Here is a 72,089-nt window from a genome sequence, read left to right on the forward strand (position 1 = left end):
TTGATTTCCAATCATCTTCATTTCTAACCGTTAAAAGTCAGTAGAGGATCAAGTTCTCATTTTGTTTCATTATCTAAAATGCCTATTGAAAAAAAATCATATCCGTGCATTGCCTTGTTGTGAAGATGACAGTAAAGACAACAAAATTAGGATCCATAAAAGGGTGTGTCCACAAGGACAAAACCACCTGGAAGCAGCTGTCAGACCAACCACACACAGAGTATTAAAGCTGTCATTAAGCATTAGCAACACTTCCAAGACTGCCACAAAACACTCAATGTCACCCAATCAATCAGTCAATTAATCAAGGAGCATTTATCAAATGTTAACTACATGCCAGGCACTGTGAACTCAGAGTTGTAAGCCCTGAAAAGGTATACTCCTGAGGCTTCTGCAAAAGGCATTCAAAGGGGAATTCCTATAAAAGAAAGGAATGCAGTACTGATATAAGTCTGGAGAAGGATACTAGATGTGCAAAATGTCCACTATTGGGAAATCTTTCCGGTTGACAGGGGATTAGACTGAATCTTAACCTGAAACCATTGGACCTGTCATTACTACTTAGATACCCTTGTTGATGTAGCATCCTGGCTGCAAAGTCTCACAGGCCCAGGCCTTGGACCACACACATACGTACTTGGGTAAACAGGAATACATCACACACACTCCTGTCTGCCTTTTCTAAAGGGTCAGCAGCCAGGGCTGCACAAAACAAAAACAGAAGGAGACAGGAAGGAAACCCCACACCACCATAACCAAGCTGTTGTAACCTTCCCAAAGCCTGACTGGCCAAGGCGTTCTTTTCTATAGCTTTCACACACTGCCCCAGGACCTTCACAAAAGATGGTCCAGTGGCAATTTGGCAATTAAATGCCTGCATGGAATGCTGCATGGTTCTAAACTAGGATTGTAGGATTTAGTGTTGGAACTTAATACCTCCTCTTCCTCAGAAAAGTTTCACAACTGAAAGGGACCTAAGAGGTCATCTAGTACCACCTTGTCCTCATTTTACAAATGGAAGATCAGAGGCTCAGAGATTAAATTACCTGCCCAATGTCACAAGGCTAGTGGGCTGAAGAACTGGGGACTTTAGCTCAGGCCCTCTGACCCTACTGCCAGTGTTGTTTTTTTTTTTCTCCCTGTACATGAATGAGTAGAGATTTGGCAGCTCATCTCTAGTGTTAGGCCCTAGCCCCAGCTGGGAACATGAAGAACTAACTGAATGAAATGTATGAAGAAACTTGAATAGAAGACTTATGGTCCACGCCACATAATTTAGCACATTGTCATATACCGTTTGGTAATATTTTTCTAGTATTTTCTTTGTGAGTTAGTTTTGTTGCCTTGACTATAATCTCCTTGACAGAAGGCACTGGATCTGACTCTTCCTTTGTAGTCCCCATTCCCTCTCCAGCAGTGTTCTAGGTACCTAGGAAGTCCTCAATCAATAAATAACTGTTGATGAATGAAGATCAGAAGGAAAAAAATCTTTCAAGAAAAGGATAGTAAGTGGTAAGTAAGAAGTACAGGCAGAATGTAAAGGAATTAAAAGGACACAAATCTGATCAACTCTTGTCTTGAATGAAATGGGGATGTGAAGGTGCCTAAAGAAGAAAAAAATGAAGTTTTGATGAGAAATGATGTTTTGCACATAGGCATAGAGCTGAAAAAGACATTACAAGTCATTTTATTCAAATTCTTAATTTTACAAAAGTCTTTCCATCTTTCCTGCTACCTTACAATTCCTAACCCTGTTGTTTATTCTTGCCATGACCTCCAATTCTTCTATACCTCAGTTATTTCCAAGACTATCATCCCTGCACTGCCTACACTCTCCTAACTTCCCCATCTTGACCCCTTAGCAAACTTATCCTCCTTTTTTCAAGATCCTTACTTTCTTAACCTATCACCTATCATGCTCTGCCAAGCTCTAGCCTTGATTTACTCCCACCACATACTGCCTTCATTTCTATTCACATGCTGCTGAATAAAGCTGGAGAAAATAATGAAACTGCTACCTGAGAGCAGTACATATATAAGCTTAACTGAGCCTTCACTGCAGCAAAGTCATCCTTGTATCCTATTCAATTAACTGTCCCATTCAACACAATGGTTTTTCCAAACCTTTTCATTGGTCCTCAAGTCTTCCATCGTTCCCCCTTCCCTCATCATCTTAACTGAGAACCTTACCTCATATTTCAATGAAAAACATTAAGGTCATTTGCTGAAAGCTTCCTTTTCTCCCCTCCTGATTTCATATCACTCAGATACCTCCCCACCCCCCACAATCTACTCCTTCACATGAAAAGGTAGACTGACATGGCTGTAAGCGTGTCTGGAAGCATGAGTTATCCCATTCCATTCTGTCTTCTTCAGCAGATTGTTCTTTCTATCATCTCCACTCTTTCGCTAATCTTCAAACTCTCCCTATCTACCAGTCACTTCCCTATTGTCTATAAATATGCCCATGCCTCTCCTATCCTAAAAATAAACAAAAAAAAATTACTTGATCCGTCCATTCTCACCAGCTATTGTCCTCTATCTCACCTCCTTTTTATGACAAAATTCCTTAAGAAAGCTGTCTACAATTGGTGCTTCTACTTCCTTTTACTCTTCTCAAATGTCTCCACTCTGGCTTCTGACTGAAGCTGCTCTCTCCAAAGTCATCAGTGATCTCTTAATCATTATCTAATAGCCTTTTCTCAAACCTCATCCTTGACTTCTCTGCAGCCTTTGCCTCTTTAACAATCACTCTCTTCTCCTAAACACTCTAGGCTTTGGGGACACTGTTCTCTCCTGGTTCTCCTCCTACCTGTTTGATCACTCCTTCTCAGTCTCCTTTACTGAATCTTTATCTAGTAGCTGCTGTCAGTGTCCCTCAAGATTCTGTCCTGGGCTCTCTTCTCCCTCTACATTGTTTCATTTGCTCTTCTCATCAAGTCCCATGGATTCAGTTATCATGTCTATGCATAAGATTCTCAGATCTATTTATCCAGCCCTAACTTATCTACTGATCACCAGACTCCCTTAACCAGATATTTACTAGACATCTAAAATTCAATATCCTGTAGACAACATAAACTCAACATGTCCAAAACTGAACTCATTATCTTTCTCCCCAAACCCTCCCCTCTCCCTAATTTCTCTATTATTTTTGAGGGCACCATTATCTTCCCAACTACCTAGGCTCAAAAACAAGACACCCTGGGCATTTTCTCTGGTGCCCCATGCCTAAAATCCCACCTTCTTCAGGAAGCCTTCCAAAACTCCTCTTAATTCTAATGTCTTCCTTCTGTTAATTTTTACTTTATATTGCTTGCTTTGTATATATTTGTTTGCATGTTGTCTTTCCCGTTAGATCGTAAGCTCTTTGAGGAGATGGACTGACAATCTTTTCCTTTTTTTGGTATCCCCAGTACTTAACACAGGGCATGGCACATAGTAAGTACTTAATTAATGATTGTATAGTGATTGATTGCTTTACAAAGAATTATTTTGGATTGTAATGTTACTATTCATTTTATTATTGGGCAGTACCACATTTCCTCTGAGGCCAATTTTTCTGGTTGTGTCAGGTAACTGTCCAGATAAAACTCATTTGGGTAAGTGGAAAGATGAAGCCAGCTTCTTATGCTTGGGTATAACAACATGCAAGTTGCCCACAAGACAGAGAGCCTCATTAGAGTTCTTCGTGATACTCAGATCACCTTCGTTGTCATGGTATCCGAACCTTATGCCTGACATAGAACACTTCTATATACATTTTCCTTCAGTGCTGATGAGGATCTTTTGCATCCAGACACTGTCTTTACATGCTGAAGCAGTAAGGCATCCTGAGAGAGACAGGAGGCAGTGTATGCCAGGCAAGTCGAACCACCACCACCACCATCTTGACCACCACCTCCCCTCCCACCCTGATAGTGATAGTGCAGGACCTTGAACCCAAGAACACTGTGAATAGCACTGCTCCCCCCTCTCCAAAGACCACCGGACCTGCTTCTGACACAGGCCTTACAGTCATTATTGAGGGAAGTAGTCACTGCGGAGATGAGGCCCATTTTCTTTTCTACCACCAACATGAGGTCCTGAGCAGCTGTCACCACTGGACACATAAGCATGACAGTCTCAGAGTGGTAGTATGTTTAGACTACCCATACTGCTTCCATCCCTGCCCTAGCAGACCTCAGCCTGGGAAGCAACCAATGTGGAGATGCAACCTGGCAACTGCTTCTGGGGATACTATAGCTGCTGACTCCTTAGTAGTCAGCGCTACTGAATACCTGTAAAACAAAGTTCTCACCACCAGAATCCTTGACATTGTCAAATGGTTCAGCATCAGAAATGGATACACTTTCAGCCGTGGAAATAACACTAAAGAAGATGCTCTACCATCCCTATACCCTAAAGACCATGGAACCTTTCCAAAGGACTTGCTCCCGAAACTCCTCTATGTCCCATTTTGCCTATTAGCATTCTTTCTGCTTTTCTGTTGGTATACCCAGTGATTAGCACGATGCTCTGCATATAGTAAGCCCTTAAATAAAGGCTTTTCATTCATTCATTCATTCATTCATTCATTCACTCATTCCTTTATTCATTCATTTGGCTATACATGACCAACTCACAGCCAGGGAGACCCTCACAGCCATCACCATTCTCTACTCTCTAGTTTGAGAAATCTAGTCCTTCATCCATTGTCTCAAAGTGTTTGTGGCTCTGAGTCACAATGGTCTGACCACAAATGGTCTCTGAGCCATTTTGAGTAGGACTTTATCACAGAATAACCGAGTCAGCATTGAGTTCGAGGACATCTAGACCAACCTGCACCTGACAATGAGTCTTCTCTATAGCACATCTGTCAAAGATATGCTTCTAGCCTTTGCTTGAAGACTTTTAGAGAGGGGAAGAACTACTACCTCCCAAGGTAGCCCATTCTGCTTGTGAATAGGTCTGATCATGAAGAAATCTTTCCTTTCAACAAGTCCAATTGCCTCTTTGCAATGTCCACCCGTTACTCATAGTTCTGCCCACAAGAATAAATAGAGCAAATATATTTCCTCTTCTACATGACATTGCTCCATATATTTGAGGCTATCATATCCTTCCTGTCTTTTCTGCTCCAAACTAAACATTCTAAGTTCTTTCAATTATTTTTATATGGCATGGTCCTTCATCATTCTGCTTGCCTTTTCTGGGTATTTCCAGCTTACGAATATCCTTCCTAATATAAGATGTGCAAAACTGCAAAAAAAAATCCAGATGTAATTTGACTGGGGCAGGGCATTGCAGGACTGTGTAAGCTCCCCATTCCTGGACATTATACCTCTTGTTGCAGCCTAAGATTGTGTTAGATTTTCTAGCAGCCACATCACACTGTCAAATTATAATCTATTAAAACCACAGATGTTTTTTCAGACAAATTTCTTCCCAGTAGCTTTTATCCTATCTTCTATCTATAAAGTTCATTTTAATGCAAATGTGACTTTATCTTTATTAAATTTAATCTTATTATATTTGATTCGGTATTCTAATTTGTCAAGATCTTTTTGGATCCTAATTTTGACATCCATTGTATTAGTTATCCTGCTTAACCTCAATTATCAGTGAATTTGATAATCTTGCTATTTATGCCCTTATTCATGCCACTAGGGGAAAAAAAAATAAAGAGTATAGGGAAGAGCACAGATCCCTGGGGCACTCCACTAGAGATCTCCTTCCAAGCTGACTTCAGTCATTGTCAGTCATGTTTGACTCTTCCTGACCTTATTTGGGGTTTTCTTGGCAAAGATACTGGAGTGGTTTGCTATTTTCTCCTCCAGTTCATTTTATAGATGAGGAAACTGAGGCAAACAGGGTTAAATAATTTGCCCAGGGTCACACAACTATTAAGTATCTGAAGCCATATTTGAACTCAGGTCTTCCTGACTCCAGGCCCAGCATTCCATCCACTGTGCCACCTAGCTGCTCACACTGAACCATCAATGACTACTCTTTGGATCCATCCATTTAGCATGATATGAATTTGCCTAACTATATACTATTGTGTAACTTTCATATCTCTATCTTATCTATAGTCACAATGGCATTCCCCTGAAATGATAGTGAAAAACCATTATGAATTCTCAACAAATGTCTGGTGATCAATTCTTACAGTAAAGGAGATACGTTTGGTGAATTACATAAAGAAGCTTAGCATGTCCTTGATAATTTTTAAGACATCTGAATTGTCTTTGGTCACTAGATACAGTTTCAAGCTAATGCTTTCATATAAACAGTTGCCAGATCCCAATAAAAGACATTTTTATGAGTAGATAATTCATATTGATAGCATATAAAAAGTTTGAATTTTTCAGGCAGTTTCTCATCTGACCCTCCCCTTCCACATCGAGTTCTGAATCTGGGCTGAGCTGGGGTTGCAACACTGTTAACTGGTCAATTTGTTCAGTCTCAAGACGTAAGGCAGGAAGGTCTTCTAAGATTAAAACTTCCAGTGGGGGCATCATAACTTACACTGGAACACATCATGGCAAAAAACTGGAGGCATCAGTATTGAATATACTTAGGAATAAGCCTGTAGTTATGAGCATTGAGCAAAAGCTTCTAGCTGTGTATAGGTGACATAATTAAGGTCGGGGGATGTGAACAGCTCTGACAGCTTCTGGGATTCATACTGATGGATTTTGAACAGTACACTTCCTCAAGGTTTCTCTTCTTGAAGATTCTGCAGAATGTTAATATAATCTGTAGGTGGTATAGGGGCTAGTATGCCTGGTAACATCTGCAAAAGTTGGAGAGCAGGCACGCCCTATATTCTGTTGACAGAGCTGTTGACAAGAGCTTTTGCCTGAGTGTCATGGATAACATTTATATTAGAAACTGTACCTTTAATTTCTATGACAAGTAATGATGCAATCTTGCTGGCTAGGTCCTTGCCTTTGGTATTTATAAAGCAAAATTTGTGTTTGAAGCATAGCTCCTTACTGCTGCTAAGAAGAAGATGCCTTGGGGCACCAGGAGTGCCAACCTAAGGCAGTATTTCATCAGCCCTGGTAGCTGAGATCGGGCCCACCACTCAGTCACAGTCAAAAGAGCTTAAATCACCCAGGAAAACAAGTGTGTACATGAGCCAATCTGAAAGTTGTCTTGCAAACAACCCAGCAGAATTAAACTCCTCATCAACTGCCATCCTAGTTGGAAGTAGTTAGCCTGGGGCTAGGTCTATTAGCCACCTCCCTTTGAAGTTATTAGAGATATAATAAGGAACCTGCTTCCTCTCACCCCAAGCTGGCATGAAACCAAGAGAGCATTACAAGTGTAGTAGAAGATGCCCAGTGAGCTCAGTTCTTAGGAGCATGGGTGAATGCTCAGCTGATGCAATTCTTAGAACTTTGGAGCACATATAGATGTTCAGTACCTGATTCCTCTCAGCTAACTGCATGATGAATGGGATCCTCTTTGGCTACGGCTGGATAGCCTGAATTGGGGTTGTACTCAAAAAGGCAACTTGGGTAGACTTAGCCCTGTCTCTTGTTTTGACTTCTATTTTGGTGGAATTGTGGTGAGACACATGGATGGAAGAGAAGCCTCATGCTTTCCTCATCCAAGATTTGTCCCAGAGATATGGGTCTAAGTTTTCTTTTTTTTTATGATGGGCAGCCAGGCCTGGAGTCAGGAAGACTCATCATTCTGAGTTCAAATATGGCTTCAGACAGTTTACTGGCTATGTGACCTTGGGCAAGTCATTTAACTCTGCCTCAATTCCTTCATCTATAAAATGAGTTGGAGAAGGAACTGGAAAACCACTCCAGTATCTTTGCCAAGAAAATCCCAAATGGGGTCATGAAGGATCAGATGTAACTGAAATGACTGAACGAGAAGTTTTTTTTTTCCTTGGCATTTGGGCTTTCATTTAAAGTGAAGGATATAGGAGGCTGCAACCTTGTAAGTTTCAAAAGGGCAGGAGAGCAAGCCATGGGAAGGTCCTGAAGTGGAGCCTGTGCTACTTTCGGTAGCCAGCCAGTCTAACTTTGAGGAGCTAGGAGCAACCTTTGAGACTCAGTCCCACAGTAACTGAGATAAAGGCTCCTCTACCATCAATGCCATGTTTGGCGATGAACTCAGTGAGATAAATATCATGTAGAAACTGCATCATGTCTGAGTCCACTTTCCTCAGAGATTGAGGCTGTATTGAGGAGAATGTGTCCCTGAGGTATTGGGGGAAAAATGTTTGTATTTCTGTTCTTGCTAAAATTCAGAAGTAAATGTTCCTTTGTAAAAGCTAATTGAAGTTAATTGGCTAAATGAAAGCGTTAGTCACTGGTGGCTAATAGCGTGGGGAACATATCCATTGTAAGTATTCTATCTAATAACATCAGACCAAGACTTTCCCAAGCCCTAAGAAGTACCTCTGGTATCTTGAGGACAGATGTAGCAAGCCTTACTCTGAGAGAGTGAGGACAGGAAGTGCATGCTACAAAGAAAAAACTTTGTACGATCCTCAGCTACATTATGTAAACAAAACTTTACACTCCTAGCAATTCCTCCTATTCAGTACCTTAGACTTTCATCCTGGTTCAACTCTTACTGGCTACAGATAGTAATCATGAATAAGTCATTTAACCTCCCAGAACCTCAGTTTTCTTTTTTCTTTTCTTTTCTTTTCTTTTCTTTTCTTTCTTTCTTTCTTTTTTGTTTTGTAAAATGGGAATTACCTTCTTCATAGGATTATGGAGGAGAAAGAATTTTATAAACTTGAAAATGCTAATTTGTGATTATAGTCCCCTATCTTTGTGTGTGTGTGTGTGTGTGTGTGTGTGTGCATGTATGTATGTGTTTCCTTTAGATCCAAAGCTTGTGGCATAGGAGATAATGGAGAACCTTTTAGAAATAGGAGTGGAGGTCATGAGTCTGTGCCTATCCTGGAGTGACATAAAGAAATTGGAGAGATGGCCTCAGTTGGTCAAGTTATTATGGGGCTACAGCTGATGATAAGGTGTTTGCCAAAGGAAGGTAAATTTCGATGGCCGAAAGTTGTCTAGTTTACTTGGGGTTCACTGGCTAGATTTCTTTCTCAAAGAACCCAATTCACTCGGGATCTCATTGATGGGACAGCAATAGGTCCCTGCCCAAGCACCACTGAATGGTTATTTTTTGGGCCCTCCTGGCTCAGAGTAAATGTAAATAGTAACTGTTTCTCTTTTGGCCAGCAACTCTGAGGGTCTTTGCCTCCCAGTTTGATTTTTTTTTAAATTAAAGGGGCCATCCCTTGACTCACTTCTTAAAAAGTGAGAACCATTCACATAATGGGCATTACCTCACTCAAAGTGAGAATCTGAAAAGACTAGCTTAAAAGGGCCAGGATCTCCCACTACATCCTGAACCATCTTCAGTTGTCCTGATGAACATCTGACCACTGGACCCAGATGGCTCTGGAGGAGAAAGTGAGGCTGATGACCTTGCACAGCCCTCCCTCATTCCAATCAAAGTCAATTGCAAGTTATGTCATCAACTCCCTAATGTCATGGTCTTCTTCAAGAATGAAGGACAAACACAACAACAACAACAACAACAACAACATCTCTGAGGCTTCTTAAGGGCCAGTGGGAAAAGCACTGAACATGGAGTCATAGATATGAAATCAAATCCTGGCTCTTCCATTTGCTACCCACGTGACTTTGGGCAAATCATTTAACCCCTCTGGACTTCAGTTTCTTTATATGTAAAATAAAGAAATTGGAATAGATGATCTCTAAGGTCACTGCCATCTCTAGGTCCTTTCTAATAGGGCCAAGGGGAAAAAGATATTCATCTGTGGAGGAGAGATTATTATTGAAATGATTGACCCTTGGGACAAGAAGGACGATGACACCAGGACAGGACTAAACGGCTGAAAGCCATGGTAAGGGCAGAGAACAGACTTAGAAAAATTAAGGGAATAGTACAAGTAAAAGAACAGGAGATTGTTGTCGGAAGGGAAAATTTCAGAGTGCTAGGAAAATAAAATTTGCCTGGGCAGGCTTGAAGATAACATCTTTGATCAGTCCCTTAGCCCTCTAAACAGGCTTTCAAAACTTGATTTAATGGGGCAGCTAGGTGGCACAGTGGATAGAGCACCAGCCCTGAAGTCAGGAGGACCTGAGTTCAAATGTGGCCTCAGACCAAACATTTGACACTTACTAGCTGTGTGACCCTGGGCAAGTCACTTAACCCCAATTGCCTAAAAAAAAAACAAAAACAAAAAACTCAATTTAAAAAAATCTAAGCCTGTAAGCACATAGCAGGAAAGAGCTGACCAGGGCATTATTTATAGTGTTAGATGTGGGTCTTTTCATAAATGGCTGTTAGAGAAAGCTTTTTTACATTCTGAATGGCTGAATATTTCAGGCTCTTGTGGTAAGATTGAGAGATGTTATGGTGGAGTGGATAGAAAGCCTGCCTGGATTTCTGGAAGACCTGGTCTTAAGTCTCATCTCTGATACATAATGGCTGTGTGACCCTGAACAAATCACTCTCGGTGTTCTAGGCAACTCTCTAAAATTGTAATTATAAATCATTATTCATCTGTTTTGGTGAAAAGAGTTTCCTTTCTGGGATTTCCCTACATCAATTAAATCACAAGTCTAGATCAATGGATCTAACCTAAGAACCACACTTAAGCTTTGCTTTGGTATCTGAGGGATTTCTCCTCACAAACCCCTCTTTAAGCCTCAGTTTGATCATTCTAAGTGAAACTAGGTCCCTTCAACCAGGCTTATGTTGTATATTAGGTATAAATAAAAATAACACCTTTTAATTATGATGTGAATTCCAAAGAACTTAGGTTTTCCCATTCCAAATCCAGTAATGTTTCCATTAAACTATGCAGTTTCAAGCAAAAGTTCTAGATCTTGAGAAACTTGAGGCAACAGGTAAAGGTGTGTGTGTATATAAGTGAGCATTTATACCTTGGAAATCAGCAAAGGCTACATAACTCAAGGCTTGATTCCTTATTTTGTTGATTAACTTAAGAAAGTGATGGAGAAAATGTTAATAATGCAAATTAAACTTAAAAGTGTGTTATTTTTAGAGGGCTGGTTGTTAAATATTTCCAGTACATCTCTATTATGTACCCCAGGTTGAGAACTCCAGCCTTAAAGGCAACTGTCCTGTTTAATTTCATCAAACTGTAAAGATTCCTAGGATAGAGTGCTGAAGGTCTGCCTATTGCCCAAGGAACAGCCTCACTAAGTTTGGAGTGGCTCATGACCAGGCAGTGGGCTAGTGAGTGTTTTAGGTCATACCAACTCACTGAAACTGCCAAAGAAGACACAGAGGGCCTATGATCTGTGTCAGTTGAGGAAGCATCCAGAAAAAAACAAAAAACAAAAAACAATCCACCAATCTTTAAAGAAATGCAGAAAAGCATACTGCAACACTCAGCACAGTATTCTTTTTAAAAATTCGATTTTATTTTTTTAGTCAACAAAAAAACACCCTCTCTACCTCCTTTTTCCCATCCCTTTCCTGCCTCTAATTGAGAGTGAAAGAAAAACAAAACCCCTGTTATGACCATGTATAGTAAAGAAAAATGAATTTCTGCATTGGTCACATCTACATACATACATACTATACATGTGTATACACACACACACACACACACACACACACAGAAGCAGTTGTTGGCATAGTAGATAGAGTGCTGGGCCTGGAGTCAGGAAGTCCTGAGTTCAAATTTTGCTCAGACACTTATTATCTGTATGACCCTGGGCAAGTCATTTAACCTTTGTCTCAGTTTCCTCAACTGTAAAATGGGAAAATAATAGCACCTACCTCCCAGGGTTGTTGTAAGGATCAAATAAGATAATACTTGTAAAAAGAACTTGTGCCTGGCACATAGTAGGTGTTATATTCCCCTCCTCCTTGCCCTTCCCACATACATGTGTAGTTGAGATAAAAAAAAATTTCCACATTGGCTGTGTGTGTGTGTGTGTATTCATATATACATACACACATACACATGCTCACATATGTATGTGAGAGGGATAAAGCAGAGAGAGAGAGAAGTAAAGGGAAGGAGATTTTTCATTGCTTACCCATAGGATATGTCTTCTTCATCCCACAAACTCACATTTGTGACTTTTTCCTGCTCAGTAAATTGGATATTTGGTCTTAGTAAATTGGTCTTAGAATTCATTGAGAACTACAGCTTAAGAAGCCTCAGGGCTCCCTGAAGCCTATGACATCATGATAGAATGGTAGGAGAGATTATCATTTGTCCTTGAGGAAAGAAACATAAAAGGAATGTATTTCATTTTATTTTCCCTTTGATTCATAGGGAAGTCCACTTAGATCCTCTTGTGGGGACAGCGGGGAGATAAACTATGTGTATTTCTATCCTGATATGGTATTTTCTTCTCTCCACAGCTCTGTGCTGAGGACCAGTCCTCCCTCCATTTTGTGAGGAGGTCTTATGCTCTCTTCAGGCAGTATTTTCCTTACCAAGAAAGAGCAAATGAGCTGAGCCAAAGGTCCCTTGTGAAATGTTACCATTCCAAAGTAATACTTCTTTGGAACTCTTTCTGTTCTGGCGAAACATGGAACTCACCCATGTCTGATTGATAACTTTGCCACCTCTCAGCAGCTCATGAACAGAGTCGGGAAATGGCTCCTTCCTCCACTTAGGAAATAATGTTCTTGGGACAGTTCCCACATTCCCTCACAGGCGAATTAAATCCATATCCTCTGAAGGAGTTGCTGAGGGATATGACATGAGGAGAGGGAAATACCTACTTTGCCCTCATCAATGCCAACTTGGATTCAGTGTTGCTTCCTTAGGCAAATGTGAGATTCTATTTTCCTAACAATTGCCAAAATTCCCCAAAATGAAAGAATATGTATAATGGGGAGGGGGTGATAGAAGAAAGAGGATAAATAGTATAGTCACAGCAATGTCAATCTTGCCAGTAAATATGTATCATGGTGACTGTTTATCTCTGACTCAAAAGACACATATATTGCAAAATATATTACAAAGTTCTTTGGAACATGTATTTTTAATTTTAATAAAGTGCTGGAGAGAGGGAGCAGCAGCTACTCTGAAAGCTTTGAGGTAGAAACCTATTGCAGGTTTTGAGTTTCTTTCATGGAACTTTTCTGCTGACTAGAAGATGGAGCTCCAGATACAAGCTTAACCACGGAGCTGGTGGAGATAAGGAAATACAAGAAAATATAAATATAAGAGGCAGACAGACAGAGAAAGAAACAGAGAGGGAAAGACAGACAGAGACAGAGAGACAGACAGAGAGAGACCTAGACAGAGAGAGAGAGAGAGAGAGAGAGAGAGAATTCTGAAAACACTTCACAGAACTACCTGTATTTCTTTTTTCTTTATATGTGCCCAGATCTCCTAAAATGGAGGCACCTTGGTTCTGGGACAAGGCATCCTGCATTCCCCTACCACATGGTTTGCAAAAGCCCCTTTCCATTGATTACATAGCCAGAACAGGCAGCATATTTAAAACTATAAGACTGGAACAGTCATATTCTCTTTCTCCCTGTGTCCAGAAAGGGTAGAGATCTATTTTACCCATAGCACTGGCACCATGAACTGAAGTGATGAGGAGGGGAGGGCTATGTTTCCTTCCTCTATCCCTTTTACCCTGAGGCCCCAAGAAATGGGTTTGGGGTTTTGTTTTGACATGTTTCATTTGTTTGTCCTTTCCAATTCTAGGCACAGGTGGTGGGATCCCCATCTGATCTGGAATTTAGTCATAGTGACCTTGGAGGCAGGATTCTAGGCTAGACACCAAGCCCTGCCAGGGAAGGCCTGAGAAGCCAACATGCCTGGGACTTAAGCTCAGGGGGACCTTTGGACTTGGAACTTGGTGGGACTATGGTATACAGGAATTGAGCTAAACTGTGAACCTAATCCCCTTCTCCTCCCCAGAGTATGAATGGCGAAAGGGCTGGAAGTAGAGACTGGGATTATGCTCCAAGGAGTTGGTGGGATGTGCATGTTTATTCTTGCTATGCTTGTGAAGTAAATATTCCTCTGTAAAAACTAGTCTGACTATTAAGTGTTTAAATGGAACTGGAGTGGAGAGGACCTCTCAAATTGAAAGGATACCGTCTGTGGGGGCTATATCCAGTGGCAGAAACTAGACACTCCCAAATCCCTTTAAGGGTACTGGAGAACACCGGGAGAAGAGTGAAATATGACATACTTGGCCTTTAGTCAGTATGGGCCAGAGTAATCACTGTTATCATAATTAAATGCGGCAACAGTATGGATCAACTTTCAGTGAATTACAAACCAGTTTGTGAACTAATGATTCTGGTTATGAGTGCAGAGAGGATATAATCACACACACAGGCATGTAGGTGGTATAGTGAATGGAGCATTGGACCTAGAGTTTGGAAGACCTGAGTTCAAATTAGGCCTCAGACAATAACTGTGTAATCCCAGGTAAGTTACTTAGCCTCTGTCAAACTCAGTTTCTTCAACTGTAAAACGGGGATAATAATAGCATCTACCTTACAGGGTTGCTGGGAAAATCAAATGATATATTTGTAAAGCACTTTGCAAACCTTAAAACATGAGATAAAAGCCAGTTATTTTAAGATTTCATAGCAAGAAAAGATGGAAATCTTTTAAAAGTCCCCATAAATCCAACCCTGGTGTTGTATAATGTTTACAAAATGTGTTGAATTCAATGAAACATCCCTGGCCACAAGTATGTTAAATAATGATCAAATTGAAACTCTCCATCTTTGGACATAATGCGATATCTCATTTGAAGTACCAAAAGCTAGTATTTTCTCATTGTCACAACTATGATAGTAAAGGCAGTGTGGCAGAGCAGATATAATGCTGGACTTTGAGTTAGGAAGACCTGGGCTGAAATTTTATTTTTGACATTTCAGTCAGTAAAATTGAAGCAAAGGCAGGTTGAGAGTTTTCTCCAAGGCAAGATAACAATTTATTAACAGTGATAGATAAACTATTAGCAAAATGGGTCACACTGGCTGGCTCAGCCAAAAAGCCAGGGACCTGAGGAATTAATTTATTAGTTAGACAACAATAACCAATAAATTGGGTCAATGACCTCTCTCAGAGACTAAAGATCCTTGAAGAGGACTAACAGGGCCTTTTAAACTTAGGTGTGTCTTCCTTCTGATTGGCCTGATAGTACATCATTTGGATCTCCCTTGGCAAAAGTAAGACAGTCTGATTGGTAGACATTTTAATGAGGAGGTGGGTTAAGAGTTACTTCAGCTCTTCCCTATTATTTCCTCCTTAGGACACAGGAATAATCCTCAAGTGATAGGATTAGTCTGCAGCTGGAGAAAGTAGGTTGACCTTCAGGTATGGATGATCACACCAGTCTGGCAATTAAGAAATGTTAATTGCTTTATGAGACCCAGCTGCCCCCAGCAATCTTGGCTAGAAAAACAAAACCATTCCAATCAGGTTCCCTTAGGCTTGGCCTCCCCCTTGGAGACTGAATCACACCAAATTTTTGACAAGGAGACAAGGACAGGAGAGTTATCCCCTAGGGAGGGTCTAGCTCAAGCTGATCCTCAATATCTGTAAATAGAGGCAAGGGTCTCAGGTTAGCAAGCAAGTACCCTGGGGGCTAGGAGTGATCAGAGACTGCCTTGTGAGCTAGACTAAGAGATGGGATTTTGATAAAATGGTGAAAAGGATGGACTCTTGCCCAGGGTCACACAGCCAAGGGGATGCACATATGTTATCTCATTTGAGCTTCACAGTAACCCTACCCAATCCTGGGAGATAGGTGCTATTACTATCTAGTCAATATCTGAGGCCACATTCGAAATCAGATGATAACTGAAAATGAGTCTGACTCCAGGCCCAACACCCTATTCATTGTGCCACCTAGCTAGCAGCATAATATTAGTTTTCCTCAACATGTACTATCAGTTTGACCAGATAAGTCACCTAACCTCCATATGCCACCTACCTCTCCAAACAAACAAACAAACAAACAAACTCCATAAGGGCTTATCTTTTAAGTCAGATAGATTTGTTTTAGTTATGGTAGAGAGAAAGGAGGTCATCATGCTGACAAAAAATAAAAGTATAAATCCTTCAAGTATTTGAATATTGTTCTCATGACTGACAAATAGGGAATTCCCATCAACTAGGTACAAGAAAAGAAACTGAATTAAAACTCACGACTTTTTAAAAAATTGTTTTTGAAGGGGTACCTTTGACAACAAAACTTTTGCTTAAAATACAGAATCATAAAGGTGAGTCAAGATTATCTGATCTCTGCAAGACCATACCCAAACTCTTTAAAATGTGCCCCAAAGATATAGAAAGGTCCTTAAAGTTCATGGTCTCCATTTCTTAGCACCATGCTGATCACGTCAGGCATCTGTAAATATTCATTGGTCAGTTAGTTGGTGAAAATACTCAGGGCCAATATACTGAGGTTCAGTTTTTGCAGTTATGTTTGTTAATTAGGCTTTTCTGTGGTGTTCCTGAGTGTAGGCCTTTGGGGAACTTAAGCAGCTTTTAAAAAAATGTTTATTGATATGCTTAGTTTTCATATGAACGAGCATTTACTAAGTGCCTACTATGTGTTGGTCCCTGAACTAAGTACTGAAGAGAGGCAAAAACAGACCCCACCCTCAAAGAGGTCATTTTCCAGTGGAAGAGATAGCATGTAAATAATTAGGTGTGTATCAAATGCCTAGAAAGTAGATGAAGGGTAACTTCCATTTACAAATGTTTCTCTTCCCTCCCCAACACATTGAGCCATCCCTGGTAACAAAAAATGGAAGTAAAAGAAGAGAGTATTTCAGCAAAACTAATGAACAAATCAATTAAATCTGACAGTATGTGCAATGTTCCATATCACTAGTCTCTCCCTCCTCCCCAAACTCTCCTTCCCATGAAGGAGGCAAGATTCATTTTCTCATCTTTTCTTCAATGGCAAGCTTGTTGATTACACAACCTGCAATTTCCTTTTCTTTTGTTTGTTTCATTTACGTTGTGTATATTATTTTTCAAGTTCTGTTTCCTTCTTGCTGCCTCAATTCACGTAAATCTCTGCCTTTTGAGAGCTCCTAAGTGGAAATTTCTGCCTTAAATCACTATTAAAGGTGAAGGTGGTTTATTTTTTGGGGTGGGAGGATGGGGAGTGATGCTATGTTTTCATTGATTATTGGTACCTGCTGGGTCATTTTTAGTCTTAGATCATTACCTGGGGATGCTGAGGGGTTAAATAAATTAGCCAGGGACACACAGCTAATATGTATCTGAAGCAAGACTGGAAGGCAGGCGTGATTCTGAGGCCATAACTGTCTCCATTGGTTGTTGAAAAAAAAATAAATATAGGCATACCTTGGAGATCAATATGGTAAATATCTCAATAAAGTGAGTCACATGAATTTTTGGTTTTCCAGTGCATGTAAAAGTTATGTTTACTCTATACTACAGTCTGTTAAACGTGCAATAGTATTGTGTCTAAAAAAAAGTACGTACTTTAATTTTTAAAAAAAAGCTTTATTGATAAAAAATGCTAATCATCATCTGAGCCTTTAGTGAGTTGTAATCTTTTTGCTGGTGGAGGATCTTGCCTCAATGTTGATGGCTTCTGACTGATCAGGGTGGTAGTTGCTGAAGGTTGGGGTGGCTGTGGCAATTTCTTAAACTAAGTCAACAATGAAGTTTGTCCCATCCATTGACTCATCCTTTCATTTGAATATGTAGAGGTCATTGTCGGGTTGTGAACTGGCCTAATTTCAATATTGTTGTGTCTCAGGGAATAAGGAGATCCTAGAAGAGGGAGAGAGAGATGAGGGAATGACCCATCTGTGGAGCAGTCAGAACACATACAATATTTATCAATTAGGTTGATACCCCAAAACAATTACAATAATAATGTCAAAGATCACTGATCACAGATCACCATAACAGATATAATAATAATGAAAAGTTTGAAACATTGTGAGAATTACCAAAATGTGACACAGAGACACAATTTAAGCACATGCTATTGGAAAAATGGCGCCAATAGACTTGCTCAATGGGGTTGCCACAAACCTTCAACTTGTAAAAAGGATGCAATATCCGTGAAGTGCAATGAAACAAGGTATGCCTGTAAATGAAATACTTTTAAAATGGACTTGTCAAAATGTTTTAATAGGTGTAATAGAAAGATAAAGGAGATAATAGGAGCAGAAACACTTATACTGACTCATCTCTACTGTTTTATGTTGATAGTGATATTGTTAATGGATTCTTTCCTTTTTGATATAAACATCAAATAAAGGACCACTAAGGGCCCCCCAGACTGACAAAGATGAGAAAGATGCCTGAAAAAAGAAGTGGGAGAGAATAATTTTAGCTTAATGGGCCTTAGGTTTCCAATGGCACCTCCTCCTCAGGGGTTTGAATCCCACTGAGAACAGAGTAGTCTAAAGACAAGACACTTGGCCAGGTTTTAAAAAATAAATCTTTAGGCACTGTAGAAAGCAAATATTTCTTTTCAGGTCAGATGAATTAGTTGTAAATGAATCAGAAACATGTGGACTAAGTGTAATTTTTTTTTAAATGGGGAAAAGGTGCTTGGAAAAAATAAATTTAATTAATTCAAAGTTCTAAATGTTTGAAGAAGACTGAGACATCTGATGAAGACAAAGTATTTCTACTTTGTCAATGTTATAGGACTGCTAATCCTACCCAAAACATTTTTGAAGCCTTAATTAAAATTAACAAATAGGTCTTTGGAAAAGTCAAATATGGAACATGACTGCTTTTTGAAGTGACTCATAGTTCTACTAATTTATGTGATATCTTCTACTACATGTGGATATAAGAATAAAAGGTTTAGGGTTCTTAGTTTGTGTGAAGGAATAAGACAAAATGGAGTGTAGAAAGTCAACTAAGAGCCCATTCTCTCTCTTAAATTTTTTTAAAAATTGATTTTTAAAAATAAACTAATAATCTAATTAAAATGAACCATCAAAATCCAGTTGAATTTTATTTGCATAAGATTAATTTAAATAATGTTGTATTATTAGTCAGTAAGTTGATATCATTACTCCAATACCACCTTCCCCCTACCTCAATATTAACTGGAGATTAATTAACAAGGCATTTGCAAAACTGTTCTTTCTGGTTCAGGTTGGCCACATGTACTAACTCAGTGGTTGGGTCTTTTGGGGATGTTGAATAAACCCCTTCTTTGGCAACTGAGCAAGAAGAGGCCATGATTCAATGGATTTTTAGAAAGGGAGTGATTCCTTTCTGGGGCTCTTGTATGCTCTTCTACTTCTGGCTGCTGATTGTGACTATTTTGAGCCACTTTCTATGAGGTGTGGGAGAAGAGCAGCTTTGCCCCATTCCCCCACCCTGGCTGACACACCGATGTGAGAACAAAACCACTGAAGTCAATGTTCTGTTTAGGCAAACTTGATGCTGGGTTTTATGTTTCCATGTCTATGTCTGTCCTTTCCTGATCTCAGGTGAACAAGTGTCAATCCCAAGAAGTACATGTCTAGGCTTGGAGGTCATCTTGTGAATTCCAAAGATTTGCCAGTTCTAGGTCCTTTGGCCAGAGATGAGTTGTAGCAAGGGAGTTGTAGCAAGGAAGAAGATCAGTATCAGCAAAAAAAAAAAAAAAAAGGACGAGCCTCAGCCTTGGCTCAGCTTGTCAGACGATACTTGTCAGAGGTATACAGTGCAGAGCAGAAGTAAACTATAAAATGCTTACTCGCCAGTCCCACAAAATCCCATGTTTAGATGAGGTTTAAGTATTAATTTCCTAGAAGAGTATAATAGAAATTATTACTGACCATTTGTCTCTATAAAATTCATACTTGGAGATGGTCTGTCTTGAGCATTTCTTTGTGGACAGGAAGTAAACACTGGCCTCATACTAAATTCATATTGCACATTGAGTATATTTCTACTCCTCTCTGTTTTGGAGAGACCCAGCCTAGACATAAGCCAAAATCTAAGTTAAACTAGTCCCAGGGTGCTGGAGTTGGGGGTCGAGGAAAGTCTCCTTCAGAACTAAACCTAATTTGGACTTTGAGTATCCAAAATAGATGTGCCTTTTAGTGGAAAGGAAGTAAGTTCAGTGGCCTACCCCCCACCCCAGGTTCATCAGTGGTTCTTGTTGTTAGACTTGAATAAGTACCTTCTTGTCTGATGTAACCTTATTTGATTATCTCAGATTAATATAGACCACTCACAAGTTTATTAAATATCCACCAATGCATTGAACAAATATTGTATGAGTTCCTGGGGGACATCATACCCCTGACCTCATAAAGCTTGCATTGTAGCAGGAGGGATATGCCAGTATTCTAAAATTAGGTAATAAATATAAACATGCTATTTTTGCCAGTGTTTTAATGGCAAACATTTTAAAATGAAGTTTTTGTGATAAAATAATTTATTTTATATTGGATTTGAAGTAAGGAAGACAAGATAAAATGCATTACATTACAACTCATAAATTTCAAATGCACAGGGTCAAAATGCATCATTACATTATGAACTTAAACTGACTACTAATTTGTAAAACGTTGAAAGTAATTGTTGTTGGCATGAGAATATTTTGTTAACAAGGTCAAACATACCAGTGTGAACTTACTGAGTCATAGGGTCTTCTTCCCTAAACTCAGTTTGGACTTTAAAATCCAATCACATATAAAAGGATTCTGTTAGACAGCTTGCTTTTTCAGTGCTTGAGAATAATTTTTCTAGTATTAGTATTAATTGTTTTTTTTTAAAAGTTTGATAGAATTATGCTGTGAATCCATCAGGACTAGGAGGTTTCCTGACCAATTCTCACTCCACTTTTGGTTCTTTTTTTTTTTAACAGTTAGTTCTAATTTCTTTTCTGAAATTGGATTATTTAGGATTTCTAGTTGGTTTTCTATTCATTATATTTTAAAGGTATTCCTCCATTGTTTTTGTATTCTCAGTTTTGTTAGGGTATAACTGTTCATGATATATTCTGATAATTCTTTTTATATCTTCTGGTTTTGTGGTGATTTCACCTTATTCATTTACTATTTTGTTGATTTGATTTTTTTTGTTCTCTTTTTTTGGGGGAGGGGAGGAAGTGAAGTTCATAGGTATATTTCTTTTCTTTTCTTTTCTTTTCTTTTTCAATAAAAAAATATAGAATACTTTGCTAATTTGAGTGTCATCCCTGTTCAGGGGCCATGCTGACCATTGTATCATTCCAATTTAAAATATGCATTACTGAAGTGAACACTGTTCTCTTCTTTTTAATCAGATTGGCTAGAGGTTTTCCAATTTTGTTAGTCTTTTCCAAGAACTAGCTTTTAGTTTTGTTTATCATTTCTATAGTCTTTTTGACTTCTAATTTATCTATTTCTCCTCTAACTTTCAGTATCTCTTTTTACCTATTTGGCTTTGTTTGTTTATTGACTTTTTAATATTCAAAATGCATATTTGGTTTATTAATCTTCTTTTACTTTTTGTTAATGTGAGCTTTCAGTGATATGATTTCCCCCCTTAAGGCTGCTTTAGTTGAATCCTAGGCATTTTAGTATGTTTATCATTTTCTTTCACATGGTTATTAGTTGTTTCTATGACCTACTCATTGTTTAAGATTTCATAGTTATGTCTCCATTTGGGTCTGTGTTTTCCTTTGTGTTCCTGAATTGATTATTTTTTTTATTACTTTATGGATGGCAAAGGATATAGCTACTATTTCTGTCTTTTAACACTTATTTGCAAAATCTCAGTGCCCTAATACATGGTTTGTTTTTAAATAAAAGTTCCATATGGTGCTGAGAAATACATATATTGTTCATCTTCAGTTTTATTTAGAAGATACCACAAGTCTTTTAGTTCTAGTTTTTCCAGCAATTTGTTCAATTCTATATTTTCTCTTTTATTTATTTTTCTTTTAGATTTATGCAAAGCTGAGAGAGGGATAGATATTTAAGTTTCTTCCTATGATTATAAAGTTTTCTACCATTATTGTATTACTGTTTAGGTCTTCTTATAATTCAGTTATTTTTTCATTTATGAATTTAGATGCTACGGAATTTGGAGCACCGGTTTAATATTGATATACTAGCTTATTTTCTTTCAGCAAATGTAATTTCTTTGTTTATACCTATGTTGTGAAGTTTTGTTTTTTTTATTTATGTGATAGCAATTTCTGCTTTTTTGAATTCATCTGATACATAATGAATTTTGCTCTAGCCTCTGTGTATGTCTTTGCTTTTTAGGTATGTTGTTTTAGGTGTGTTGTGTTTATGATTGCTTTCTTGCAAACAACAAATCATAGGGCTTTGTTTTCTTATCCAATGGTTCACTCTTTTTCTCTTTATTAGATTATTTAATCCATTCCCATTTAAAGTTATAACAGGTTTACATTTTCCTGCATTCATCTTTAACATTGTTTTTTTGTTTGTTTGTTTTGTTTTTTTACTTAGGACTATTTTATTCCTCATCCTTTGTGAAGGCAATATGTTGTCTTTACAATTATTTTTGCACAATCTACCTTAAGGAAACTTTATTCCCAGGGGTTCTCTTCCCCTTACCCATAATCCCCTCCTTTACTGTTTGTCATCACTTTCCCTAGTTTTGGAGTTTTAATTAACTCATTAATTTTTTTCTTTCTTTCTTTCTTTTATCTAGTTATCTAATTCTCCCTTTTTATTCTCAATTAAATAGTTAATTAAACCCCCATTCTCTCCTTTCCTCCCACTTCATTTGCTAGATTTGTTTTTCATTTTCTGTGCCTTTGTCTAAAAAGGACTAATATATCTTATTGTTATTAATTCTCTTCTCTTTCTATGTTAAAATTTTAATCTTTGATTCATAGTTCATATAATTATCCTTCTCTGTATTTCTCACAGAATTAAAGCTTCTAAGGAACCTGATTTGAGCACCCTCTTATAAAGAATTTCTACATTATTGCCTTGAAGATTTTACCCCTTCCCTCCTTTTCTCACCCTTCGATGAAAAATTGAGACTGTTAGTCAAGGGCTCCTGATCTTCTCCAATTCCAATGATAACATCATCTCAGCATCATTCCCTGGCCCATCCTCCTTTGCTATAGCCTCACATCATGAGATGGGTCCTTCACCTTACCAATGCCAATCCCTCCATTATTGCCTTAGATTCCGTCTCATTCTGTCTCATCCAAGAAGTTGTCCCTTCCATTATCCCCTTCCTCTCCCTAACTTTCAAACCTCTCCTTATCTATCAGCTTCTTTCCTGATGCTTTCACATATGGCCAAATATCCCCATTCTTAATATAAAAAAACCCTTCACTTTAACAACACATCTTTATGTTATTGTCCTGTATTTCTCCTCCCCTTTAAAAATCCAGCTGCTAAAATGTCAATATTTCTTTCCTCCTATTTTATCCTTTCTAAACTGACTTCTATCACCACTACTCTACTGAAACTGCTTTCTCCACTGTCAGCAGTGATTTAATGGTCATTAAATGCAATGATCTTTTCTCTGTATTCATCCTAGTGATCACACTGACCACTCACTCCTTCTGGATAGTCTCTCCTCCTTGGAGTTTCCTGATACTGTTCTCTCTTAGTTCTTTCCCTGCTTATCAAACTGATGTCAGTCTCCTTAGCCGATTCATTATTCACGATCTGTTTGCTTTCTGTGGGTATACCTTAGGGCTTTTCTCTCTCTATTCTCTCTTAAAGATCTCATTAGCTCCCATGCATTCAACTATAATCTCTATGTATGATGACTACCAAATTTATATATAGAGCCTTCATCTTCCCCAGGCTCTATTCCTGTATTATCAACTACCTTGTAGCAGCTCTACTTAGAAGTCCTATAGGCATCTCAAACTCAACAAATCCAAAACAAAATTTATAATTTTCCTCCAAAACCAACCCTTTCTCCCAGAACAGGACCATTGTTTTTTCCTTGCAAGACTTTAATTTTAATTTTTTTTTGCTATTCTGGATTTGACAGACATTGACAGGGAGCATTCCATTTGAAGAAAAGGTCATCCATCCCCATCAATTGCTGACCACCTATGGCCTGGAAGCAAAGCACACTTAGAGACAAGAGGTGACATATGTCAGGTGAGTCAAACTATTGCCACCACCTAGACCATCACCTCAGACCTTGATGGAGACAACTAAAGACCTAACTTACCCCGAGATCCCTGAGAATAAAAATATGTTTGAAACTACCAGCCCTGCTTCTGGCTTGGCCCATATGACCATTATCTAGGAGAATAAACCTTGTGGAGGATGCACCCCACATCCTTGCCACCACCTGCTGACTGAATGTCATCCATAGTCGAATAATCCCAAGAGATCTAAGAATAGTGCCACCCTCTCCCCTACCCCTGTTCCAATACTGGCACTGGTTATTGTTTTCATGGTTGAGCAGGACCAAAATAACATTACCAATTGTGACTGACGAGACCAATATGAGCTTGGAAGGCTCTACCACAGGTAGGGCAAAAATAGTCTATGTGAACATTTGGAGTGGAGATGTCTCTAATTTTACACATTTCATGTTTCTTTTGAGCTACTGCAATTCTGTTTTGCTCACAGAATACAGCACCTTCTTCGATGCAGGCACACCATGCTGGGCAGTCCTGTGTCAATGTTGCCCATGTATCACAATAGATTCCAAAGTTCTTCAGTGAGACCTTGAGAATGTGTTTGTATTTCTTCTTCTAATCTCCAAGTGAACACTTGCTTTGTGTGAGTGCTCAGTAAAATAGTCTTTTAGACAAACATACATTTGTCATTCAAACAATGTAGCCAGCACATTGGAGTTGCACTCTCTGCAATAGAGTTTGAATGCTTGGCAGTTCAGCTCAAGAAAGGACCTCAGTGTCCACTACTTTATCTTGCCAGATGATTTTTAGAATCTTCCTAAGACAATTCAAATGGGAGTGATTTGGATTCCTGGCATGGCACTGGTATGCTGCCTAGATTTTACAGGCATACAACAATGAGATCAGCACAATGGCTCTGTAGACCTTCAGTTTGGTAGGCAGCCTAACACCTCTTCTCTCCCACATTTTCCTTTAGAGCCTCCCAAACACTGAACTAGCTCTGGCAATGCATGCATCAACCTCATCATTTATATATACATGCCTGGAAAGTATACTGCCAAGGTAAATGAACTTATCCACAGCATTAAAAATTTCTCCATTTGCTGTTACCAATGGTTCCACATGTGGATGGTGTGGTGCTGGCTGGTAGAGAATCAGTGTCTGTTTTCTTGATGTTGATTGTCAGGCCAAAATTAGCACAAGTGGCAGAGGATTGATCCATACTGTTGCATCTCAGCCTCAGAGGCTGCATTGAGTGCACAGTCATCTGTGAACAAAAAGTCACGTACCAACTCTCCCTCCACTTTAGTCCCGGTTTGTAGCCAAGTACTTTTAGCTCAGCCCATCATGGAGTGGGGAGACTTCTTAAATAAGAGGTAAGACATCTCTACCTGTTGCTGACCTATATATAAACTTGCTACCACCTGCTGACCAACAGGGCAGGCAAGCCATAATAGCTGAAGCAACCAGGCATGCTGAGGGAGAGACAAGAGTTGTCATGTGCAGGTCAGTCAAACCACTTTTAGCATCACCACCCCTCCAATGGAGACAGCCTAGGACCCTGAGTCCAAGAAGCCCAGAAGTGTGCTCCCCCTCCACTCACACCATCAGCCCTGTTCTGGACTAGTCCCATTCCCTCCCCAGCACCGTAGCCAACATCCACAGAATCAGCTCTTGTGGGGTTACTAACCCAGAAACTACTTCTGCACTTACTTTGTTCTCTGCCTCCTCAGCAGCCACAACTACTGAAGACTCAGAAAAAAGAAAAAGTTATTGATAGTGAAGTTGTTGGTCCTGTCATATGGTTCAACGTCAGAAATTAATATGGTTTTATCCATGGAAATAGTATTAAAAATTCATGGACACCTGTTTTGCCACTGAACCTTAGGAATTTTCCATCCAACTAAGACATCCTATGTGTATTGTCTTCCCTTGTTAGAATGTGAGATACTTGAGAGAGGAGACTGCTTTATTTTTCTATATGGCTCTGCAGCACTTAATACAGGACTTTAATAAATGCTTTTTCATTTGATTGACTGAATGATGGAATCATTCATCAGCAAACATGAACAATCCTATATGTAAAGAAGGATAATAAAAGAAGATTATATATGAAATCATGAATTTCTATTCTATACATCTTGGCTTTCAAAATAAAGTATATAATAAATTCAACATGTTACTTTCAAAGCTGTCCTCCTTATCTGTGTCTCCTTCTTCACTTCCTATTGTTCTCTTCTGGGCATTTTTAAGCATTTGCGACAGCTTCCGCATCTGAATGGCAATCTATTATAGGGGATGGAGTAATGGAGTCAGGATGACCTGGCCCGAATCCTGTCTCAGGATTGTGTAACTGTGTCTCTATACAAATCACTTAATAGGAGTTTCATTCTTCCCATTTGTAGAATGAGGAGGTTGTACTTACTGATTTCTGAGGTCCTTTCTAGCTCTTAATCTATGATCATAGATTATTGTGCTCTGAAAGACATTGACATCTGGAGCCCATCCAGATGAGGGTGTCCTCAGATTGAGAAAACTTGAGATCATACCATAGCAAAATTCATTTAAGAAACCAGGACTGTTTAAGTTGGAGCAGGGAAGACTTCAGGGAGACATGAGAGCTGTCTCCAAATATTTGATGGGTTGTCATGTGGAAGAAAAATTAGATTTTTTCTCTTTGTCCCCAGAGGGACAGAGTAGGATTAATGTATTGAAATTGCAGAAAGGCAAATGTTAGCTCTATATAAAGAAAAACTTCTTAATTATAACTATCCCAAAGCAGAATACATTGCCTTGGGACAGAGTGGTTTCCTTTTTGCTAGGGGTCTTCAAACAGAGGTAGGCTGAGTCACTTGTCAGCATCATGGTGGAGGTGAATTCTGTTCAGGCGCAACTGAAAGCAGACAACCTCTGAGGTCCCTTCTGAATCCAAATTTCTGTGATTCTCTGATGTGTAAGGCTTCTTTACCTACAAGGACTGAGTGGGTCATGTGGTATAGGGGTAATCAGATCATCTATGTGGCATTGAGTAGGCAGGTAACTCCTTTAGATCTGTTTCCCCATGCAAGGAGTCTGTTAGACTCCCTGATTTCAAAGGTCACTTCCAGCTTTGTATCTTAGGCCTTAACTATATGTTAATCCTTGTGCTTGTTTTCCCTCTATATAAGCATTCACGCAGGAGCTTAGGCCAGGCCAAAACAGTGCCCAAACCCCAAATTGATGTGGGCAAATCTGTCTAGGCTACCAGACAAAATCAAACTAATTAAAAACAAAAGTCATATGGAGCTAAGTGTGACTAGTTAAGCGAATCAATTGGACAATTAATTCAAAGCCCCTGACCTAAAACACAATTTAGGTACTGCTTAAACCTCTTTGAACTAATCTATTCTCAGATACTTAGCCCAGAAGGGAAGCACAGTCCCAGAGGGACTTAAGGGAGAACTGTTAAAAAGATCACTGATTCTGCTTTCCTGAAAAAAAATATTTGTAGAACTACATTAGAAAATTGTTACAAATGGGAGATAGCTCCTACTTCAATAGGACTGCAGAGAACAAAACTAAATATCTCAGGGGATAATAGGAATTAACATAAAAAGAGGAAAAGAAGGATTTGTATGGAACAAATATTAAATGTATGGTGTCATATAAATTCATAGGGAAGAAAATGAAGTCTGACAGCTTACAATGCTAGATTGATTAGGGAAATCTTGGAACATGACCAAGGTCTGTGAAAGGCATGGGAAATAATTTCAAAGGGGGAAAAATCCCTCCCTCTGTTTTGGAAGATGAGAGCAGTATAATAACACACCGAGAAGATTTTGGAGACTTGCCATGTGTTCTATGGAAGGAAGCAATAACATAGGACAAACTGTGTGCTTAAGAGAGACAGTAACCCAGCTGAAGGCTTCATGTTGATGCCAGGTTATTTCAAGTACCTGAGGTAAAATGCATTGCCTTTCCTGAAATACTTTTCAATATTGTTTTTGAAAAAGAAGTTAAAAAAAATTTTTTTTGACTAAGATCTGGTTAATAACAAGCAAAATTACTGCCCCTCTCTTCTATAAAAGTAAAGGAAAAGGAAAGGAGCAGGCTTTTATAAGGATGCCCTTGGAAGCTCAGTATGCTTTTACTCGGGGAAGGGAAAATCCTCAATTTACAAGAAGAACCTAATCGTATGTGTAGCTTTTACTTTAGTGAGAGCCTAGATCTGCCCTCTGGGAGTTTATAATCTAAGAGAATTACTTCTCCATCAGCCTTAAAAGCAGTCTGAGTGTGGTTAGGGCTGTGGTGAAATACTCAACTCATACTGCTGAAGTCATTTCTGTTTGGAAAAGCTTCTGATTCATCTGCCTTTAAATTGTGAACCAGAGCTTCATAATGAGTGTCTGTTTATTGTTTAATAAACTCTCCATTTTGTATTTTGGTTAAAGTATATTTTCTTCCCCCATGACAAGACTTCTGTAGATTAAATATGACACTCCAAGAAGACAGCCCTACAGTCCAAAGATAAAAGCTCAAGGCTCTGTTATTCCTTTGACCTCAACCTAGAAGGATACAATGCAAAGCCTCCTTCAAGGATGAAGTGTATAAATAAGGGAAACCTTGGGTCCCAGACAATAGAGCATCTTGACATACAAGTGACTAAGCATGAGGTCTTGCTTATATACATAGTAAATGAGAGGAAGAGGGAATGTATTTCCAGACATAGGGACAGTTTGTGCAAACACACAGACCGGAGAGATGAAGAACTGTATATGAGATAAGCAGAGTAAGAAGGCCAGTTTGACTAGTCTAAAGAGTGTGTGAAAGGGAATAATGTACAATAATCCTGGAAAGGTTAAGTTGGATCCAGGATAGAAAGTGCTTTAAAAGCTAAAATGGCAAATTTGTTTTTGATTCTAGAGGTAATAGAGAGTCCCTGAAATTTAGTGAGCAGTGGAGTAACATGGCACTTTCTTGGCACAGTGGATAGAGTATGGGGCTTGAAGTTAGGGGAACATGATTTCAAATCCTATTTCAGACACTTATAGGCTCGTGACCCTAGGCAAATCACTTAACTGTTTCAACCTCAATTTCCTAATCTGTGTAACGAGGGGTTTCAATTTAATGGCTTCTAAAATTGTTTCTAGCTCTTAATTTTTAGGATACTACAATTAGAGCTGTGCCTTAGGATATGTTCTAGCAGCTATATGGAGAGTGTGATGGAAAGGAAAGATATTTCAATAATCTAGACCAAAAATGAAGAAAGTATAAGGGCTGGAAATAAACTTACCTGGTTTGTGTTATAAAACTAGATATATTTCTTTCAGAGCCATGGGACTTGATCAATTCCCTTGAGAGAATTGTCTATCATCAGAATATGACTGGGATGTAATCACACACACCAAAGAATATGGCCTTGAGTGGGACAGGAGAGTCAGGAAAATGAATCCTCCCTAACCCTTAGAAATTAGATATACACTCGAAAAGTGGGCATAGTTTTTTACTGCATAGAGACATAATAATAATGCAGAGACTGACTTCTTTTTCCAGCTGCAATAGAATATCGGCCTAGTTGTATAACTGGATGTACTAAAGACATGCAGGTGGCTTTTTTTTCCTTCTATCATTCAGGAACATGCTACTCCTTCCTTCCAGAGTGCTCAGGGGACCACCAGGCACAGTATCTTGGCTTTACATGATATCTTTCGTCTCAAGATCTCAAAGAAGTGTAAAAATTGTCTTTTCCATTCTCATTCTTACTGACTCAAATTTAATAAGATCCCGAGGTACTACCTGAGGGGACTGTGACATTTCCCTGAGGTAGGAACAGGTATTATTATCTCTGTATTAAAAACTAAAGGTGTTAGATATAAAGAGTGTTTGGCAGATTGCCTTAACTTTGAGTCTAAGTTTATACATTCGATTTCTCTTTCAAGGACCACAGCTCTTGAAACACTACAGAGGCTTAATAAATGTTAACTAATGGTAGAAGATATGTGGAGATCAAATAACAAGTTGATGGTATCTCACGTTGTCACCCAAAGTATCAAATTGCTGTCTCTGTGAGGATCTCTTAACCAGTTCCATCCAAGACAATCAAGCCTTTTGTATGGTACCAGCATTTCAATGCTGGGGATACAAAGAAAAAGAGGAAAAATTTTCTGTCCTCAAGGAGCTTATATTGTAATACAGAAGACAGCAAATATAAATCAGTAACACAAGATAAATTCAGAGTAGATGGAAAGTAACCTTGGAGGTGAAGGTGCCAGAACCTACAGAGACTGAGAAAGGACTCTTGGAAGAGATGTCATTTGCTAAGCTAAGAATCTGCAATTTTTCCTAATACTATCATGGACCCTTCATTTCACTTTTCTGAGCCCTTTTTCTCCATCTGTAAAATAACAGACTTGGACTAGAAGGGCCCTAGGTTACTTCCATTCACAACATTATGTAATTTATGTTGGAATCTCAATTGTGTTCTTTTCTATAAGAAGCAGTTGGATCTAATGGAAAAATTATGGCCAGGAGATTCTAGACTTCCACCAGTGAGCTATAAAACTCCAGGTAAATTAACTGTACTTAATCCTTTAAGTAGAACATGGAGCTGATATTTTCTACTAACGGCATGGGTATCCCACTCAGCCCAGGAATCACACTGCTACTTGAGTTCAATGTAAAGGCTAGTATTGTATTATCTGAGCTGCATCCCAATTCTCTCTCTACCCATGTAATCGATCAAGTCCCATGTCTCTGAAAAAAATAGCCCAGATCCAGTTTCATAACACACAGAACAGATAGTTTATTTCTAACACTTATTACTCTTATCACTTTTGGTCTAGATTATTGAAATATCTTTTTTTTCCAATTCACTCTTCATATAACTACTAGAACGACATGTTCCTATGCACATCTCTAACTGCAGGATCACAAAAAATTAAGAGCTAGGAACAACCTTAGAAGCCATTGAATCCAAACCCCTCATTATTACAGATAAGGAAACTGAGGCTGAAATAGCTAAAGTGGCTTACATGAGAAACAAAAACAAAAGCCTCCAAACTACTGTTCTGTCATCAGCACATTTCTCCAGAACAAAGGACAATGAGGGTTTGTTGTTTTGTTTTGTTTTGTTTCTTTCTGGCTTTAAAGGTGAGCCAAAGAAATGCATTCTACACCTGACAAAAATGAGCCTGCCACTTAGAAAATAACAATAACTGCTCATCTCCTCTACACCTAGGTTCTTAACCTGAAGTCCAGGGATAAATTGGGGGTTGGGGTGGGGGAGGGAATGAACTTTGATGTTTCCCATGGAGTCCTGTGTGAACTTGAGTGGGGGAAAATATCACATCTTTTTTTTTTTAACTAACCTCTAACTAAAATGGGCATTTTCATCAATTATTTAAGAACACTATTCTGAGAAGGGGTCCAGACATTTCTCCCTATAGCCAAAGGGGCCCATGACACAAATAAGGTGAAGATCCCATGCTTTTGGCAGAGGAAGAGCTGACAGTGGAAAGGGTTTGTCATTTTTTTGGCTTGCAATGGAGAAAAGCTTGTCAGAGGTATCATTTTATAACTTTTCTCCATCACAGGCTGTGGTCACAGTGCCACTCTTTAACCATACGGTGCTCAGACACACAAAATGGCTGCTGTGGGATAGTCTTTTCATCAGATGAGAAAGAGTGGCAAGCTTTATGCCAGCCTACAGTAGCTGACAACATTCCCACTTCCTACAATCCAGGAGAGTTCAGCGAAATAGCATTCACATCTGAGTATGGTATCATGCATGGTTCCCAGTGTTTCATATTCCAAGAATCCCTTTCAACAACAATAAGAAAAATGTGTTATGAATTCCCAGGGTGATTTGACATACTATTCATAATATTCTTTATCATTATTTACTGCTTAAGAAGCCATTAAATAATTTCAATCACAAACCCTTTGAACCATCATTGGGAGGGTTCTTCAGTTATTAAATGGGAACCACTGGTATAATGGGGAAAGCACTGATTCGGGAGTCAGAGGATCGCTATTAACATTTCCTTCACCTTTTCCTGAACCTCTCTATCCCATCCCCCATCATGCTCACTATTTGTGAGATCTTGGGTAAGTCACTCAACATCCTTATTTTCACTGTCTCAGTTTCTTCACCTATAAAATGGGGGAGGGAGTTCAGGCTAGATGGCTTCTGAGGTCCGCTCAGCTCTACTCTCCTATGTAGCTAAACTGTTTCTCAACTCCAACAAGTGAGAACACTTGTTGGATTAAGTCCATTCAGCTACTTACGCTGATTTGCATTTTAGTTATCTTTCCCCTTCTCCATCTCATCTTCCTATCTACTATTTAAGCCAGATGGGAATTTGAGAGCAGGGACACTCTTTCATCTCTTTGCCTGTGCTCATGGAGTTTAGCATAGTACTGTGCACACAGGAGGCACCAGCAAATGTTTCTGGATTGATTGGAGAGGGAGTCATGGCTAAAGAGGAAGGGAGCGGGGTGTGGCATCTGTGATGTTTTGTCAAAAGCACAGGGGTATCAGAGAATCTGGCAAGTCACTCAGCTTCCAGGGGACTCAGTTTCCTTATGTGTTAATAATGAATAGGGACTAGATGACCCATTAACGTCCCTTTCAGACGTCAATCCTATGGTTTTAAATTTCTGTTCTCTAAAACCAAAGTCTGGGCAAATTAGAGTTACAGGGGAAAAAAGATTACCTATTCTCTAGGCTGGCTTCCCAGCTTTACCAATTGCTTTCTGGCTGTGCTTTGATTGAAGAACTCTTGGGGAAAAAATCAATTGTTATTCCAAACCTGGCATCTTCCCTTCCTTCTATGCTGGGCTTTGAGGGTTTTTTCTCTTCTCCCTTATGTAAAATAAATGCTTGCCCAGTACTTTCAGCCCTGGGGTAATTTGTTTCCAAGTAGCAGGCAAATTGCTTTGTTCTCAGAAACAACCCAGAGGGAAAGGGACTGGCTGGGGGTGGGGAGGATCCCAGGTTGTCTCTAAACAATACTTGGCTTCTCTTCCACAGCAAAGCTCTAGTCCACTCTGTTTACACTGCAAATTGTTCCTTTCATTTCATCCTCCTTGAGGGACTTTGCTTTTCTCGGGATACATTTGAGAAAATGTGCAAAGTTGTGGTTAGGCTCTCATTCCCGGTGGGGTTCTTGGTGTTTGCAGAAAGTGAGTGTAAGACACTTGAGCAAACAGATGATCTACCAATCAACTTCACCAGAGGTATCAGACATACTTCACTATGGAGTGGGGTCAGAATTGGAAATAATTGACAAAATAGATAAAATTACACTTAACATTTGTTGTTGTTGAGTTGTGTCTGACTCTTCACAACCCCGTTTTGGGTTTTCTCGGCAAAGATATTGAGTAGTTTGCCATTTCATTTTCCAGCTCATTTTACAGATGAGGAAACTGAGGCAAACAGGGTTAAGTGACAGCTATTTGGTTTCTGAGGACATATTTGAACTGAAGTCTCCTTGACTCAAAGTCCAGTACTCCATCCACTGTTCCACCTAGCTGCCCACACTAAAACATAGATAATGTTAATATGTGAATTTTCTAAGTCAACTTGTGTCCCACCGGGAGCCTGATGTATGGCCTCCTTTTTCATTTGAGTTTGACATCACTGAACTGCACCATTGAAGACAAATTTAATTAAACTATTACCTGCAGTGGTATCCTATGGCCAGGCCTGGAGTCACTTCCATTTGTCACTTCTGATCTACTGAATGCCCTGCAGATACAATGAGAGACATTGTATCTTGCTTAACTCAGTGGTATTTCAGACCCAGAAAACAGACTTGTGGTTTGTCCACTTCACTGCAGGATCCAAGCATGTGGCACAATCTGGCAGCTATTAAAAGTCTGAAATGAGCATGCCTGTGTAATGGTAGAGCAAAATGGTCAAATGATGTGTTTAAATGAATAACAATTATCAAAGTTTTATAAGAATTATTCAGAACTCTCTGCTTTCATTAATCCGTAAGCCTTCTTCCTGCTTTAAAGGAACAATGAAAAAAGAACTCCATTAGGAAACAAGAAACGAATAGAAGCCTCAGTCAGCCCTTGGCTTTCTTTTCTGTTTAAACAGTTTTTTAAAAAAAAAGTTTAAATAAATATTCAATTAATCATTTGTCACCACAAATTACTCTCGGGATTGTTTACTGTTAGTGAGGGCTTCCCTGGGGTGTCTTCTGTATATAGCCAGGGAGTCCATCGAACAATGGCTTGTGTCCTTTAAGAAATTATCCAAAGCCACTTGGAGCAGGGAAGGCATGTGGCTCAGTGATGTCAGGTCTGTCATAAAGGGGGCAATAAAGGGCTGGGGAGTGTTTCATTTCATTATCTGTGGCATGTGGCACTGGGAAAACATCAGGTATTTCGTTATTCAGACGAAGCTCTCAACTCCTTTTCCGTGTCTGTTTTTTTTTCTTTTTTTAAGATTTCTGTGTAGCTATGGTAATTCAGCAAACAAGCTGTTCTCTCAGAAGCACCATCTGCTTTGCCTGGAGATTATGAAACCATCTGAGAGAGAAGACTGGCTTCTCCTTGGCAGAGATATGTCTGGGATGAGACAGGCAGTGCTGTCAAATACACTCAAGTACATAACACACATTCACATAATACATGTAAACATACTTGCATTTCAATGTTATGAGGAAACACGATTTCATTGGTGGAGCTACTACCTCAGCTGGTGAAAACAGCAACCTTTCCATGCCTCTCAGGAGCGTAGGTTTGGAGTTGGAAAGAACCTTAGAGGCTGGTCAGTCCATTCTCTCTCCCCATTTTACAGGTGAGGAAACTGAGGCACAAAGAGGTTAAGTGATGTTTTGTGCTACACTACCTCACTAGAAATCCTCAGTAGAGACTCTCTTCATGATTTGCTGTAACTAGAAAGAATTTATCACCTGGTAATCTATTTATTAACCATCCTGTGGTGATGTACTATCCCGAACTTAGCTAGATTGTTCCTTGAATGGCGTGTGTACTAGACAGTTAGGTGTAGTAGAGGACAGATTGTCAGACCTAGAGCTAAAAAGACTTGAGTTTAAATCCCAGCTCAAAGGCATACTAACTGGGTGACCCTGGGCAAGTCACTTAACTTCTCTGTGTGCCTCAGTGTCCTCACCTATAAAATGAGGATAATAATAGTACCTATTTCCCAAGGTTATGGTCAAGATAAAATGGTATAGTATTTATAAAGTACTTTGTAAACCTTAAAACACTATGTAAATGCTAACTATTATGATTATTAATATCATTACTTGGAGCTTTCTCTGTGTTGCAGGACTCAGGTCATCTCCACCTCATCCATTGGCATTGGAAGAGGATCACAAATTCATAAAAATCATAGATTTAGAGATGGAAGAGAACTAAGGTTTTATCTAGTCCATCTCAGTTTACAGTTGAGGAAACTGAGGCACAGAAAGGTTGAATATTCAAGGAAATATGGGACCTTAGTGAAGAATCAGAATCAGAAAGTAGCATAATACCTTGTACAAGGTAAGTGTTTAACAGAGTTTGTTGCATTTTGTCCAATCCATGGACCTTAGATATCATATAATCCTCACTTTAAAGATGAGGTGACAGAAGATCAGACAGTGGAAGGGCCTCGTTAAGGATTATATGGTGGTTAGGTTGAGAGCTGGGAAGCCAATCCAGGTCCTTTGACTTCAAACCTAGGTCTCTTTTCTCTGTATCTCACTGTGAATCATGTATACATACTTAATGAGTGTTCGTAAATTTCACGGTATCTTGGTTAATTACTTCTTTGGTGTGAGAACTCTCTTCACCTACTGAAAATACAAACCTATATAGTAAATAATTCTTAGAAGGATGTGCCATCTAGTATCAAAGGCCTAAAGATTCAGAGCTGTGAGAACCCTTTCCCGAGAGAGCAAATGTCCAAAGTAAGATTTGAATAAAGCTTTTCCTCATTTTAAGTCCAGAACTCTATTTGTTTAACCAGTTGCTTTTGGGCTATTTAGATACTAAATTGAAAAAAAAAAGAATTTTGTTGTTGTTCAGTCATGTCCAACTCTTCTCGATCCCATTTGAAGTTTTCTTGGTAAAGATACTAGAGTCGTTCGCTATTTCATTCTTCAGCTCATTTTATGGATGAGGAAACTGAGGCAAACAGGGTTAAGTGATTTGCCCAGGGTCCCACAGCTAATAAGTGTCTGAGGCCAGATTTGAACTCAGGAAGAGAAGTCTTTCTCACTTCAGGCTCAGTACTCTTTCTACTGCATCACCTAGGTGCCCCCCATCCCTCAAAAAGAGTAAGGAACCTTAAATATTAAAGATATATTTGTTCTATATTTACCCTCTCTTTCTCAGTCAGACTCTTAGCAAAATAAAAACCTTTAGCATCATTGCTTCTACTGTCTCTCTTCTCACTCATTTCTCAACCTATTGCAATCTATAATGAGCATTTATTAAGTCATTACTATGTTCTAGACATTGTAAGCACTGGGGAATACAAATACAAGCAAAAAGAAAGTCTGTCCTCAAGGAGCTTACATTCTAATAGGAGAAGTCAATCCATAAATTGAAGTTGCTAAGTGTGTGTGGGAGAGTAGGAGCAAAGGCTCTTTGAGGCTGGGGCAAGGTAGACAAAGTTGGGGATTGGGAGGTGGAGCCTGGAGAAGAATGAGATATGGTTGACCCAGGCATCCTCTGTAAATGGAGGAGCCATTCACTCAAAGGGAGGGGTACCATGGGCAGAAGGGTATTTCCAATGTGTGGATTTCAGGACTGGGGTAAGAGCATCAATATGAAGTTTCTTGGGCATGGTAGTTCCAGGAAGTCTGGATTACAGCCTAGGGAGGAATAAAGTTGGAGAAAAGTTCCTGGGATCTAAGTTCTGTATGGATGTTTAATTTCCAATGAGCAAAAATAACCATTTCTAGCCTCCAACCTCCTCACTCAACTGAAACAGTTCTCTCCAAAGTTATTAAAGATTTCTTAATGGCCAAATCTGATGATCTTTTCTTAGAACTTCTTTATCTTTCCGAAGCATTTGACACTGCTTTTTACCCTCTCCTCCTGCATCATTTTTCCTCTCTGGAATTTGGTAACATTTCTCTCTCTGGGTCCTCAGACCTATGGGACTGCTCCTTCTAAATCTCTTGAGTGATTCACCATCCATTTCATGCCCTCTAACTCCTTGGGAGCAGGGATTGTCTTTTGCCTGTATTTGTTCCCCAGCACAGTGCCAGTTAAATAGTAGGTATTTAATAGATGTTTGTTGTCTGACTAAATGACTGACTTTAACTATGAGTGTACCCCAAGGTTCTGAATTAAGTCATACTCCCAGTGACCTCAGTAACTACTGTTGATTGAATTACTGACTTGCTGATGATTCCCAGACCTATATACCCAGCCATAAGTCTCCTGATACTCTCACCATTCCCACATCACCAAGTGCCTATTGGGCATTTTGAATTGGAAGTCTTTAAGGCATCTCAGACTCAATATATCTGAAAGGAATTCATCATCTTTCCTCAAGCCCACTGCTCTTCCAAACTTATCTATTTCTGTTCCTTGTACCACTATCCTCAGTTACCCAAGTTCACAACCTAAGTTTTAGCAATCAGTTGACATCCTGTCCACTACCACATTTCCCGAATTTGTCCCTTTCTCTCTACTTCATAGAGCCATGCTGGCCTCCCTCCCTCCCCCCCCCGCCCAGTTCAAGTGTCTACCCAATCCAATTCATCTTCCACACACAGCTGTCAAAGTGATATTCCTAAAGTTAAACTCCTCGTCATACATCTATTCAGTAAACCCCAGTGGCTCTCTATTACCTCTAGGATCAAATAGAAACTCTTGTTTGACCTTTAAAGCCTTTAACTTTAATGCAGCACCAACTTATCTTTCAGTCCCATTACTCATTGCTCCCTAACTGTACTGCCTAGTGCTGGCCACCCACTGTAGCCTGGGCCATCACCAGTTGTCTTGACCTTTGTCTTGCCACTGGACTCCAGTGACTGGAGGAGAGAGTGAGGCTGATGACTTTGTGCAGTTCTGCCTCATTCAAATCCAGCTCACACACAAGTGAAGACGTCACCCTGGTGATGTCATTGGTCCCCTTTGAGAACAAAGGATGAACAACAAACAATATCTAAACAAACCTTCTTAGTGTTCCTCACCCATGGCATGCTATCTTCTGTCTGGACCCATGTCTGGCATGCACACTTCCACCTAGGGGTGACTGGAACCTGTCATCTTTTTTTAAGGTTCAGCTTTACTTCCATTTTCTGTGTGAAGCTTTTCCTAATTGTCCACTCTACCAATTGTCAATACCTCTCTTCATCCCCTTGTTGAGTCTTTTTTTGCATAAACCTATAAGGTGATATAAGTTATCACTCCTTGCTAGAGTGTCAGCTGCCTGAGGGCAGGGATAATTTCATTTTTTTCTTTGTAATGGCAGTGCCTAGCACTTAAGAGAGGTATGTTAATTGATTGCTATTCCAGAATGAAATACAAAAGAGTTTGGTCCATGACTTCTTGTCTTTAGCAAATGATGCCAGGAAACTCTGCATATCTCTTCATATATATCTATTCACATATATATATGTGTGTGTGTGTGTATGTGTGTGTGTGTGTGTATGTGGTTGTATGTATGTAACTATGTATGTGGTATATGTATGTATGTGTATATGTATGTATATGAAAGTGGCTTATTAAATAACTTCAGAACCATGGGACTAAAATCAAATATTTGGATGACTGCACAAACCATTTAAGTTGGCCATCTTAAAGATCTCTCCAGATCACTACACAATTTGCTTGAATGATTGTACTGGATCATTCTGATTTGAGATAATTTAGGGCCCAGATCAACTCAGGCAAAAACAAGCATATGCTTGAGGCAGCTAGATGGGACTCTGGACTACAGTCAGATCTGAGTTCAAATGTGGCCTTCAGAGACTTACCAGTTCTGTGACCCTCAGCAAGTCACTGAACCTCTGTCTTCCTCAGTTTTCTTGCCTGTAAAGTGGAGATAATAATAGAATCTACCTCCCAGGATTGCTACAAGGGTTAAATGAGATAATATTTGTAAAATGTCTGTCAAACCCTTAAAATGTTATGTAAATGCTAGCTATTATCTTTCTGAAAAGATTTGGATACTTCACTCCTCTGGATAATTGCTGAAGTTTTCCATTTTTCTTTGTATGTGTAGTCATAGCCTAGGATATATAAATAATTGTTGAGTGAATAAATGCAGATATTAAAGAAAAGCTGTATATCCCAAGTAGCTAAGATAACTTTTTTTTTGGGGGGGGTGATATGGAAGAAGGGAGGGAAGGAGGGCATTAGATAAGGAAAGTCAGTCACTTAGTGCTCACTTAGTAATTACCCTTTTGATTTAAAAAAAAGAAATACTGAAGAAACTGAAGAAGAGTCCCAGAACTGCTCCTTTTCATTTCACTGAGAACAAGAACCTTGGGTTCTTTGAAACTTTTTCTATTTTCATGTCAGTGTATAGGGAACTATGGGGCTCCTCTGGGTGCTGGAATCATCTTTGCCCCAGGAGCTTCATCCCACATCATTAGGGACCAGCCTGTCCTCTTTGGCAGTCTGGCCAAGGCTTGGCCCCTCGTCCCTTCATTGGCATTCAGGCCCATTTCAGCAGAAGGAGACCATCTTTATTTCTCATTCAAGATTTCCTCAGAGCGTCATGAGGGACTATATGTGGTATAAGATCTTCTCATTTGTAGTTCATATTTAACATTTTACCAACTAACAAAAATGAGGGCAGATCACTAAAATAATATTGAAAAATCCTCTATTCCCCTAGGCATAGACATTTAGGCTGTTTCAATGTTTAAATTCACATTCAGTCCATCATAGTTTAAGAAAAGAAATCCTAAGGAACATGCAAAAGAAAAATAGCGTCAAAACATTTCATTGTCAAAAAACAAAGGTGATTTCATTTTCCCAGCAAAATAAAAAGTAAGCTCTTACCTTTTTATATAAACAATTGAGTTCACTGTGGAATGGATGGGATTTCAAATGGAACAGGGCAAAGAAACAAGGGAAAGACTGAAGCATGTGGCAGGTCACCAAAGAACCAGCTCATTTCTAACTAAGCAAACATGCTTCATGAACAGGTCACAGAACAAATTCAGACCATTCTAAATCAGCCCCCAGAGAAAAAGCACAGCACAAAGAAGGATGAAAGGAGGAGTCTTTTCAGGCACACAGAAAAGGAACATAAAATTCACCTCATGCCAACCTCACTGTCCTCTGCTTAGTCTTAAAGCACTATGTAGATGCAAGCTGTTATGATGATCAGCCATCTACAAATGAGCCTTTGTGGGAACAACTTGGCCATCATATTTAATGAAATAACCCTGAACACAACAATCTAGAAATTGACTGAACAGAGTGCTAGGTGACTATAACAAGACAAGGAGCTTACCACTGAGTTAGGAAAGTTCGAAGGGAATGGAATCTTTAATCCAGATGTTCCGATGAAGGGAAATTCCTCTAGTAGGTTCCACCCTCATGGCCACAACTTCTGACCACTAAAGACAATTTTCCTTTCTGAGAGAGTGCAGTAACTTTGCGTCAGGATTTGCATCTGCTCATAGCAAAATTCAACTGAGGGAGAACAACTTGGATTTATGTTTTTGGTAGAAAAATAAAGGAGGAAACCTGGTTATGCATATTAAAAGAATTGTCCTTTGACCATCTTCATGGATTTTAGAATCTGTAGGGAATTTATCTACTAAGGTTGCAACTCCTAGCTGTAAGTGAATCATTCAATCAACCAAACAATTTATTTATTAAGTGCCTACCAAGCACTCTGCTCTGTCCTGGGGTTATAATGACAAAAAGTAAAATAGTACCTACCTTCAAGCTGCTCACATTCTATCAGGAGAGACAAAATGTACATTATATATATGCATATATATGTATGTGTGTGTGTGTGTGTGTGTGTGTGTGTGTGTGTGTGTGTGTGTTTGGGAGGGGAGGCTCTAGCATAGGAGTAGGGAACCTGCAACCTTGAGGCCCTCCAGGTCTTCAAGTGCTATGAAGTTTGGATTTAAAAAGCCAAATTACAGATATGGAGTATAGCCAGTGTAAAGGCATATGGATAGGAGATGGAATGGCATATGTGAGGAACCTTAAGAAGGCCAGTCTGATTGGACCTCTGAGTTTGTGAAAAGGAAGAATGTATAACAAGTCTGGAAAGATAGAGTGAGGGCTGGGTTGTAAAGAGCTTTAAGTATCATATAGAAGGGTTTATATTTGATCCTAGAAACAATAGAAAGTAGTTGGAATTTTTTGAGTAAGGGGCATGGTATAGTCAAATATGAAGTTGTTGTTATTCAGTTGTTCCAGTTGTGTTCAACTCTTTGTGAGCCCATTTGGGGTTTTACAGATGAGGAAACTGAGGCAAACAGCGTTAAGTGACTTGCTCAGGGTCACACAGCTAGTAAGTGTCTGACACCAGATATGAATTCACAAAGATGAGTCTTCCTTACTCCAGACCTGGTGTTCTATCCACTGCACCTATGCATTTTAGCAAAATCATTTTGGCAGCTGAGTGGAGGATAGATTGGAGATAGAGAGATCAATTAGGAAGCTATTGCAATAATTCAGTTGGGAGGTGATGGGGACTTGAACTAGGGTAGTGGCTGTATGAGTGGAAAAGGTAGAAAGGACAAGATTGACAACCGATTAGATGGGGGACAGTGAGAGAAAGTGAGGAGCTATGGGTGAGACTTTGTAAATCAGGGTGACTAGAAGGATGGCAATTCCCTCAACAGAAATAGGATGTTGGAAAAGTGTGGGTTTTAGGGGAAAGATAATGAAATCTCTTTTGATTTTGAGATGCTTTCAGAACATCTAGTTCAAAATGTCCAATTAGCAGTTCATGATGTAAGAATGGAGCTCAGGAGAGAGACTAAGTCTAGATATCTAGATCTGGTGTCATCAGGATAGAGATGCTCCAGATGCTGCTGCTGCTGCTGCCAATTCATGGGAGACAATGAAGTCATCAAATGAGAGAGCATAGAGAAATGAGAAGAGGACCCAGGATAGATCATGAAGGACACCCAGGTGGCATGATATGTATGACCAACAAAGAGAACAGTCAGGTAGGAGAACACAGAGAACGGAGTTTCACTTAATCCCAGAGAAGAGAGACTAGAAAGGAGGAGATGGTGATAAGCTGTGTCAAATGCTGCAGAGAGGTGAAGAAGTAAAAGATTTAAGAAAAGATCAGATTTGTTCATTAAAAGGTCATTGTTAACTTTGGAGACAGTAGTTTCAATCAAATGATGAGATTGGAAGCCAGATTTCAAAGGATTGAAATTTAAAAGAGAGGAAAGAAATTGGAATCAATGATAATAGTTTTCTTCTATGCCACCCCACCTCTCCCCTGGTGGAGAAAGCAAGGGGAAATAAAGGATGGCCGAGAAAGAATATTGTAGGGTTTAATGAAGATTTTTTTAAGGATGGAAGAGAGTGGGCATGTTTTTAGGCATCAGAGAAAGAACTGGGGAGAGAATAAAAAGTAGAGTGAGAAGAAGGATGATTGTGGGGGTAATCTACATAGAAGGTAATCAAGGGCACATTTAGAAGGATTGGACTTTGCCAATTGGAGAAAGGTCATCTCTTTAACAGAGTGGAGTAAAAGAAGAGAGAATGTGTAGTTAATTCCGTGTAGATCATTTCTCTGTAAACTTCAAAACCTTGGAGAATATGAGAAGAGAAATGAGAGATGGGATATTCCTGATGGTCAGAATAACCTTGCCAAATGAGGCTCAGCTAGAGCCAGTCAGGAAGCCAAGGGAAAAAAGTGGTAGCCAGAGCTTAGGAGGCAGGAACACGATGAAGATCAGGTGACATCATCATCATCATCATAATAATCATCATAGCCGCCACCACCACTATTTATTTATTTATTTTATGAGCAAACAAGGTTAAGTGACTTGTCCAGGGTCACGTAGCTAGTAAGCATCAGGTGTCTGAGGCCAGATTTGAACTCAGGTCCTCCTGACTTCAGGTGCCTCTATCCACTGCACCACCTAGCTGCCCCATTACCACTATTTAAATAGTCAAAGTAGACGTAATGGAACAAATGCTAGATTTAGAGTCAAAGGACATGGATTCAGATCCCAGTTTTGTTACTTGCTAGCTCTTTGACTTTCAAAAAGTCCCTTTATCTCTCTTGGATTTTGATTTCTTAATTTAAAAAATGAGGGAGTTGGATTTTTAAGGTTTCTTCTAGTTCTCAATCTTTGATCATTTTAGCAAATTAAACGTGGAAGATAATTCATAAAGATGAGTAAGATGCCATTCTTATCTTCCAGGAGTTACTATCTAATGGAGGAGACAGAACATATTCATGAAGAGATAACAGTTATAGGTAGGACGTGATGTTTGGCTAATAAGATCTCCAGATAACAGCTACTATCAGAGGCAAGAAATAGAGGAAATGTCTGGATGGGGGCAAACAGAGGAGGTGCTGTAAGAAGCTAGGCCTGGAAGAAAGGATCCAACCTGGGTAAGTGGAAGGGAATAAGCATTTATTTGGATGCCTATCATGTACTAGGCACTTGGTTGAGCATTTTACAAATGTTATTTCATTTGATCTTCACAACAACTAGGTACTATTATTATCCTCATTGTATAGTTGAGTAAACTGAGGCAAATTGGTTAAATGACTTGCCCAGGTTCATATTGCTAGTGTCTGAGGACAGATTTGAACTCAACTCTTCCTGACTCCAGGCCCAGCTGTTTGTAGAGAAGGAATAGTGGAAAGGAGTAGGACAAGTCTTCTAGGCAGGGGAAAATAAGATGAGGAAAGGCTACAAGGCAAGAATGGGTCTGGTGGCAGGTAGATCTGAGTTCTAATCTTGCCTCAAGCAACCTTAGTTGCATGTCCCTGGACAATCACTTAACCATTCAGTTTGAATTTCCTCAAGTGTAAAATGGGACACAAACAGAACTTTTAGGGCAGCTAGGTGGTGAAGTGGTTAGACTGCCTGACTAGAAATCAGGAAATTCAAATACTGAGTTCAAATACTACTTCAGATACTTACTAGCTGTTGTGACCCTGGACAAATCACTTAACCTTGTTTGCCTCATTTTCCTCATCTGTAATATGAGCTGGAGAAAGAAATGGCAAATCACTCCAGTATCTTTGCCAAGAAAACCCAAATGGGGTCATGAAGAGTCAGACAGGACTGAAATGACCAAACAACAAAATAACACTTTTAGGCAGCACAATATAAAGTGCTGGCCTTGGGGTCTTGAGAACAACCAACTTTAGACAACTTACTGACTTTCCTCATCTGTAAAATGAGAAGGTTAGATGAAAATCTCCCCTGTGTTTAAATCTATGATCCTATGATCTACTTGGCAGTTTTGTGAAAATGAAAGGAGATGATATATTTAAAGCACTTTGTAAATCTTAAAGCACTGTGTAAAAATTAGCTATTGCTATTATTAAAGGGAAAATGAAAACCCAGCATTGTTTTAGGTGGTTTGAGGGTAAAAAAAAGAAAACCCAACACATTTGTTCTAGCTCTCAAGGAACCAACAAAGTAGCTAGAGAACAAAAACTAACCATTTTTGATGGAGAAAGGAAGAGAGAGAGAGAGACAGAGAGAGAGAGGGAGAGAGATGGGGGGGAAGGGGGGGAGGGAGAAGGGGGAGGAGGAGAGAGAGACAGAGACAGAGACAGAGACAGAGAGAGACAGAGACAGAGAGAGAGAGGTAGAGAGAGACAGAGAGACAGAGACAGAGAGACAGAGAGAGACAGAGACAGAGAGAGAGAATCATTAGCTAAATTGAGAAGTGCTGAGACAATAGGAGTCTAGTGAAGGTGGGAGAGAGGTCTGTGGTCTGCAAGAATCCCAGAAGGAAATAATGTCTTGACACCCCTGGAAACTCTGCTTTGAAGGCCTGTCACTGTGGGAACAGACCTTTTCTGCTATTCAGAGGTAATCAAACTCTTGTGCAGATCATTTCTTTTGTTTAATGAGCACTGATTAACCAGTCTGACTTAATACCTCCCCTACTTCAGATAGACCTTGGTGGTTTCTAGAATTCAGTTTGATCAGGTCGGTAGTCTCCTGGGAATTGTAGGCAAGACTTTATTCTTCCTCCAACTGACTTCCCATTTGTAGGCAAGTCCTATGAGGATAAATAATCTTGTATTTTAATGCCAAGGACTAATTGGCTCTGATTTTGGAAACATTTGTTTTCCAAGACCCATAAACAACATGACTTACATTGATAAGTTGATGTTTGTGGCTCTCAGACAAGTGCCATCATTTCCAGGAGGATGGGAAAGTAGTTGGGAGAAGCTTTCTCACAGCATTTACAAGTGAATGAAAAGTAAAATTGCTATAAGGAATAATAATCTTCTCCCCATGCAATCTTAATTGGGTTGGCAACACGTATAAGTACCACTATGGGAGAGAAATCTGTGATTGTTGTCTGAGGAAGAGCAGCTTTTTCAATTTGCTTGACTGTCCCCAACGAAGTTGCTTCTCAAGGTTCCAATCCATTGTAACCACTTGAGCGAGGACACATTCTTTCTTTGTTTGGCCTGCAAGGCTCCAGCTTTCAAAACTAAGTCTTTCAAGCTTGGGAAATCTGCACATTTACAAAGTGAATGCTTGCTTGTTAAGGGGATTTTCATCTTTCTTTCAGGGGCGGTTACTGAAGTTCAAAGCAGATAAGTCTCTATCAAAGGGTGGCAAACCACCAGAGTACAACTTGTCCAATTTTCAAGGATGCTAAACTAAGATGAAGATATCTCTCAAGGCAAATAAAGCTTCACTGGCTAGTTTACCAAAGAAGAAGTTTAATAGATCTCCAACTAACATCTGAGCTATGTAAACTTATGTGGAATTACTAACTCAGGAGGAGAAGGGAAATCTTTTCTTCTTTTTTTTTTTTAACCTTTCCCCATAAGGAATTTAAACTCAGAGAAGCATATGAATGACTAAAGGAGAATTCTACATTTGAAAACTATAAACGCTAAATTAAAAAAAAGTCTACTAAATTTTATTAAAGGCTTTTAAAAAATCATACCATTTCCACAGCAAACAATGATCCAAGTCATTGTTAAATGTTCACAGCTACTATTATAATTCATCTTCATCAGGTTATGTTTGTAACACTGAAATAATTATATAAATGTTAGTCATTATTATTCAGGAAAACTCTTTTTGTATTAATGTGGGTCCCTCTCTCTCCCTGTTTTTCTTCCTCTACTCCTTCATGTTCAGTACTGGTCAGAGAAGACGGTGACCTTGGCAAAGTGACAGCATCTCTGAGGAGATTTTATCAAATAAGTTACAGAGAATAATGCCTGAGAAGTGCTTTCAGCTCCTCCAAAGACTGATGAGTTCGATTTCTCCCTGTGGTTATACAATCCACTGGGAGTACATTGGGCATTTTTGAAAATTGCATTAACTCATTAAGCCTAGTAGGAGATCACTTAGTAAATTATTAGTTTCAGAGACTACATTATAGTGTGCAATCTCATGAATTTAAACAAATAGGAATGGGAATAATTAGGCCATGTCACTCCACTAATTTAAAAACCTCAGTGGCTCCCTATTGCCTTTTGGATAAAGTTCAAATTCCTTAGCTTGGCTTTTCATTTGTATCACCAGAATGAAGCACAGTGCTTTGCACACAGTGAGCAATTAATAAATGTTTTTCATTTGTTTATTCATGACCCTCCTTAATCTGGCTTCAACCTGCCTATGTCATATTACTCAGTGGATCACTGGCTATTCCCTAACCTTGTTCTATCATTGCCTATCAGAATTTGGCAAAGATAAAAACCCTTTAAAAAGCTTACTCTTCAGATTCTGTTTAATGTAATAATCTGTGGAGATATGCCAAGTACCCATAGAAGAGGTAACCCTCAAATGTAAAAACAAAAAGTTTTGATAAATGGTAGATTCAGGAAACAGAGGTTGGGTTAATAAAATTTGGTTTATATATAAATATATATATATATATATATACATATAAATATAAATGTTCTATTTCTCCTTTTAAAAATTTCTTTGTAATTTTTAAATTATGAACTTGACAGTCATCAACAAATATGAGTATTTCCATATACAAAGGACAGAGAAAGAGGATTGCATATGAAACTGGGAATCTATCAAACACAGCTTTAAAAAACATCAACAACAAAATACACCCAAAAGGGGCAGCTAGGGGGCAGTGGATAGAGCCCCAGGCCTGATGTCAGAAAGACTCACCTTCATGGGTTCAAATCTGGCCTCAGACACTTACTAGCTGTGCAACCCTGGGCAAGTCACTTAACCCCATTTGCCTCAGTTCCTCATCTGTGAAATGAATTGGAGAAGGAAATGGCAAAGCACTCCAGTATCTTTGCCAAGAAAACCCCAAATGAGGTCATGAAGAATTGGACACGACTTAAACAACTGAACAACAATGTACTTAAAAGAATAGTACCAACTCTATCACACTTCTCTGTGACTCCATCTGAACTTCTTTATGCTTTCTTTGGTATGTTTTTAAAAAATATTTCACAGACACTCTTTTCTTACTTTTCATGTGCAGCACTATCAATGAGTCTTCACTTTTCCCTAAAATATTCGTCTCTAGACAAAAACCCTCCCTTATAGCATGTAAGTATAGTTAAGCAAAGTATATTTGAGTTACATTACTCACATCTGAAAACACGTCTCATTCTACACTTACAGTCCATTACTTCTCCAAAAAGTGATTCTCTACCGTAATTCATTATCAGTCTTTTGGTGTTGCGATTGGTCAGTATGTCGATCAGAATTCTGAAGTATTTCAAACCTATTGTCTTATACGTGTTGTAGTCAATATTGAAATTGTTTCCTGGTTCTCCTGATCAGTTCGTGAAAATTTTCCTAGATTCTCTGGTTCTGTCTCTTTTATAATCTATTACTACAGGAAAATATTTCATTATATTTGTTTAGCAGTTCCCCAACTGATGGGTACACACTTTGTTTCCAATTCTTTACCATAGCAAAAAGTGCTGTAATGAATATATTGGTATGTGTTGGTCCTTTTCCTCTGTCTTTGACTTTCTATGAGTGTAAACATGATAGTGTTATAGATGAGTCAAACGACAGATATAGTTTAGTGAATTTTTTGTATTTAATTCCAAATTGTTTTCTAGATTGGTTAGAAATAGCACAGCTCTACCGATAATACTTCATTGTGCCTTTTTCTTCTCATAACTCTTCAGCAATTGCGATTTCAATTTTTATCATCTTTGTCAATCTGATGAGTATGAAAAAGAACATCAGTTTTTTGCATCACTCTTTTATTAATTTTTTGTATTATTGTTCATCAAATTGTCCTTCTGAGAATTACCTGTGTCCTTTGATTATTTATCTATTAGAAAGTATCTCTTGTTCTCGTATATTTATATACATTTCCTGTATGTCCTATATGTTAAAATTTTTTCAGAGAAATTTACTGCAAATATTTTTTCAGTTAATTGTTTTAGTTCTAATCATAATTTCATTATTCTTGTTGCTGCAGATGCTTTTCAATTGTATGTAATAAAAATTGTTCATTTTATCAATCAATAATAAGCATTTGTTAAATGCTTATGATAAGCCAGGTACTGTATTAAGTGCTAAAGACATAAAAAAAGGGAAAAACAGTCCCTGCCCTCAAGGAACTTACATTCAAATGAGGGAAACAACATAAATAATATGAGCTACACGCAAACTAGATAGGGACAGCTACGTGGCATGGTGAATAGAGTATTGGCTCAGTGGATAGAGTGTCAGGCCTGGAGTCAGGAAACCTCATCTTCCTGAGTTCACATCTGACCTCAGACACTTACTAGCTGTGTGACTCTGGGCTAGTCACTTAACCCTGTTTGCCTCAGTTTCCTTATCTGTCAAATGAGCTGGAGAAGGAAATGTCAAACCACTCTAGTATCTTTGCCAAGAAAACCCCCAATGGGGTCATGAAGAGTCGGACAAGACTGAACAACATGACCACCACCAACAGCAGAGTAGATAGAAGGTACCTTTGGAGAGGAAGTCTCTAACAACTGTGGGGTCATGCAAAGACTGCCTACAGAAAATGGTGTTCATCTACTGTAATCCTCTCTATCCCTCCTTTGGTCAAGGCCACTTCTATTATCCATAGTTGTGAAAGGTATCTCCTTCCTTGCTCCTTTTACTTGTTTATGATATGACCTTTTTTGTTGTCTATTTGGAGCTTGTTATGTTATGTCATGTGAGATGTTGGTCCAAGTCTAGTTTTTCCCATACTGTTTTCTAATTTTCCGAGAAGTTTTTGTAAGTCCTTAGGTCAGTAGCTGGTATCTTAGTTTTTTTTTTTTTTTTTTTTTTTTTTAAATATACTGTTATGATCAGTTACTTCTGTATCTTAAGTATTAAATCTGTGCTTTTGGTCAAGTTTTCTACTTTTTTCCTCTTTAGCCAACAATCAACTTTTATTTTTTAACATTCATTCTTTAAATTTTCTGTTCCAAATTATCTCTTGCCCTTCCAATCTAATAATACTGGTGACAATGGATATCCTTGCTTTGAACCCTGTTCTTATTTGAAAGGCTTCTAACATTTCTCTCTTACGAATCATGTTATTTCATGGTTTTAGACAAATACTATTTACCATATTAAGTAATGTTACATTTATTACTATGATTTCTAGATTTTTTTGGGAGGGGGGCTAGGCATTGGGGTTAAGTGACTTGCCCAGGGTCACACAGCTAGTAAGTGTTATGTGCCTGAGGCCGGATTTGAACTCAGGTCCTCCTGAATCCAGGGCTGGTGCTCTATCCGCTGCACCACCTACCTGCCCCTGATTTCTAGTTTTTTAAGAAAAGAAAAAAATGGCTATTTTATTTTATCAAAATCTTTTTCTGTGCCTATAGATATTTTTATGTGTTGGGTTTTTTTAGTGATTAATATAGCTTATAATGGTTATTGTTTTCCTAATATTGAACCAACCCTGCATTCCTAGTATAAATCCAGTCTGGTGATAGCGTATAATCTTTTTAATATGCTGTTCTACCTTTTTGGGCTAATATTATATTAATTTTTTTCATCAATATTCATTACAGATAGTGCTCTATTGTCCCGCCACCCAACTTATGTCTCTCTGGTTTGAATATTAGGACCATATTTGTTTCATGAAAGGAGTTTGGTGAAATGTGATTTTCCCCCTCACCCATCTATGTAAATAATTCGTGAAAATTTGAGTTACATGTTATTTAAATGTTTGATGTAATTCATTTATAAATCTATCTGGTCCAAGGAATTTTTTTTCCTTTTAGGAATTACTTTATGACTTGCTCAATTTTTTCCCCCTGAGATTGGGTAATTCAAATTCTCTAATTCTTATTCTGTTAATCTGTATGGTTTACATTTTGGTAAATATTTAACTATTTCACTGAAGGTATCAGTTTTATAGAATGGGCAAAGTCATGTCTAATAATTTTTTCTTCATCTGTTGTGAATTCTCATTTTTCATTTTTGATGTTGGCAAGTAGGTTTTCTCCCTCTCTTTTCCTCTGTTTCGCTATCTCTGTCTCTGTCTTTCTGTCTTTTTAAATTAATTTGTCAAATTGTCTATTTTATACATTTTTCTAAAAATGTTTATCTCTAAATGCTTACATCAATAAAATAGAGAAAGAGCAGATAAATGAATTGGGTATCCAATTAAAAATAATGTGTGAAATAATCCAACCCATTTTGGAGAAGGATCTGAATTATGCCCAAAGAATTATTAAACTACCTATATCCCAGTAATACCACTGCTAGATCTGTTTCCAAAGATGATTAGGGATAAAGGAAAAGAACCTGTATTTTCTAAAAGATTTATAGCGGCTCTCTTTGTGGTGGCAAAGAAATGGAAATTGCAGGGATGCCTGAGAATTGGGGAATGGCTGAACAAGTTATGGTATATGATTGTGATGAAATACTACTGTGCTATAAGAAATAATGAGCTCAGTGAACTTTGAAAAAACATGGATAGACTTGCACAAAATAATTAAGAGTGAAACAAACAGAACCAAGAGAATGTTGTATACAGTAATAGCAATATTGTTTTAAGAACAACTTTGAATGACTAATAGTCATTTTGACTATTATAAATACCCAAATTAACCACAAAGGACCTATGAAGGAAGATACTATCTGCATTCAGAGAAAGAATTGATAAATGGAAATATTGTAGAATGATTTTACATGTGTGTATGTGTATGTGTTTGTGTGTAGATACACAATTTCTGTCTAATGGCAGCCATCTATAGGGCAGAGTTGGGGGGAAGGAAGAAAAAAAGGGAAAAAAAGAAAGTTATATGATAGCTTTAATATATATTTAAAAGGAATAGTAAGTTGTACATAACAGATTTGCAGTTTCATGTGCAACCATCTTCTTTTTCCCTATTCTACTATGTTATGGAAATGCTTATTTAATTACTTAAGTTCAGAATTTTAAAAAGAAAATATTAAAAATATTTCTTGTTTCATTTATTAAATCAATGGTTGTATATTGTTTTCAGTTTTGTTCATCTTGTCTAATTTTCAGAATTTCTATTTTTGTATTTAGTTGGGGTTATTTTTTTAAAATTATTTTAGTTATATACCCAATTTATTTATCTGTTTTTTCTCTCTTCTATTGATAAAATTGTTTAGAGATATACATTTCCCCCTAAGGACTATCTCAAATGTTGGATATATCTCAAAAGTTTTAATATGCTATCTCATTGTTTTTACTTTCTTTTTTTATTTTTATTTTTTGCTAGGCAATGGGGTCAAGTGACTTGCCCAGGGTCGCACAGCTAGTAAGTATCTAAGGCCAGATTTGAACTCAGGTCCTCCTGACTCCAGGGCTGGTGCTCTATGCACTGCATCACCTAGCTGCCCCTCTTTTCACTTTCTTTGATGAAATTTACTATTATTTCTATGATTTGTTTTTTGATCCAACAGTTCTTTAAGATTAAATTAGTCTTCTTGAAAGTTTCAATACATACAGTTAAGATATATGTAAACTCCTTTTGGTTCCCATCCAGTAATTACAAAAGATTTATTACATACTTCTAAAGTTCTGTTCAAGTCTTTAACTTCTTTCTTGTTTTTATTTTTGTATGCTTTGTCTAGATCATAAAGGGACTAATTGAGGTTTCCAAATGATACTTTCACTGTCTCTTCCTGCAATTTGATTAGTTTTTATTTTCCTTAAGTACTTAGACATTATACTATTCATTACATATGTGTTATATGTTGATATGTTTATAGTGCCTTTTTGCATAATGTTGTTTCCCTGATTATCTCTTTTAATCATCTCTGTCTTTTACTGTTGCCTTGACTCATCTCATGATTTAATCACTTGAGGCATGATATGCCCTCATTTTAATTCTGTGTATCTTTTTAAAAAGTATAATTCTTATAAACAATAATTATTGGATTCCACTTTCTAATCCATTCTATTAACCTCTGTTTTGAGTGAATTTCTCCCATTCAATTATTATTCTCTATCATATCTGCTTAAATCTTTTCCTCTCTTTACTCTTGCTCCTAACTTTAAAGAAAAAGTAGAAAAAAGATAAGGAATTCATCAAATCTAGCAAGCTGTAACTGAAGTGGTCTATTTCTATTTCCACTCCATTTTCCCCTTTTCACTTCACCCCAATTGCTCTTTGTTATATTTCTCTCCTTTTTGTCACTCACTTGTGATCCTCTGAGGTTAATAGTTGTTTTGCTTGTAACTACTTCCCTTCCCAACTCTATCCTCTTTCTTAATCCCCCCCTCTCATCTCCTTGTTTTAATCTGTTTCCTCATGGGATGGAATGAATTTCTATACCAGATATTTTTGTTTTGGTGTTCAACCCTTCTGTGCCCAATTTAATTAAGAGTGAGGTTCATGAAATGTCCATCCCCTTCAAATGTCCTTTAAGCTTGTGTTCTTTTCTTCTCATGCATATTATTTATAAGAAACAGTGAAATCCTTTCCCTTCCAACTCACTTCTTTCCTGGTATCTCTTTCCCTTTCTCTTTTCTTTTCTGTCTTAAAAAGATATGGAACCAGCCTTTCCCTCCTAGCCTTGTGTTTTCCTTTTCTAACTCCCTCCATAACTCTAAAAACTAGTGGGATTCTAAAAGGATACATCTCTTCTGCCCAGTTATTATGTGCATCATCAGTTAGTCCCTCACCTTTGCCCAAATACTACTTTTCTAGGACTCTCTTGCTTCCTTTGTTTATACTTCCAAGTTCTATACGACTCTGGTCTTTTTTTAAGGAATGCTTGAAATTCAAAATGTTTTAAAGGTCCATTTTTTTTAACCCAGAAGATTATACTCAGCTTTGTATAGTATATTATTCTGGGTTACAAACATTTTTCTTTTGCCTTTTGTAATATTGTGTTTCAAGATTTTCTTTCCTTTTCTCCTTAGTCAAAGCAAAGTCCTGTCTCATTTTGACTGTGGCTCATTGGCATTTGAACATTTTATTTCAGAATGCTTTAAATATTTGTATATGTAGATATATATATGCATACATACATATGTAATGAGTGATATATATATTATATATATTTGTGTGTGCGCACACATGCGTGTGTGTGTGTGGATGTAATACATTTGGTCAGATTTTTTAAAATGATTTCTTGTAATAGGATATCCAGGCTTTTTAATGATGGTTTTCTGGGAATCTAATGATTCTTAAATTCTATTTCTTTGTCTTATTTTCCAGGTCAGTTGTTTTTGATAGTAGATACTTTGTACTTTCTTCTAATTTTTCAATCTTTATCATCTGTTCTAGTATTTCCTATTGTCTCATGGAGTTATTGAGTTCTGATTGGTCCATTCTGTTTTTCATGGCGTTTACTACTCGGGTAAGGTTTTCCATCTGGTATTCATTTTTTGGTTATTACTTTATTTCTTTCAGCAGTTCTTACAGTCCTTGTCGCCAAATTGTTAAGGAGCTTTTTCTTCTTCTTCTTCTGAATGTACTTATATTTCTCTCAAACCATAGTATTTGCTATTTGAATACAAAGTACCAAGCAACCACATTTGGGATCACATATTGAGCTACAATGAAGAAGAAAATCTTAAAATAGAAAATTCCAAAATGCTTACAGTCGAGAATAACTTACCCTACAAAACTGAGCAAAATCAAGACAAAAATGGAACATTAAGAAAATGGAGGGCTTCCAAGCATTTCTGAAGAAAAGACCAGTGCTGGCTAGACTCTGAAGTTCACACATACACCATATTAGTGTTTTCTTCTATTTACTCATATCTCTAGCTTCAGTATCTGGATTGAGATTTTGTGCTTGGTATAACGGGTGCTTCCCCTTTGTTTTGTTTTTTTTTTCCCTTAGGCAACTGGGGTTAAGTGACTTGCCCAGGGTCACACAGTTAGTAAGTGTCAAGTGTTTGATCTGAGGCCGGATTTGAACTCAGCTCCTCCTGACTTCAGGGCCAGTGCTTTATCTGCTGTGCCACCTAGCTGCCCCTTCCTCTCATACTGTTGAATGGACTGATCAGGTTTTACTTTATCCTGTTCTCTCTATAGTCTAGATACTACCACTTCTGTTGTTCTGGATGTGATGTCTAGGACAAAGTTCAATCCTCTGCAGTAATTCCTTGTTTCTGGCTCCGTCTCCCGGTGGTTTCACTCAAGTCTTTATCTTGATCTCATCTCTAGATTCCTCTCCTTGCATGGTCCCCAACCAAGAGTTGACTCTCTCTTTTCCTGTGACCCTGACAGGCTCCAACTGGACATAGTCTTCTGCATCGGTCTTAGATCCCCTGTATGACCCTCAGTGGTTATGTTGTTATCGTGCTATGATTGCCCTGTCTCCTGCTATGGCTATAGTGTGGGACACATGGACATTCTGTTGCCTGGGTACTAATCTGCCTGGGTAACATGCTTGTCCTATATCCTGGTATGACTCTATTGCCCAAGTGCTGTGACTTCTATTTCCCTGGCTTGTGTATTCAAAATACCAACAGGTTTCTGAAATTCTTCTTGTTCAGTCCTGGACTGGATTGTAAAGCTTATAACCATTTTTATTCATCATTATTCCTTCTGGTGAATTTTAGAACTTGCTGGAATGTCTTTGAGAAAGCTGGGCCCTGTTTGCTCTTTCACATTGCCATCTTAACCAGAAGTTAATTTTAATGAGACAGTTAATTTTTCCAAACCATTTAGTTTAGCCACGGGTTATACTCCAGGAAAACATAAACTCCCATGTTTTTGTGTCCCCAGTTCCTAACACAGTGCCTTAAACACACTAACTGCAATTAATGTTTCTTTGTTGGCTGAGTTTTATTGAATTTGGCTTTCATATTTCATAAAAATTAGAAGGATGTGATATGACATGAACCCCACAAATAAACCTTAGATATTATAACGTTGGGGCTGGGCTCTAAGGAGAACATGGGAGAGTATGATTCTGAAGTAGACTATATACTGAAGATATGGAATCATAGGATTTAGAGTTTAAAGAGACCTTGGTGACCATGTTTCCTAACTTGCACCCAAAAAGAATCTTTAGAACAATATATATGATAAGAGATTGTCCAGACTCTACTTAAAGATCTCTAATGTGGAGGAACTTATAACCTAGGCAGCCCATTATACTTCTGCATTGTTCCAGCTGTTAGGAAGTTTTTCTTTTTTCTTTTCTTTTCTTTTGCTTTTTGGTGAGGCGATTGAGGTTAAATGACTTGCCCAGGGTCACACAGCTAGTAAGTGTTAAGTGTCTAAGGCTGGATTTGAACTCAGGTCCTCCTGACTCCAAGGCCAGAGCTCTATCCACTGTACCACTTAGCTGCCCCGGGAAGTTTTTCTTCACTTCTAGCCAAAATTTGCCTCCTTGCAGCTTCCATCCGTTGTTTCTGGTTCTGCTCTGATGAGTCAAGTAGAAAAAAACTAATCCTCCTTCCACAGGATGGCCCTTTAAATACTCAAAGGCAGTTCTAATGTTCCCCTGAGCCATTTCTTCTTCAAACTAAATGTTCCTAGTTCTTTCAGTCAAATCTCACGGGACATGGAGTCAAGGCCCTTCAACATTCTTTGAATTCTGTCTAACTTATCAATGTCTTTCTTAGAATGTGGTGCTCCAAATTAAGCACAGTAAAACTATACTCCATGTAGTCTGACCCATGAAGACAGAGGGATTATCAGACCAGCAAAGACCTGATGAAGAAGTCGCTAAAGAGATTCCAAAAAAGACACGGGTAGCCCTAGAGAAATCTGTGTCTCTGAAGGTTGCTGCTGCTATGCCATTTCTAGCTGCAGATAAACTAGCTCCAGCTCAGTACATTCAGTACACACCATCTCAGCAAGGAGTAGCTTTCAATTCTGGAGCTAAGCAAAGAGTTATTGGGATGGTGGAAATGCAAAAAGATCCAATGGAGCCTCCAAGATTCAAAATTAATAAGAAAACTATCCCTTTCAGTACAGATAGCTAAACTGTTAAGAAATATTTTTTTTTATTTAGGCAACTATATGACACAGTGACTAGAGCACAGACTTATAATCAGAAAAACCTGACTCACATCTAGGCTTAGACACATACCAGCTGTGTGACCCTAGATAAGTTATTTAACCTCTGTAAGCTTGTGTCTTCATCCATAAAATGAGGATAACAATAGTACCCATCTCCCAGAGTTGTTATGAGGCTCAAATGAGATTATATTTTTAAAGTACTTTGCAAAAAAAAAGTGCTACATGAATGCTAGCTATTATTTTTGTGATTATTATTTTTTTATACTCAGTTCATGTCTTTAATGTTATATCTGTTGTTGTTCTTGTTCATTCATGTCCAACTCTTCATGACCCCATTTAGGGTTTTCTTGGCAAAGATACTAAAGTGGTTTGCCATTTCACTCTCCAGCTCATTTTACAGATGAAGAAACTGAAGCAAACAGGGTTAAGTGACTTGCCCAGGGTCACATGGCCAGTAAACATTTGAGGCTGCATTTGAACTCAGGTCTTCCTGACTTTGGACTCGGTGATCTACCTACCAAACCACCTCGCTGCCCATATATTTATAAGGATAGTCTTAACCAAGGAAAATGGAACTGGGATACAGAAAAGCTTGCCCATCTGCTAGAAGTGCACAGTTCCCTAGCCCAACCTTGAATTTGAAATTTATAGTAGATTTCAGTTAAATTTTCTATCCTAAATCTGAATACATAGACTTGTACTTGGACTCCTTGACCATTTCCTATCTTGCCTGATTATTGTTCATCCCTCCCTTCCTCCTCTCTCCTAATATGAAGAAGAGAGCAAGACGGCATATAATTCAAAGAGAAGACATTCAAACAGATAACAGTGATAGTCTATTTTCATTTTTACTAGTTACTTCTGAATTACAGCCCTACCCCTCCTGCCATGAAAACCCACACAAATTTAAGCCAAATGGAACAGTAAACTCCAAAGGACAAGGCTGTAGTTTCTGTCAAAGAATGTCAGACCAGCATTGTCCATTTTTGCCTCTGAAGATGTAGTTATTCTGCCCCCTTAAAGAGTTGTGGATGATGGAAAGGAAATACAAATTCTGGAGGGAGTAGATTCTACCATAAATATATCAGTGGCATACATGAAAGAGCCATCTGTGTTTGGATAGTTTATGATAAAAACAACTCACAGGGCTCTTGTCCATCTGAACCTCCCCCAGTCATGGTGCCTAAGACTATTTTATTCAATTTTATGTTCTCAGTAGAAATGTTAAACATGGGAGGTGGCCACTGCATCGATAAGCTTTCTTTCTCTGTCTCTGTCTCTCTGCCCCCTCTGTCCCTGCCTCAGTTTCTCTCTCTCTCTCTCCCTCTCTCTCTCCCTCTCTCCTCTTCCTCCCCTTTCTTCCCCCTCTACTCAATGTGCACTCCTGTCATATTTGGAAGTTCTTCACTCAGGAAATGATCTCATTCCCTTGAAACAAAAGTGATATTTAAATTTCAGTTTATACATGCAATGTTCCAGTGTTCCCTTCCAGTCTCTTAAGTTTTCCAGGCTGGCCCCTTCTAAGAAATCAACTTCCTTCTGCTGAGATAAGAGCCATGCTCAGAAACGCTGCCTAAGACAGAGTTTTACTTTAACTGACCGTCCACAACTGCCAGCTTAGCTTCTGATTGATGCCAGTTCTGCAAAGTCTATTTGGAAAATTCATCTGGGCTCTCGTTCCAGGATTTGAAATGCCCATCAGCCAAGACTATGAATGTCTGGTAGCCCCCTGACTCAGGGAAAGCTGACTGGCCATCTCCTAGGAAATAGACTGAAGTGATCACAGTCATCATAACGTATATTTCCAACTCATATTGGCTACAGGAGCCAATCTTTAGGATTTCAAAGCCCTTTCCTCATGATTACATTGTGAGGTAAGTAGTATATAAGTTTTATTGTCCCCATTTTGTAGATGAAAGAATTGAGGTTCTATGAAGTTCAGTGATTTGCCCAGGATCTCACAGGGGGAAATACAATGGATGATTTTGTTGTACGGTTGTGACCCTATTTGTGGTGTTCTTGGCAGAGATACTGGAGTGGTTTACCATTTCCTTCTCCAGCTCATTTGAGAGATGAGGAAACTGAGGCAAACAAGATTAAGTGACTTGCCCAGGGTCACACAGTTAATAAGTGTCTGAAGACAGATTTGAACTCAGGAAGATAAATCTTCCTGACTCCAGACCTGGCACTCTATCCACTATACCACCTAGCTGTCTAGACAATGGATGATAGCAGTATTCTAATTTCATTTTTGCTTACCCAATGAATTAATAAATGAAAAAATATTAATTTATTTCTTACTATATGCAAAACACTGTGCTAAACATTATGGATACAAATACAAAAAAACAGATAATCTCTGGTCTCAAGGAACTCAAATTCTAATATAAGGAGACCAAACATATAAGAGGTTGCAGTTATAGAGTAGATGGATGGAAAGACTTTGTGGTCTTTACGGTACACTGTGACAAAGCAGACAGTAATGAACCTTCTTTAGCAACGTTTCATTAATAAAATCCTATTAATTTCTGCTGTTCTTGGGCTCACGGGCTTAGTTAGATGGTAACGTTTGACAGCTGGTGCTGGTAGAGGTAGAGATGGCAGTTCCCTTTCATACAGGTATTTCTCATCTTGGATGATGCCTGTGGGTGAGCTTGGAAGCTGAGCTGGTGGCCTGGAGGGAGGTGGGGTGCTGATAGGGGATTCTGGGAGCAGTGTTCTGAACTGTTCCCCGTGGGCTGTGAGGGGAAGTAGTGGTCATAGTGGTTAAGGTGTAGGTAGCAGTTTGATCAATCTGGCAAATCTGTCTCTTGTCTCTCCTTGTCATTTAAGCAAGGCTGGCTTTCCTGCCCTGGCAGTGGCAGCTGGTTGGCATTTGGTGTTTGTGGAGTTATGTCTCTTCTCCATAGGGCGGAGTTCCTCCCATAGAAGATGGTTATTGTGGAGCCAGGTAGAAGTAGAGCTTGTGGCATAGGAGGTACTCCTATTCCTAGCATTCTCTGGCTTACCTACCCATGAGGGTAGATAAATTAAAGTGAATTGCAAGTCATGTCATCATCTCCCTGATGTCATGGTCCTCTTCAGGAATGAAGGACAAACCACAACCTGTAAGTAGTCCAAGATGCCTGAATGGGGACCCAGCTGGTCAGTTCCACTTGGCCAATTCTGCTCATCCTCCCCCCCCTCCCCTCCTCTCCCCTCCTCTCTCTCCTTCTATCCCCTTCTCTTCCCTTCCCTTCCCTTCCCTTCCCTTCCCTGAGGGTGTTCTGCCCAAAGGAAGGTAAATTTTGATGGCTGAAAGCTACCTAGTTAACTTGGGGTTTACCGGCTAGATTTCTTTCTCAAAGACCAAGCCTTAAACCCAATTCACTCTGGATCTCATGTATTGGACAGCAATAGGTCCCTGCCCAAGCGCCACCTAATGGTTATTTTTGGGGGCCCTCCAAGCTCAGAAAGAATGTAAATAGAAGCTGTTTCTCTTTTGGCCAGCAACCCTGAGGGTCTTCCCCTCTCAGTTTGATTTTTTTTTTTATTAAAGGGGCCATCCCTTGACTCACTTCTTAAAGAAGCCTATTCACTGAATAGGCATTGCCTCACTCTAAGTGAGAATGTGAAAAGACCTTAGCTTAAAAGGGTCAAGGTCTCCCACTGCAGGCCATCTCCAGTAGATATCTGGTCACTGGACTCAGATGGCTCTGGAGGAGAAAGTGAGGCTGGTGACTTTCCCCAGCCCTTCCTCACTCAAATCAAAGTCAATTGCAAGTCATGACATCAACTCCCTGATGTCATGGTCCTCTTCAAGAATGAAGGACAAACCACATCCACAGCCCATGAGGGTCATTTGGTTGGGAATTAGAATATTTGCAAAGGCTGTCATCAATATTGGGAATATAATCAATGAACTTAAAAAGATAGCAGCAATTCTCATAATTAGCAAGACAGGCTTTGAACTCAGTTCTCTTTCCATTGTACCAATAGATAAGCCTTTCCCTAATATAGTACTGGAGAAAACCTGTTCTTCCATCTGATTGCCCATTCATCTATGGTGCCATACAGTCATCAAGTCCTAAAGTTTTAAAGTTATCTTTGGTACCTTCTCCCTGATGCCATTCAGGCTCTAAATCCTGCCATTGTTGCCTGGGCTTTTTCTTTCTTTCTTTGTCCCTCTTACTCTAATATCACTGCCAACAATCCTAGTTTATTCTCATTTATGGGTCTTCTCCCAGATGTCCAGTATTCATGCTTCAGAATTTAGTCTCTTATCCTTCAGAGGTAACCAGGCTGTAAGAGCCAATCTAATAATGAAATAATTTTACCTCATAAATAAGTTAATAGAATACATTTAATAATGTGTTTCAGGGGCTGACTTGCTGATTCTGAGGTTATTTCTTTATACACTATAGCAGTTTGACTCTCAAGATAGTTTTGCATTTTAATAGTAATTTCCTTCCTTCCTTCCTTCCTTTCTTCCTTCCTTCCTTTTTCATCTGAGATTAAAATCAGTAAAGGGATCTCCTGATACTGAGACAGTCTCCACCTATGTTGATCAGCAATTTGCCTTTAATTTAGTGCCTTACACTTAAGAGATTAAGCGACTTGCCCAGGGTCTCACACCTAATTCCAATGCCAAGGAGGACTCAAGCCAGATATTCTAGACCCAAGGCCATCTTTTATACACTTGACCCTATTGCTTCTCACTTTAATTACTTTACACAAAAGAATAAATAATGAAGGAATTTCTGGCACCCAGTCAGGGATCATCATGAAGGGGATTTAAGGGAGAAGAGAGGATAATATGGAGTAGTGGAAAACTCAATGTTTGTACACTGGGTCTGTCATTTCACCAAACACTCAGTCTATTTCCTCATCTATAAAATGAATGAGATGAAAGAAGAAATCCCTTAGGTCCCCTCCAACTATAAATCTCATAATTTTTTCCAAGTACCTTTCAAATCATACCTTTGAGGTCACTATCTCCTGCCAAGAGCACAGTGGCAGAGGAAAGGGTCCCTAAGGAGCAGTATCACTTGCAGTTCCAAAGAATCAGAGGCACTTCTGGGCTAAGGACCAGAGCGCAGACCCAGAGAGCGGTGGCCATGCCTATTCCCAGATCATTCCCAGATCAAAACCCTCAGAACTAGTTCTGAAAATAGCAGTGTGAAAAAGCCTGAAGCTTGGGACAACGTCTCTATTCCATACATACACACGTGTGTGCGTGCGCACGCACACACACACACACAGAAACAAAGCCCAACATTAACATAAAGATAAAAGCCAAGAAATAGGCTTAAAAAACAAACAAACAAAAAGAACCTGAGCAAAAAAGCTACTATGGTGACAAGGAAGATCAAAACACAAACTCAGAATAGGAAAATGATGTTAAAACAGCTGTAAGTAAAGTCTCTTTAAAAAAAAAAGTGACTCGGACACAAGCTTAATAAGAATTCCTAGAAGAATAAAAAAAATGATTTTCAAAATCAAATAAGAATGGTAGAGGAAAAAATAAGTAAAGAAATGAAAGAAAGAGAAGAACATTATGAAAAGACAATTAATAGCTTGGGGAAAGAAGCATAAAAATACTGAAGAAAATAACACCTTACAAATGTAATTGACTAAATGGAAAAAGAGGCATAAAACTTCACTGATAAAAATTACTCAAAAACAGAATTGACTAAATAAAAATAGAGGTATAAAAATTCAATAAAGAAAATAATTTCTTAAAATTAGAATTGAACAAATAGAAGCTAATGACTCCATGAGATAAAGAGAAGCAATAAAACAAAGTCAAAAGAATTTTTTTTTAAAAAAAGAAGAAAATGTGAATTATATCATTAGAAAAACAACTGACTTAGAAAATAGATTGAGGAGAGATAATTTAAGAATTATTGGAGTACCTGAAAGCCACAATCAAAGAAAAATCCTAGACATCGTGTTTTGTGAAACTGTCAAGAGAAACTTCCCCCGTATCCTAGAACCAGTGGGTAAAAGAGGAACGAAAAGAATCCATTAATCATCTCATGAAAGAGGTCCCAAAATGAAAACTCCCAGAAATATTATAGCCAAATTCCAGAGTTCCCAGGTCAAAGAAATACCTCAAGCAGCCAGAAAGAAACCATTCAAATATCATGGAGCCACAGTCAGGATCACATAAGATTTAGCAGTTATCATGTTAGATGAGCAAAGGGCTTTGAATATAATGTCCTGGAAGGCAAAAGAGCTAGGATTACAACTAAGAATAACAAAGCCAGAAAAAACTTAGTATAATCCTTCAAAGGAAAAAATGACATTTCATGAGATAAAAGACTTTTTAGCATTCTTGATGAAAAGACCAGAGTTGAATTGAAAATTTGATTTCCAAGTACAAGAGTCAAGAGAAGCATAAAAAAGGTATACATGAAAGAGAAATCATAAGGGAGTCAATAAGGTTAAACTGTTTATACTCCTATATGGGAAGATGACATATGTAACTTCTGAGAACTTTATCATTATTGGGACAGTTAGGAGTCCACATAGTGGGTGTGGGAGTGAATCAATTATTCTGAGATGATGGGGGGAAAAGAATTGGCGAGAAAGAGGAATGCCTTGGGAGAATGGGGAAGGGAGATGAAGAATGGGAGAAATTATTTCACTTAAAAGAGGTGCATAAGGAAGAGCTTTCACAGTGAAAGGGAAAAGGTGGGTGGGCACCATTTGAACCTCACTCTCATCTAAATTGGTTCAAAGAAGGAAAAAAATGTACACACTCAAATGGTTACAGAATTCTATCTTGCCCAACAGGAAAACAGGAGAGGAAGGGGATAAGAGAAAGGTGGAGGGCCAACAAAAGGATGCAGTGGTCAGAAGTAAAACAGACTTCAGATGAGGAACAGGATGAAAAGGAGGATAAATAGAAGAAAATAAGATGGAGGGAAATGCTTAGTTAGGTAATCATAACTGTGAATGTGAGTGAAATTAATTCACCCATAAAATGGAAGTAGATAGCAGAATGGATTAGAAAACAGAATCTGACAATATGTTATTTATAAGAAACACATGTGAAACAGACACACACAGTTAAAATAAGGGGATGAAGCAGAATCTACTATGCAATTAGGTGAAGATAAAAAAAAGGCAGGGGTAGCAATCATTATCTTGGACAAAAGAAAAGCAAAAATAAACCAAAATAAAAGGGATGAACAAGGAAACTATATCTTGTTAAAAGACACAACAGACTGTGAAAGAATATCAACACCAAACATCTATGCATCAAATAACATGGCATGCAAATTTTTAAAGGAAAAGTCAAATTAATTACAAGAGGAAATAGATATAAAACTATGATAGTGAGGGACCTCAGCTTTCCCTTCTCAGAACTAGATAAATCTAACCATAAAATAAATAAGAAAGAAGTTGAGGAGATGAATATAATCTTAGAAAAGCTAGATTTGGTAGACTTCTGGAGAAAATTGAATGGGAATAGAAAAGAGTATAGCTTTTTCTCAGCTATATATGACACCTTCACAAAAACTGACATGGATCAGGGCATAGAAACTTTACAATCAACTACAGAAAGGCTGAACTATGAAATGCACCCCTTTCAGTCCATAATATGAAAAAAAATACATTCATTAAATAGCCTTAGAAGCATGGATTATACTTACATACTACCAACCAACCAATCAGAAGCATAGACTAAAAATTAATTGGAAACAATAATTCTAAATAATGAGTGGGTTAGAAAACAAATCATAGGAACAATCAATAAATTTATTAAAGAGAATGACAATAATGAAACAACAGACCAAAATTTGTGGGATGAAGCCGAATCAATACTCAGAGGAAAATTTATGTCTCTAAACACATACGGCAATAAAAGAGAGAAAGAGCGAATCAATGAATTGGGATGCAACTAAAAAAAACTTGTAAAAGCTCAAATTAAAATTCTCAATTAAACACCAAAATGGAAAGCTTGAAAATCAAAGGAAAGATTAATAAAATTAAAAGTTAAAAAATTGAACTAATAAATAAAACTAAAACTGGTTTTAGAAAAAAACAATAAAATCAATCATTGGATGAATATTTACAAAAAGATAAATTGCCCAGATTAACAGAAGAGGACATAAAATACTTAAATAATCCTATTTTAGAAAAAGAAATTGAACAAGCCATAAACAAACTCCCTAAGAAAAAATTCCCAAGACCAGATGGATTTATAAGGGAATTCTACCGAACATTTAAGGAACACTTAATTCCAATACTATATAAACTACTTGAAAAATTAGGTAAAGAAAGAATCCTTCCAAATTCTTTTTATGACACAAATACAGTTTTGACGCTTAAACCAAGAAAGCAAAAACAGGGAAAGAAAACCACAGGCCAATTTCCTTAACGGATACTGATGTAAAAATTTTAAATACAAAACAAGAGTGATTACAATTTATCTGATCTTACATTATGGAACATGGGCAAATTTTTATGCCCTCAATAGTTGAATAATTGTACCTCCTTCATTATTTTCTCTATGTGCACAGGATATTGCCTCTCTATTTTTGAGAACCTTCAAATACAAATCACAAATATAACTGTTAATTTGAACTGTCAAAAAATATGCTAGCAAGGAGATACAACAATGTATCAAAAAAGATGATACAATTATGACCAGGTGTGATTTATACTAGGAATACAGGGCTGTTTTAATATTACAAATACTATCAGTGTAATTGACCATATCAATAAAAAAAAATGATACAGAAAAAGCTTTTGACAAAATACAACACGCCTTCCTATTAAACACCCTAAAAAACATAAGAATCAAAGAAGCCTTTCTCAAAATGATAAGTGGTATCTACCTAAAGCTAAGAGCAAACGTTATCTATAATGGGGATAAACTTAAACCTTTCCAATAAGATCAAGGGTGAAGCAAGGGTGTCCATTATCACTACTATTATTCAATACTGTATTAGAAATGCTAGCTATAGCAATGTCAAGAGAAAGAATAAAAATAGGCCATGAGAAAACAAAACTATCACTTTTTGCAGATGTTATATTGGTAATACTTAGAGAATCCTAGAAAGACAACTTAAAATGAGTTGAAATAATTAACAACTTTAGCAAAGTTGCAGGATATAAAATAAACTCACATAAATCACCAGCATTTCTATATACTACCAACAAAACTCAGCAGGAAGAGATAGAAAGAGAAATTCCATTTAAAATAATTGTAGACAATATAAAGTACTTGTTAGTCTATCTGCCAAGACAAACCCACAGACTATATGAACCCAATTACAAAAAAACCCAAAAAACTTTTCACGTAAATAAAGACAGATCTAAACATTTGGGAAAATATTAATTGCTCATGGCTAAGTTGAGCCAATATTATAAAAATGACAATCCTACTTAAGTCAATTTACTTATTCAGTGCCATACCAATCAAACTACCAAAAAATTATTTCATAGATCTAGAAAATGTAACAGAATTCATCTGGAAGAACAAAAAGTCAATAATATCAAGTAAATGAATGAAAAAAATGAGAAGGAAGGCAGCTTAGCAATACCAGATTTCTAACTATATTACAAAGGGATAATATGAAAATAAACTAGTACTGTCTAAGAAACAGAGTGGTGGATGAGTGGAATAGATTAGGTATAGAATTTGTTGTTCAGTCATGCCTGATTCTTCATTACCCTATTTGGAGTTTTCTTGACAAAGATACTGGAGTGGTTTGCCATTTCCTTCTCCAACTCATTTTATGGATGAGGAAACTGAGGCAATTAGGGTGAAGTAACTTTCCCAGAGTCACACAGCTAGTAAATGTCTGAGATCGGATTTGAACTCAGGAAGATGAGACTGCCTGACTCCAGGTCCTGCACTCTATCCACTGTACCACCTAGCTGCACCTAGGTATACAATACATAACAGTAACTGACCATAGTAATCTAATGTTTAATAAACTCAAAGACTCTACCTTTTTGGGTAACAACTCACCATTTGACAAAATTGCTGGGAAAACTAGAAAGCAGTTTGGAAGAAACTGGGCAGAGACCAACATCTACCAAAATAAGGTCAAAATAGATAAACGATTTAGACATAAAGGTTGATATCATAAGTAAATTACTGGAGCATGAAAAATTTACCAGTCAGATCTATGGCTAAGGGAAAAGTTTATGACCCAACAAGGGATAGAAATGATCATGGGAAATAAAATGGATAATTCTGATTACATGCATTTAGAAAATTTTTGCACAAATAAAACCAATGCAGAGCCCAATTAAAAGGAAAATGGCAACTTGCAGCAAGTTTCTCTGATAAAGGCCTGATTTCTCAAATATAAAGGGAACTGAGTCGAATTTATAAAACATGTGAGCCATTCCCCAATTGATAAATGGCCCAAGAATGTGAATAGGCAATTTCTCAGAAGAAGAAATCAAAACTATCAGTAATCACATAAAAATGCTTTAAATCACAATTGATTAGAGAAACACACATTAAAATAACTCAGATACCACTTCATACCTATCAGGTTGGTTAACATGACAGGAAAGCAAAATGACAAATGCTAGAGGGGATATGGAAAACTTGAGACATGTGCACTGTTGGTAGAATTTTGAAGTAGTCCAACCATTTTGGGGAATCATTTGGAACTACACCCAAAGGGCTAACCAACTATAACTTTGACCCAGAAAAAGAAATTTTTTGAGTGGGTAGTGGATCCAAGTTTATTGCATTATAGAAAACAGATCAACTAGCAAACCTCATCCCAAAGAGATCAAGGGAAAAAGAAAAGGACCTATTTGTAAAAAAAAAAAAATACATTTATATCAGCTCTTTTTGTGGTGGCAAAGAATTAGAAAATGAGGTGATCCCCATCAATTGGGGAATGACTAAACAAGTTGTGGTATATGATTGTCATGGAATACTATTGTGCTATAGTAAATGATGGGGACACCTAGGTGGCTCAGTGGATAGAGTGCCAGCCCTGGAGTCAGTAGGACCTAAATTAAAATCCAGTCTCAGACACTTACTAGCTGTGTGATCCTGTACAAGTCATTTAACTCTGCCTTACTTTTTCATCTGTAAAATGAGCTGGAGGAGAAAATGGCAAACTGCTCCAGTATCTTTGTCAAGAAAACCATAAATGAGCTCATGAAGAGTTGGACATGACTGAAAACTATTGAACACATAGTAAATGACAAGGGGGGGGGCATGGTTTCAGAAAAACCTGGGAAGTCTTATATGAACTGATACAAAGTGAAGTGTAAGAATGATTATCTGTGAAAAACTTAGTTATGCTGATCAAGACAATGATCCAAGATAATTCCAAAGGACCCATGATGAAAAATGTTTTCTACCTCTAGAGAGAGAACTAATGAACTCTGAGTACAAATTGAAAGCATACTTTTATTTTTCTACTTTATTTTTCTGTTTTATTTTGTAGCCTGGCTAATATGGAAATGTTTTGCATGGCTTTACGTATATAATTGATACATCTCTAGCCTTCTTAAGGGATGGGAGAGGGGTGGGGGAGAGAGAGAGAATTTGGAGCTCAAAATTTTTAAAAATGGAGGTAAATTTTTTCTTATATGTAATTGGGAAATATTTAATGAAAGAAATAAAAATATATTTTTAAAAAGGTTAACCTATTTATTCTGTGGTGATTAGCCTAAATGGAAAGAGATGTATAAATATTGTAATTATTTATAAAGCTGACTGAATGTCCCAATTCCACATAGTTTGTTTTTGTTTTTTTTTTGTTGTTGTTTTTAGGCAATTGGGGTTAAGTGACTTGCCCAGGGTCACACAGCTAGTAAGTGTCAAGTGTTTGGTGTGAGGCTGTATTTGAATTCAGGTCCTCCTGACTTCAAGGCTGGTGCTCTATCCACTGTGCCACCTAGCTGCCCCATTTCCACATAGTCTGGAGAAGCAGGAGTGAAACACCCTTGGGAAAAATATGTATTAAATGCTTGCTTTGTGCTGTGAACTATGCTACATTTACCTCACACTGAGAAAAATAGTAAAGATGACAGAAAAAGACTGAATGTTGGAAGAACTGTGAGAAGACAGGCACCCTACTATGCCGCTGGTAGAACTGTGAACTAGTTCAACCGTTTTTGAAAGTAATTTGAAATGATGAACAACAACAATAAAGAAGACTACAATGTCTATACCTTTTGATACAGAGATCCTATTGCTAGACCCATAGAGGTCAAAGACAAAAAGGCCCCACATACACCAAATATTCATAGTAGCACTTATAGGTAGCAAAGAGCTGAAAACAAATTTAGTGCTTATCAATGGGGGATTGGCTAAACAAATTGTGGCGTACAAATGTAATGAAATATTACTGCTCTGTAAGAAACATCAAATATCATGAATTCAGAGAAATATAGGAAGATTTAGGCCGAACCAGGGGAGAAAATACACATTGGATACAACAACATAAAACAGTGGAGACAAAAAAAGGAAATCTGAAAGATAATTGCAATTACCAAGGTAGGTCCTAGACAAGAGTTGATAAAATGTACATCCCTCTCTTCTTTGAAGAGGTGAGGGACCATGAATTTGGAATATAGCTCACTCATACTGTCAGAAATGGTTGATGTGATGATTAGTTTTGCTAAGCTGCTTTTTTTTCTCTCTTTTATAAATGAAAGATGAATCTAGGCTGGGGAGGGGGTGGGTTATCTTTAGAAAAGTCATGTAAAAATGAAGGTAATGCAAGAACAATTGGTATCAGCAAAAATAAGTTTAAAGATTAAAAAAAAAGAGGATGTTAAGCTTTGAGGTAAGTACAAAGTTTAGATAAGGCAGCCTCTACCCTCATGGAACTTACAGCTTAGTAAGACACAAACAGAAAACTAAGTATATTAGAGAGTTGCTAATTAAATTATCATATGAAGTCCAAGGGGAAGGTTATTACTACTCGAACAACCTTTTCAGAGGTTGGCTAAACTAGAGTAAGCTCAGAAGTCACATTACAGTACCCACTGATTCAACATTCTGTTACTATAACAAGGAATATTTATAGATTATTAGTGACCTCCATAAAGCATCATGTTTAATCAACTACCCACTCAATTAAACTCTCTAAACTGTTGAAGATTGGTTTTGTGGGTATCCCTTACAGAGTGTGAACAAACTTTTCTCTAATTGTTCCTTTTTTCGTAGGCTTGCTACCTAAATATTAATCTTAATTTATTGTGAAAGAATGAGATAGAAATCTACTTGTTTGCAAATAAAAATGGGGTATGAGGGAGTATCTCAGTGCTCCATTTTTGCAAAGGCATTGATTTTTTTCTTTAAAAACATTTAATACCTTTTTAAAAAACATCACTTTATCTGACAATATCCTTTTCACCTTCTTTATTCAGAAAATCATCCCTTATGCAAAGAATAAAGAAAGAAAGAGATGGGGGAAAAGCAGTTTAGCAAAGATAATCAACACATCAATCAAATACACAGTGTTCCAAAGCCATAGTCTCCAAGTCTGAAAAGAAGGGAGGGAGGTGCATTCTCATACCTCTTCTTTGGGGCCATGCTTGGTGATTGTAATTAAAAGAGATATCAGTTTATATATATATATTTTTTCTATTTACATTGTTGTCACTCATTGTGTATATTATTTCAATTTGTGTCAATTTATATGTTTTCCCATGCCTCCCATGTAGTCAATCAATTAATCATCAAGCATTTATGAAGTGCCTAGTATGTACCAGGCATGGTGCTAAGAGCTAGGAACAAAGAAACACAAAAACACAGCTTCTGTCCTCAAGGAGCTCACATTCTAATGAAAGAGAAACAAACCTCTCTGTCTCTTCCTGAGAGACAGGAGTGAAGGAAAAAATAATGGAGAAAGCTTGTCTGAGTGATGTGAGATGAGTAGGAGTAAAGAAAATGGAATTCTTTTGAAAGGCCCTCAGTTGAGAGTGTGGAAGAGGAGGTGCCATAGGAAACTTGAGGAGGGATAAAAAGTTTGAGAATAGTCATTGTGGTGAGTGGAAGATTGATCCTACTTAGAAGTTATAAAAGTATTGACTTGCTTCATTGAGAGCCCAGTCAAGGTGATTTAGCATATATTTGTAATGGATCCTGTCAGCATGATTTTGCGATTTTCTCTTTCTCTGTTCAGCAGCATGTGAATAGAAGTGAAGGCAAAAGACGGTGAAAATAATTCAAGTATTCTTAATTTTCTTCATTTCTTATGGCAGTCATATTTCATTACATGTAGGTGCCATGATTGTTTAGGCATTTCATCAATAGCATTGACTTTGTTAATGAGTTTTTTATTTTGCTTTGTAGTATAATTTGAGATCTAGAAGTGCTATTCCCCATTATTAAGAATGTTGTTAAGCTTTTGTCAAAAGGAGAGCATTGAAAGATTCAGTGAAGTCTTTATGTGAGAAAGTCTTTCGTGTGACAGAAAGAAATGGCTGTTTTTTAACCTGGAAAAGTCTTATGAATGGCAGGGGGAGGAGGGATTGGAGTGGGATGTGATAGCTAACTGCAAGTATTTGAATGGCTAGCCTTGTTCTGCTTGGTCCCAGAGAGCAGAGCTGGCAACCATGGGGGAAGTGGTAAAGAGGTGAATTTAGGCTAGGTGTAAGGTAAAATTGTCTAACAATTAGAGTTATCCAAAATGTAATGGGCTACTTCTGGAGATCATAGGTTCTTCCTGACTAGAGCTCTTCAAGGAGAGCCTGGATGATCATTTATTGGTGATATTGAAGAGGGGATTCTTGGTCAAGTGAGGGCTGGATTAGGACTAGATTGCCTATAAAGTCCCTTCCAACTCTTAGATTCTATGATTCTATGTAGGATGAGGAGTTCTTAGAATTTGTTTCTGTGACCTTGAATTCCCAGTTTCTTCACTGAATTCAATGTATTTTTGGGTGTATGTATAGTTACAATTTAAGAGTCTATATTTTTCTTATTTCATGCTGTTAATATCTCTCCCAGAAAATTGCAACTAATTGATTTAATTACTAATATACCTTTTTCCCAAATTTATGTCTACATTAAAAATGTATTTTGGAAATTGTTTCATAGTTTACCATTTCTGATAACATCATAAAAAACAATTCCTGGTTGCTAATAAACATGCTAAGCAAAGAGAGAAGACTGCTGGGATGTATCATGTCTAACATTTAGTCAAGCTTTTATAAAAATGATGTCATTTATTATATGTGACCATATTTACATTTTTCACATTTGTGGTGTCCAGAGGATTTTGTTGCAAAGAATGGTAAAGGAGGCCAGTAACCATAAACATAACTAAATACTTTGCTAGCAGAAAAAGAGAGAAGGCCACAGGAACATTACATGCTAAATTTTCTAGGAATTGTGGATAGCTACAGATAACTGAGTTTCAGCCAATTCTTGACTATATATAAATAACTTGACATAAGCCAAAAGAACATTTGAAAAGCTACAGTTATTTTTATTTCAGAAGGATGGCCACATGGAGCCCAAGAATAGGTCCCAAAATGCAGTAACAGGGTGCTGGTTACACCGATCCAGAAAATTAAAAAGTGTCATTGTTCAAAGGCATGTGTTCCAGTTC

General features: G+C 38.1%; 1 non-coding gene across 1 annotated transcript; it reads right to left on the minus strand.

Moving 5' to 3' along the window:
• Positions 1–21,139: 21,139 nt before the first annotated feature.
• On the minus strand, positions 21,140–21,242 carry LOC114044710. The gene has a single exon (XR_003569283.1). It is a non-coding gene; the product is annotated as a U6 spliceosomal RNA (small nuclear RNA).
• Between the last annotated feature and the right edge of the window lie 50,847 nt (positions 21,243–72,089).

Source organism: Vombatus ursinus, unplaced genomic scaffold, assembly GCF_900497805.2.
Source record: "Vombatus ursinus unplaced genomic scaffold, bare-nosed wombat genome assembly UNPS02014774.1, whole genome shotgun sequence".
Taxonomy (NCBI): domain Eukaryota; kingdom Metazoa; phylum Chordata; class Mammalia; order Diprotodontia; family Vombatidae; genus Vombatus; species Vombatus ursinus.